We start from the raw sequence: 72089 nt of genomic DNA, 5'->3' as shown, positions 1-72089 counted from the left end.
TAGCCGGCTAGCAGTTTCGTGTTTGGTTTGTATATGGTTTCTGTCGTTTTCCGTTGTGTTTTGATTTTGGTACAGCCGAGTGGGCTGCTTTACTTATAACTGCGTGGTTGTGTTATTATTGTATCAGCCAAGTAGGCTGTATCATATAACTATGTGGTTGTGTGTATATTCCAGCCGCCTGTGGCTGATGTATTATGATGCCTGTAGAAATGCTTCAGATTGTCCGCCGTACAGGGGAGGTGCTGCCGAAATTTCTTCGGACAGGGACTCCTCCGGGGCGTGACACTCTCTCCTCAATCTCTCTCATCACACTCTCTCTCTCCCCTCATTTTTTCTCATTACATTTTCTATCTTTTCATCCTCTCCCATCATAATTTCTCTCACATCATATTTTATCTCTCATCATGCTCTCTTCTATCACACTTTATTTTCATTTTCTCTCATCACACTTGTTCTCTCTTCATTTTTTCTCATCACATTTTCTTTCTCATCATTCTCTTTCATCATATTTTTCTCTCACATTCATCTTTCTCTCACATCTAATTTTTTCCTCTTATTTTCCTTTAAGGGTAAAAAAGGAAATATTAATTTATTCCGATAGAAAGTATGCAACTAACCAAACATTGCTTTTAAGAGTGATATTCATGCTCATACCCATTCCCATTCCACAATACAATGATTCCCATTTCGATTCTCATTCCCATACTCATACCAAACGGCCCCTAAGGTTTACTAATTTAAATAGGTTAGTAAAATTATTAATTCAACAAGAACAAAATATAATTCCTAGTTATATTGCGGTTATGGATCCAATTTAAAATTTGTATATATTTTATTTAAAAATATTCTTATTTTTGCTACAATATATAACATATAAAAGTTACTTTGTAACTATTACCATGTATAATACTGAATACAATGTTGTTATAGTATTATAATAACTACCTACTAGCTTTTGTAACTATATAGCAATTACTTAGAGAGTTGTTACAACTATTTTAAAATAATTTTGATAAATTTAAAAGAATTTTGACTAAATTAGTATATAGTATTTTGATATAATAGTATTCAAAGTTTAAGATTTAAAGTTTAAAGTTTAGGATTTAAGATTTAGAATTTAGAGTTTGTTTATGATTGTGTAGAAGCTATTAAGTAAGTATGGTAGTAAAACGTGAAATTCTTCACTCCAACGGTCCCGCACGGTTAGTCCGACGATCACTTATGAGAAAGTAAATTGAGAAATTGTAGTTAGTTAGCGTGGAGGATAGAAGCTACTAAGTAGTTCCTATAAGGATAGTTGTTATAATTATTTTTATGTGATTTTGATAAAGTTTAAGTAATTTTTACTAAGTTATTAAAGAGTATTTTGATATAATAATATTTTGTATATAATAATTTTGATTAAAATGAATAGTCAGTTTTCCACTTAAATCCTAAAACCTCAATTATAAATCCTAAACTTTGACCACTGGTATATTAAAATATTCTTTACTAACTTGTTCAAAATTATCTATATTTTATTAAAATTAATTTAAATTAATCAAAATTAATTTAAAATAATTGGTGTAGTAATCTAAGTAGTTGCTACATAGTTATATATTACAATAATATCATATTAGGTGTTACAAACTTACATTTACTAATTTCATAGTAACTTCTACCTATTATAGCAACTAAGCATAGTTTATATAATAACACTTAAAGAAAGAACAATATTATAATAACTATTCAATATATAGCTGTTACACATAGCTAACGCTCAAATAAATGGTATTTTCAAGATAAAGCACCTGCAGTAAGTCCCTTTATTTCTTTTTGAAAAACAGAGATCTTACAAAAAAAATTTTTTTTGACGTTTTATATAATTAATTTGAAACTCATGTTTGATTTTTTTTCTTTTAATTATTATTAAGTTTCAGTAGATGGCTGAACATTTTAATGACAATATTCAAACACAAATTATGACTACATCTTTTGCTACACCACTATGACAATAATTAGTGGCTATAGCTTTTTATTAATGTTTTTTTTGCCGATTGGTTCATTAAAGGTAGGCTTTAACAAGACGTTTTCAAACTGTGCTAATCATAGCTCAAAATTGTATCTCTTTGATTAATAAAATTATATCAAAGGCTTTAACAAGACGTTTTCAAAGATTATTGTACGTCGAGTAACATTAAAAATGTATATCTAATGATTTTTCACTTGAGAAATTAATTGAATTGTTGCGAATGGAACGAATAGGGCGCCAATCCTAATCCTATTGGGAATAATAAGGACATTTTGAATATTCAAAGTTTTATATCCGAAGTTTTCAAAAACGATTTGCGACGTCTTTTCCTATCTTAACAGCTGTAAATGTAGCGACTGATAGCGTCGTGAAAATTAATGGGGAGGGGGCAGCGTTGACTCAGTAAGTCTTCTTCCGTAGGAAATCAGCATGCAAATATCAATTCTAAATGGGATTAATCGTTGTCTCACGGATAGGACTGTAAATGAATTAAGCGTTCATGAATAAATTTAATGTTCGACTTGGTAAGAGCTTGTTTATATTCGTTTAATATACATAAGATTAATTAAACAAACAAGCTTGAACAACTCGTTAAGCTAAACAAACAAACTTGAACACATATGTGTTCAGCTTGTTAACGTTCGTGAACAATGTTCATGAACAACGTTCGTGAACAATGTTCATGAATCATATTTATTAATAAAACTCTTTTCAATATGCTAAATAAATAATAAAATAAAATAAAATAAATAAATAAATTTAAATTATCAATCTTAATAACCAATCAAATAATTAAAAGTTTCAAACAATCAAACAAGCTTGAAATGAGAGCTTGATAACATCTAAACGAACCAAGCTCAAGCCAAGCTCGAACAAAACTCAAGCCAAGCTTGAATTGAGAGCTTGATAACATCTAAATGAACCAAGCTCAAGCCAAGTTTCAAACAAGCTCAAGCTCATAAAAAATAAACCAAGCCAAGCTTGAACACTCATTTCAAAAGCTTGGTTCATTTTAAGCTCGGTTTGGCTTGACTCGGTTATCTTATCAAACAAGCTTGAACACCCCCAAGCTCGGCTCGGCTTGGCTCGTTTACAACCCTACTCACGGATTAACATATATAATTGGTATTCAATCGGTGTTAGGTATCTCCAATATAAGGTTTATAAAATAAATTATTTAAAATTATAAAAAAATATATATTTAAAATTCAATAGTAGTAATTTATTGTTTTATGTTGGGAATTAATTAATGCAAATATTCGATGATTATCCTATTGCCATTGCTTCATGGAACCCAAAACTCTACCTCTATATATAAGAATTCATTCTAGCTTAAATCGCAGGAACAAGCTAGGGACGACGTAACGTAATTAGCGAAGCGACGACTAGTTCGCCAAGTTTTATACAGAAATATAATTAGCAGTGGTGACTGGTGAGTGCATATCCTTCTTGCTTAATTTTCCTTATGTACAGTTTGATGCAGAAATTTGCAACCTCAGCTCGTGATTAATTATGTACAGACGTCATGTAAACTTACAGTTTAAAGCGATGCAAAATTTGTGCATTAACTGATTGCTTTCTCTTGGAATATACAGTTTGGTTTTTAATTGACAACTGTGAGTACGTATATCTGCATGGATTTCTTAATCAATCTTTCAATTTTGCAGATTAATTAATACTCTTTTTATATACTCATACAGATAGTTGAAATTAGTAGGACGACCATGTGATTCACTGAGATATGGCTGCTACTGATGACATTGACACTAGTGAAGGCCTCCACAAATTCAGCAAACACAAATCAGAATTTTAGTCCGCCTTCATATTGTCCCAACCAAACATGTGGGGATATTGAAATTGAGTATCCTTTTGGCATCGGCCATATATGGTTGCTTTTATGCTGCTGGATTTAATCTTACTTGTTCATATGATTCCTATCCTGCAACACTCCTGATCCTATCCAAAAATTGTTGAGATCAAAGTTAGGGATGTGGATGTCCCGCTAATCGCTCTAGACTCTGTTTTGCTTTACAAGACAAATGATGTCAGTGTTGAGGTAGGGAAGGGGTCCCCGACGACCCTCCGACGCTCAAGTCAATCACCAACGATAACACAGTGGGTCCGTTGTTAGGCCGAGCGGGTTAGCCACTCGGCCAGAACTTCGCTACACTTGAGCTGCGTCCGCTCGGCCGGAACTCCGCTGCGCCTGTGCCAAATCCTATCGCCGGGCCGAACGGGGTAGTTGCTCAGCCATAACTTTGCTGCGCCCGTGCCGAGTCCTGTTGCCTGGCCGAGCAGAGCGGCTGCTCGCATCTGTTTGGCCATATAATACCTGAACGTTGAATGCCTTAACTTTGACTTCCATCGTGACTGTTGGTTGCTACTCGGAAAGCCTAGAGGTTCCACTGTACAAAAATTTTGTACAAAGGTCTGAACCTTTTCCTAGCTACCATGTGTTCTTTTAAATTAAATTTTGGATCGCCTGCGGAACTTAACACGTTTGATCCAAAACTTAATCTATTTGTTCTTTTAGGTTTTGACTTGGATCTCCTGCGGAACTTAACACGTTCGACCCAAATCACCTTAAGTTATTAATTCCATTAAATATTAATTTCCATAATTGGTTCCCAGTACTGACGTGGCGAGGCACATGGCCTTCTTGGATATGGGAGCAACCACCACCGACTAGACAAAACCTTTTATAGAAATCTAATATTTAATTTCCTAAAATAACTTTAGGTTAACCGAAAAGAACAATTAAATCACAAGGAAAAATAAAACAAAAGAACACAACTTCGAAAAACATATTCGAAATACTAGAATCGTAAGCCTCTTGTATTTGGTATTATTTCCATAAATAACTAGCATGATGCGGAAAGAAAAATTACTAGTTATACCTTTTAGAAAGACCTCTTGATCTTCTACCGTATTCCTCTTCTAACCTCGGACGTTGTGTGGGCAACGATCTTCCGAGATGAGAATCCACCAAAGCACCTTCTTCTCCTTTCTTCAAGTTTCGGCCAAGCACAAAGCTTCCAAAAGATGAAGATCTTTTTCCACCAACCAAGCTCCAAGGGATACAAGCTTTTCTCTCCTTCTTCTTCTTCTTCTCTAAGTAGTATCCGGCCACCACAAGAGCTCCAAGCCAATAGAGAAGGTTCGGCCACCACCAAGAGGAAGAAAGGAAGAGAGGTTGGTCGGCCACAACACCAAGGAAAAGAGGGAGAGAAATAATAGAGGTTGTTCTCCATGAAGCCTTCTCTACCCCCTCTTTTATAATCCTTGGTCTTGGCAAATAAGGAAATTTAATTAAAAACTTCCTTAATTCTTTTGCCATGAAAAGGAAAAATTTATTTAATTAAAAACAATTTTCCTTTTCTCAATTTACATGGCCGGCCACCATCAAGCTATAAACAAGGAGAGTTTTAATTAATTAAAACTTCCTAATTTGTCTCCAGAAATTTATAAAATTTCTCCAATAATTTAATCCCTTCATGATTGGTTTATAAAAATGAAATTTAATAAATTAAAATCTTTCTTTTAAACATGTGGATAAAAAGAAAGTTATCTCTAAAAATTAAAATCTCTTTTAATCTACAAATAAGGAAAGATATCAAATCTTTTCTCAATCTTTTGTAGAAACTAATAAAAGAGAATTATTAATTTTTAAACTCTCTTTTAAATCATGAACATGGTTAAAAGGAAAGTTTTCTTAAAATTTAAAATCCTCCTTTAATCAACAAATAAGGAAAGATTTCAAATTTTAAACTCTCTTTAAACATGTAGATGATTTACAAATAAGGAAAGTTTTACCAAAATTAAAACCATCCTTTTAATCTACAAATAAGGAAAGAGATTAATCTCTTCTCTTAATCTTTTGTAGAAAGTTATAAAAGGAAATTTTTAATTTTTAAACTCTCTTTTAAAATCATGATATCCACATAAGAAATAATTTTAATAAAAATCCTTTTAATATTCTAGTGGCCGGCCACCTAAGCTTGGGACCCAAGCTTTGGCCGGCCACCTACATGGCTCATCCACTTGGTCTTGGCCGGCCCTAGCTTGGGTTCCAAGCTAGCTTGGCCGGCCCCATTGGATGGGTAAGAAGGTGGGTATGCGGTGGGTATAAATCTCTATATACTAGAGGCTACGATAGGGACCGAGAGGAGGAATTGGTTTTGGTCTCCCGATGAAATTAAGCATCCCGTGTTCGCCCCGAACACACAACTAAATTTCATCAATAATAATTCATTCCACTAAAGAACTATTATTGAACTACCGCACCAATCCCCAATTACATTTTGGGCTCCTTCTTATTATGAGCGTGTTAGTCTCCCTGTGTTTAAGATATCGAATGTCCACTAATTAAGTGAGTTACTGACAACTCATTTAATTAATATCTAAGTCCAAGAGTAGTACCACTCAACCTTATTATCATGTCGGACTAAGTCCACCTGCAGGGTTTAACATGACAATCCTTATGAGCTCCTCTTGAGGACATTATCAACCTAGTATCTCTAGGACATAGTTTCCTTCTATAATCAACAACACACACTATAAGTGATACCATTTCCCAACTTATCGGGTTTATTGATTTATCGAACTAAATCTCACCCATTGATAAATTAAAGAAATAAATATCAAATATATGTGCTTGTTATTATATTAGGATTAAGAGCACACACTTCCATAATAACTGAGGTCTTTATTCTTTTATAAAGTCAGTATAAAAGGAACGACCTCAAATGGTCCTACTCAATACACTCTAAGTGTACTAGTGTAATCATATAGTTAAGATAAACTAATACCTAATTATACTACGACCTTCCAATGGTTTGTTCCTTTCCATCTTGGTCGTGAGCTACTGTTTATAATTTATAAGGAACCGATAACATGATCTTCTGTATGTGACACCACACACCATGTTATCTACAATATAAATTAATTGAGCAACTACATTTATCATAAATGTAGACATTTGACCAATGCGATTCTTATTTCTAGATTAATGTTTATACCAAAAGCTAGGCTTTTAGTATACACTCTAACAGTGACAACTAACCCCTGCAGGGTGGGCTCGTCCTTATCGCCGCATCACATGCCTCCCCCTTAAGTCTAGTCGAAGGAGGCTGCAAGTTCAACTGACTGGATAAATTGTCAATGACATTTTTAACCCGATCAGCTTATGACATTCCTTAGCCTCTGATCAGATCGACGTAGCCTGACGGTCGGCTGTGTGACCGCTCCCTTGTAACTGTGCGAATGTGTTAGCAAGTTTCTTTGCCGATCGACCTATTGAAGACTATCATTCGGCGATACGGCTGCTTCCTTACACCGATCAGTACAAGCTGGGGATGTGGGCACGATCTAAGTTTACGTCATCCATATTTCTGGGAGATCGTGCAAATCCCTGCTCATTATTGCTGAGCGCGCCTCCATGCCTCTTAATTACCTTCATTAAATGTCATCTCATGGCCTAGTGCCACGTGTCCATCCTGTTGCCGCCGCACGTTTGACGTGACAGACGGATATCCTTTGGTGATATGACCTTCGGTGCTTTGAATTCAACGACCAGATTTCTGCCTAGGTCTCTGTGACCCTAGATCGGACAACATTGATCGACCGACCCTAGGGTTTATAAACCTGTGCTTGCCGCCTTCCCTTTCACTTATTTCTTTCTTTGAGCTCTTTGGCGATACTCCATCTTCGTTTCTTCGACGACATCCTTCCTCTCCTACTCCTCCGGCGACATTCTCGTAAGTTTTCCTTCCCCCCAATCACATCTTTTCGTTTGCTTTTTGTGATGGTAAGTTCTTCACAACCTCCCGTCGCCGTCCCTGGGCTTTGGTACACCTCTACTGAATCTAGGTTTGACGCTGGCGACGCTAAGAGCCTGACAATTGCATATGAGTTTCCTTCCTATTACCAAGTTCTTCGTCCTCCTCCTTCCGATCGACCAAATGCTCTGCCACCTAGCTATCTTTATTTCTTTAGGGATCAGTTTATCACCGGTCTACGATTTCTCATCCACTCCTTCTTTTCTGTCGTATGTAAATATTTTCGAATCTCTTTTCATCAACTAGTATCGAACTCCTTTCGACTGCTGTGTGGGGTGGTGGTTTTGTTTCGCCTGCACGGTATTCCTCTCACTCCTTGGCTTTTTCATTATTTTTATTATCTCAAATTATCCGAGCCGAGGACTTTTCTTTTCCAAGCCCGAGTGGGCTTAGTTTTCTTCGATAAAATGTCGACCTCCAACAAGCATTAGAGGGAGTACTTCTTTTTTGTGCGCATTCCTGAGCGGCTAGACTTCCCGACCGACTTGCAATTCGAAGTGGTGAGTCAGCCTCCTCTAAAAAAGTACAAGAGCTGATCGGACTACCTCAATACAGCTTCAATGCTAGTCGGTCAAAAATATGACATCCACAAGTTGCTACTGGTGTTGGTTGCTACTCGGAAAACCTATAGGTTCCACTGTACAAAATTTTTGTACAAAGGTCTGAACCTTTTCCTAGCTACCATGTGTTCTTTTAAATTAAATTTTGGATCGCCTGCGGAACTTTACACGTTTGATCCAAAACTTAATCTATTTGTTCTTTTAGGTTTTGACTTGGATCTCCTGCGGAACTTAACACGTTTGACCCAAGTCTCCTTAAGTTATTAATTCCATTAAATATTAATTTCCATAAAAGGTTCCCAGTACTGACGTGGCGAGGCACACGGCCTTCTTGGATATGGGAGCAACCACCACCGACTAGACAAAACCTTTAATAGAAAGCTAATATTTAATTTCCTAAAATAACTTTAGGTTAACTAAAGAGAACAATCAAATCACAAGGAAAAGAAAGAAACAAAAGAACACAACTTCGAAAAACCATATTCGAAACACTAGAACGTAAGCCTCTTGTATTTGGTATTATTTCCATAAATAACTAGCATGATGCGGAAATAGAAATTACTAGTTATACCTTGTAGAAAAACCTCTTGATCTTCTACCGTATTCCTCTTCTTATCCCGGACGTCGTGTGGGCGACGATCTTCCGAGACGAGAACCACCACGCACCTTCTTCTTCTCCAAGCAAGGTTCGGCCACAAGAAGAACCACCTCCAAGGAAGAAGAACTTGATCACCACCAATACTCCAAGGGATCTTCAAGATGAGGCTTCCTCCTTTTCTTCTTCTCCTTCCTAGGTCCGGCCACCAACAAGAGCTCCAAGAGATGTATGGTTCGGCCACCAAAAGAGAAGAAGGGAGAAAGTCTAGGGCCGGCCACAAGAAGAAGAAAAGAGGGAGAGAAAAATAGAATAGATTCGTTAGCCATGAAGCCTCCTCTACCCCCTCTTTTATAATCCTTGATCTTGGCAAATAAGGAAATTTTAATAAAAACTTCCTTAATTCTTTTGCCATTGAAAAGGAAAATTTATTTAATTAAAAATAATTTCCTTTCTCAATTTTATAATGGCCGGCCACAATAAAAAACTCCAAGCAAATAAAATTTTAAACACCAATTAAAACTTCCTTATTTGCTTCCGAATTTTATAAAATTTCTCAATAATTTTATCCCTTCATAATTGGTTTATAAAAGGAAATTTAATAAATTAAAATCTTTCTTTTAAACATGTGGATAAAAGAAAGTTATCTCTAAAATTAAAATCTCTTTAATCTACAAATAAGGAAAGATATCAAATCTTTTCTTAATCTCTTGTAGAAACTTATAAAAGAGAATATTTAATTTTAAACTTTCTTTAAATCATGAACATGTTTAAAAAGAAAGTTTTCTTAAAATTTAAAATCCTCCTTTAATCAACAAATAAGGAAAGATTTCAAATTTTAAACTCTCTTTTAAACATATAGATGATTTACAAATAAGAAAAGTTTTTACAAAAATTAAAACCATCCTTTTAAACTACAAATAAGGAAAGAGATTAATCTCTTCTCTTAATCTTTGTAGAAAGCTATAAAAGGAAATTTTAATTTTTAAACTCTCTTTAAAAACATGATATCCACATAAGAAATAATTTTAATAATAATCCTTTTAATATTCTAGTGGCGGCCACCTAAGCTTGGGACCCAAGCTTTGGCGCCACCAACTTAACTCATCCACTTGGTCTTGGCGGCCCTAGCTTGGGTTCCAAGCTAGCTTGGCCCCCATTGGATGGGTAAGAAGGTGGGTATGCGGTGGGTATAAATCTCTATATACTAGAGGCTACGATAGGGACCGAGAGGAGGAATTGGTTTTGGTCTCCCGATAGAATTAAGCATCCCGTGTTCGCCCCGAACACACAACTTAATTTTATCAATAATAATTCATTCCACTAGAGAACTATTATTGAACTACCGCACCAATCCCAAATTACATTTTGGGCTCCTTCTTATTATGAGTGTGTTAGTCTCCCTGTGTTTAAGATAACAAATGTCCACTAATTAAGTAAGTTACTGACAATTCACTTAATTAATATCTAGCTCCAAGAGTAGTACCACTCAACTTCATCGTCATGTCGGACTAAGTCCACCTGCAGGGTTTAACATGACAATCCTTATGAGCTCCTCTTGGGGACATTCTCAACCTAGATCACTAGGATACAGTTTCCTTCTATAATCAACAACACACACTATAAGTGATATCATTTCCCAATTTATCGGGCTTATTGATTCATCGAACTAAATCTCACCCATTGATAAATTAAAGAAATAAATATCAAATATATATGCTTGTTATTATATTAGGATTAAGAGCACACACTTCCATAATAACTGAGGTCTTTGTTCCTTTATAAAGTCAGTATAAAAGGAACGACCTCAAATGGTCCTACTCAATACACTCTAAGTGTACTAGTGTAATTATATAGTTAAGATATACTAATACCTAATTACACTACGACCTTCCAATGGTTTGTTCCTTTCCATCTTGGTCGTGAGCTACTGTTTATAATTTATAAGGAACCAATAACATGATCTTCTGTGTGTGACACCACACACCATGTTATCTACAATATAAATTAATTGAGCAACTACATTTATCATAAATGTAGACTTTTGACCAATGTGATTCTTATTTCTAGATAAATATTTATACCAAAAGCTAGGCTTTTAGTATACACTCTAACAATCTCCCACTTATACTAAAAGACTAAGCTGCCATATCTGCTGCCATACATCTGATTCCCATGCCTTTCAAAAAGCTCTTGCCTTAAGGACCTTAGGTTATCATCTGATGCAATCTAGGTGGCAACAACTTCTCCTCGTTATACGATTTCTCATATTGGGTGGTACTTGCGCTCTATTGTGTTTACTTGCCTTATAGACTTATGGTTTCTTCGAGTTTGTTACTGCACCAACATTATTACAATAAATTGTAATAATCTTTGGACAAACCAGAAATCATATCTAAATCTATCTTGAGGTTATTGAGTCATTCAGCTTTTATGGCTACCTTAGAGGCTTGCCATATACTAAGCTTCTATGGTGGAGTCCAGATAAACACCTATGCTTATCACTCTTCCATAGTTATGACTTTACCTCCTAAAGTAAACACAAAACCCCGAGGTTGACTTAATATTGTCCTTGGAAGTCAAAATCCATGCAACCCATAGGGACCAAAATAACTGCCTTGTAAACTAGCATATAATCTCTAGTGCCTCTAAGGTACTTATATGCTTTATTGCAGTCCAATGTCCTTGTCTAGGGTTACTTTGATATCTACTAACTATGCCCTTGGCAAAATAGATTTCTGATCTCGTGCATAGCATACATTAGGTTGTCTAACTGCCGAAGCATAAAGAACTGCCTACATGTCCTCAATCTCCTTTGATGTCATCGAAGACATCCCTTTAGATAAAGACACTTCATGCTTAAAAGGTAAGAAACCTTTCTAGGAGTCTTGCATGCTAAAAACGAGCAAGGATTTTTTCGATGTATTAAACTTGGGATATATCTATATATTTTTCTTGCGATCCCTTATTACTTTGATCACAAAAATATATATATTCTCCCAAGTCCTTTATTTTGAATTATTTGGACAACCATACCCATACTTCTGACAACATTTTGATATTGTTTCCAACTACCAAAATTGTTATCTACGTATAGTACAAGAATCACCACCACGTTTCCATCACACCATTTGTATTCACAAGACTTATCCGTTTACTCAATAAATCCAAAGGTCTGGATTACTTTGATAAACTGGATGTTCCAAGACCTTGAAGCTTTGCCTCAGTCCATAGACTGATTGAGCTTTCACACAAGATGCTCTTAGCCCTTTGTAATGAACCCTTCTGGTTTGCTTTATGTGGATGCTATCTTCAAGACTTTCATTAAGGAATGCTGTCTTGACATCCACTTGCCAAATAGATAAAAGAATCTGGATAGACTTAAACATGGCTACCAGTGAAAAGTTTCCTTTTTCATCAAGCCTTGCTTTTGAACGTTTCTACCTTCCTGTCTATCCCTCTTTTCCTATTATAGACCTTTTTACACCCAAAGGCTTTTACACCATTTGGTGTTTTTACAAGCTTCCAGATTTTATTAGAATACATATATTCTAATTCTGTTATTCATTACTCTTTGCCAAGATTTTGCATTTTTATCTTGGAGTGCTTCGTCATATGTCCGGAGATCAGGTTCATGTCCTCCAGGGATCAAGTCAAAAACTCTCCCAAAACATGAATCCTTTTAGGTTGCTTATCAACCCTCCCACTACGACAAGGCACTTTCTGCAATTGTGTATCATTTGTGATACGTGTTGCAGTTTCCTTGTAGTATCTCATCTTGTACAGTTGGTACTAGATTAGACATGTCTTCTATTATTTCCTTAAGAACAAATTTTCTTATGGGCACATAGTTATTTTCTAAAAATCGGTCATTGATAATGACCTTCTGATTTTTAAGACTATAAACCTACTTTTGTTTCTCTAGGATAACTCACAAACAAGTGAACTCCTGCCCAACTTATCAGTGTCTCTCATATGCTAGACCACCCAAATCCGAATATACTAGGCTTATGCTCATTCTGCAATTCTATGGGAGTAGAGAGTTCTGACTTTAGAAGGTATTATGTTCACTTTTGTTTCTAGTGTATATCCTTAAAACAAATTTGGTAATAACTCATCATCGATCTAATTATTCCATAAGAGCCTTATACCTTCCTTTTTCTACACCATTCTGTAGGGGTGTACCAGGTGTAGTTAGTTGGGATTGAATCCCTACTTTTGATAAGTGACTCCTAAATTCTCCCAAGTGGTACTTGCCACTACGATCTCACCGTAGTGTCTTAATACTTTTACTTTGACGTTTCTCCGCATCAGCCTTGTACACTTTGAACTAATCAAAGTACTTAGTCTTGCGGCACATTAAGTAAATGTATTTGTATCTTGAATAGTTATCTATAAAATAGATGAAATATTCGATACTACCTCTTGCCTGGATAGTCATAGGATCACATAAATCAGAATGAACCAATTCCAACATATCTTTGGCTCCATACCCCTTAGACTTAAAAGCTTCTTGGTTATTTTTCCTTCCAAGTAAGACTCGCAGGTTGGAAAGATTTCCACTACTAATGAACCCAAAAGTTCATCAGCTACCATTGAATCCTACTCAAGTTAATATAACCTAGCCTTAGATGCCAAAGATATAATTGGTTCATCTCCGAAGGTTGCTTCCTCTTAAAGTTAGAAGATGTGTTATAATTTCCATTTATTACATCGTGGGAGTTATTGGATTATAAATTGTCAACCAACATACCAGAATCGATAACTTGTCTATTTTTCTTAATAACAGCTTTGTTATCAAAATAGACACAATATCTATTCTATAATAGTTTGGAAACTGAAATCAGGTTCTTCCTAAACTTAGTACGTAAAGACAATTACTAATAATCCAAATTTTATTCTCATTAGAGAATAAACCTCTCCCACTGCAATAGCTGCTACTTTTGCAGTAGTGCCCATGTGGACGGTGTTTTTTATTTTCATTTAGTTGTCGGGTTTCCTGGAACCCTGCAATGAATCAGTGGCTCACATATCTACACACCAGGTACCGGTAGATAACTCCACTAAACATGTTTCAACTAATGAATAAAATACACCTATATTGTTCTTAGTTCTAAAAGGACAGTCTACCTTAATGTCCAAATCCTATTTCCAATCAATTATAATTGGGACCACTAAGTATATCAGCTAGGGATTGACCATTATCCTAAGAATCACAAAAATATTTGGTTAAGACCAACACCTTAAAAGTCCCCATGAATTTTGTATGCCACGTTAGTGTGGACGTATACAAATTCAAAGAGGAAATTTTATCATTTAATTTTATTATCTCGTCATCCTTACTTTATGACGAATAAAATAGTTGGTCTATCTTTAATCAAATATTTGGTCAAGACTCTAAATTTAAAATAATATTGATTCCTCTAACAATACTATTTAAATTTACCAACACCTCAAAACACCGTGCATTTTGCATGCCACGTTAGTGTGGACGTATACAAAATCAACATTTGTAAGAGGAGGGTTTTCACCCATTAACTATCTTGTCAACGTAACTTTATGACAAATAAAATTATCTCAAACACCGTTAATTTTGTATGCCACGTTAGTGTGGACGTATACAAAATCAATCATTTGTAAGAGGGGTTTTAACCCTTTAATTTTATTATCTTGTCAACCTAGTTTTATGACAAATTAATAGTTGGTTTTATTTGGTCACACAAATAATAGCAGTGACTCCGATGGGGAGGATACTATTAGATATGTCTAAGTGTATACCATTACTTGACACTAAGTCCATTAATAAGATTATGCCCCTTCCGTTGGGGAAGATCACACGCTCTTAATTAACTTCCTATAGTCATCCAAAAATGGAAGTCTGTTCTAGTGATCTGCAAACTAGCTCATCCGTTATGGAGGAAGGCACTCAGAGCCAACGCGCAAGCTTGTTTGCATCACTTACAAACCAGTAATGGAGACCACGGGATTTACTTAAAAATCCCTCTCCCACTTAGTTATTTATAAATGAGGAATTTTAACTATGCTAGCCTACTAAACATGTATACTAACATGCACACACAGCACAATATAAAAGCAATAAATAGAAAATCTAATTTTCAACTATTATGGCTTTTATCTCTAGTTGTCTTCCGTGTGTTGTTATCCCAAGCTGCTGCCATATTTGGCCATCGCCACTGGGTCTAGCTGTCGCATCCATCTTGCTCCTAGTTCCGCTGCGCCTCTGGTCCTCAGAAGGTTCCACGCTTTGCAAGATTAGATCCGCGACATAAATAGAATTTTACATTTTGATCCTATATTCCATAAAAGGAATGTACATGTATCTAGATCAAAAATAAAATCCTAATAAAACTAAATACAGCTCCTGCTGTATTTTATAATACAATCATGCACACACAATAAAATGCCCTTGACATGTCCAAGGGTCCAATCACACACATAATAACTATAAGCCATAATAGTTGGATCCTGCATCCACAAAGTTAGCACATCCTACTATTAACCTGCCTAAATTATGTATGACATGTGCATAATTAAACTAATACCAAATACACAGAGGCAAAACCCTAGCTCTGATACCAATTGTTGGTTGCTACTCGGAAAACCTATAGGTTCCACTGTACAAAATTTTTGTACAAAGGTCTGAACCTTTTCCTAGCTACCATGTGTTCTTTTAAATTAAATTTTGGATCGCCTGCGGAACTTTACACGTTTGATCCAAAACTTAATCTATTTGTTCTTTTAGGTTTTGACTTGGATCTCCTGCGGAACTTAACACGTTTGACCCAAGTCTCCTTAAGTTATTAATTCCATTAAATATTAATTTCCATAAAAGGTTCCCAGTACTGACGTGGCGAGGCACACGGCCTTCTTGGATATGGGAGCAACCACCACCGACTAGACAAAACCTTTAATAGAAAGCTAATATTTAATTTCCTAAAATAACTTTAGGTTAACTAAAGAGAACAATCAAATCACAAGGAAAAGAAAGAAACAAAAGAACACAACTTCGAAAAACCATATTCGAAACACTAGAACGTAAGCCTCTTGTATTTGGTATTATTTCCATAAATAACTAGCATGATGCGGAAATAGAAATTACTAGTTATACCTTGTAGAAAAACCTCTTGATCTTCTACCGTATTCCTCTTCTTATCCCGGACGTCGTGTGGGCGACGATCTTCCGAGACGAGAACCACCACGCACCTTCTTCTTCTCCAAGCAAGGTTCGGCCACAAGAAGAACCACCTCCAAGGAAGAAGAACTTGATCACCACCAATACTCCAAGGGATCTTCAAGATGAGGCTTCCTCCTTTTCTTCTTCTCCTTCCTAGGTCCGGCCACCAACAAGAGCTCCAAGAGATGTATGGTTCGGCCACCAAAAGAGAAGAAGGGAGAAAGTCTAGGGCCGGCCACAAGAAGAAGAAAAGAGGGAGAGAAAAATAGAATAGATTCGTTAGCCATGAAGCCTCCTCTACCCCCTCTTTTATAATCCTTGATCTTGGCAAATAAGGAAATTTTAATAAAAACTTCCTTAATTCTTTTGCCATTGAAAAGGAAAATTTATTTAATTAAAATAATTTCCTTTCTCAATTTTATAATGGTCGGCCACAAAAAAAACTCCAAGCAAATAAAATTTTAAACACCAATTAAAACTTCCTTATTTGCTTCCGGAATTTTATAAAATTTCTCAATAATTTTATCCCTTCATAATTGGTTTATAAAAGGAAATTTAATAAATTAAAATCTTTCTTTTAAACATGTGGATAAAAGAAAGTTATCTCTAAAAATTAAAATCTCCTTTTAATCTACAAATAAGGAAAGATATCAAATCTTTCTTAATCTCTTGTAGAAACTTATAAAAGAGAATATTTAATTTTAAACTTTTTTTAAATCATGAACATGTTTAAAAAGAAAGTTTTCTTAAAATTTAAAATCCTCCTTTAATCAACAAATAAGGAAAGATTTCAAATTTTAAACTCTCTTTAAACATATAGATGATTTACAAATAAGAAAAGTTTTTACCAAAATTAAAACCATCCTTTTAAACTACAAATAAGGAAAGAGATTAATCTCTTCTCTTAATCTTTGTAGAAAGCTATAAAAGGAAATTTTAATTTTAAACTCTCTTTAAAAACATGATATCCACATAAGAAATAATTTTAATAATAATCCTTTTTAATATTCTAGTGGCTGGCCACCTAAGCTTGGGACCCACGCTTTGGCCACCACCAACTTAACTCATCCACTTGGTCTTGGCGGCCCTAGCTTGGGTTCCAAGCTAGCTTGGCCCCATTGGATGGGTAAGAAGGTGGGTATCGGTGGGTATAAATCTCTATATACTAGAGGCTACGATAGGGACCGAGAGGAGGAATTGGTTTTGGTCTCCGATAGAATTAAGCATCCCGTGTTCGCCCGAACACACAACTTAATTTTATCAATAATAATTCATTCCACTAGAGAACTATTATTGAACTACGCACCAATCCCAAATTACATTTTGGGCTCCTTCTTATTATGAGTGTGTTAGTCTCCCCGTGTTTAAGATAACAAATGTCCACTAATTAAGTAAGTTCTTGACAATTCACTTAATTAATATCTAGCTCCAAGAGTAGTACCACTCAACTTCATCGTCATGTCGGACTAAGTCCACCTGCAGGGTTTAACATGACAATCCTTATGAGCTCCTCTTGGGGACATTCTCAACCTAGATCACTAGGATACAGTTTCCTTCTATAATCAACAACACACACTATAAGTGATATCATTTCCCAATTTATCGGGCTTATTGATTCATCGAACTAAATCTCACCCATTGATAAATTAAAGAAATAAATATCAAATATATATGCTTGTTATTATATTAGGATTAAGAGCACACACTTCCATAATAACTGAGGTCTTTGTTCCTTTATAAAGTCAGTATAAAAGGAACGACCTCAAATGGTCCTACTCAATACACTCTAAGTGTACTAGTGTAATTATATAGTTAAGATATACTAATACCTAATTACACTACGACCTTCCAATGGTTTGTTCCTTTCCATCTTGGTCGTGAGCTACTGTTTATAATTTATAAGGAACCAATAACATGATCTTCTGTGTGTGACACCACACACCATGTTATCTACAATATAAATTAATTGAGCAACTACATTTATCATAAATGTAGACTTTTGACCAATGTGATTCTTATTTCTAGATAAATATTTATACCAAAAGCTAGGCTTTTAGTATACACTCTAACAACTGGAGGGTGTCCTCTACGTTTTTGGCTTGAGTCCGATCTGCACAAGGCTTCCGTCTAGCCTAGGTATGCAGCTTCTTCACTTCTTCTTTTGATTCTAACTGATTTTTTTTTCTTTTACAGCTGACATCATGCTAAGTGTGCGTTTGGCCGAAAAGGCCAAACTTACGGACGCTAAGATCAATGCGGCGGTCGTGACCAAGTTAGAGAGCCGCAGATTGAAGCCAATCAGCTCACAAGAAGACCTGCATGGCAAGAGAGAGAGGGCTCCAGCATTAGTTAGTGAAGGGATAGTCAGCCGGACGCCCAGCGATGGAGTGGCTGGTGCATCGAACCCTCCCTCCGAGCGGCTGCTAATGATTCCGGTGGAGCGGGCATCGGATTCAGCCTCCTCTAGGGAACCTCTGATACGACGTACGGAGGCGTTGGGTGGAGACTTCATCGCGATCCGCTTCCTCGGTGGTGCGGACCCCCACCAGAACTAGCTCGCGCCCTTCTGCCGAGTGGGTTGAAACATCGAGTACCCCAGCTCCAGCTCTGACGACTGTTCCCCCTACGTCGTCTGATCGGGTACCATCACTATCAGTCTGCCACAGGGAACCATCTACATGCCACCAGTTGCCTTCATGCCGCCGCCATCAAAGATTCGAAAGTCTGGCATCCGTCCGGCGTCATCATCTCGGTCGTCCGGAAGAGCGACCTCAACCCAATCAGCCCCGAGCGGCCAGCGCCATATAACGATGGTTCTCCATCTTCTGACCAAGGAATGGTGTGAGTCGGATGACGCTGAAGCCCAAGCACCAGATAATCATTCAAAGGTCGCTCACACAGATATGGGCTGATGCCCGAGCCCGTGCAGGGGTTATGCCTCCGGGGGCACTCGCGGACAGCCACACCCAGATGTCCACTGGAGTAATTCTTGTATTTTCTTAATTTACCTCCGATAGACGCTTATATTTTCCTGGTTATTCGCAGTATTGGGTAGAGAGTCTGATTATGTGCCAAAGACTTGCTTTTTTGGAGCAGAAGGTTAAGCAACTGAAGGCGTCGGACATCCAGTCATCTGCTTCTCAGGAGCGGCTAGAGCAGATGAATACTGAGATGACTCAGCTAAGAGCCGATCTAGCTAAGAGCGCCGAGCTGCTGGAGGCGGAGAAAGGAAAAAGCGTTGAGCAAGCCACTCTAATAGCTCGGCTTAATAAACAGACCAACGCCTTTGAAGTCAAAATTCATTCGGCCAACACCAAAAAGCTCCGGGCTATTGAAGATATGGAGATCAAGAATAAAGAGTTTCGGGTGTTGGATCAAAACATGAGGATGCTGAGGCCACGCTGAAGGCCGAGAGGGATGGGCGATTGGTCGAGCAGACTTCAACGAAGACCCAACTCAAATGTATGTTGGGTAAAGATCCAAGCCCCATAAGGTCCTTGTGCTCTTCCTAAGATGGTATATACATACAAGGCTACACGAAGGTCATACCAATGCAAGGTCCCGAGAAAGGATTTATTGTATGCAGCTTTACCTTGCATTGCAAAAGACGATTTCCGTGACTCGAACCTGTGACCACCAGGTCATGCAATAATAATTTTACCATTGCGCTAAGACTCCCATTCCAATTAATAAGTGATTATAATCAAACTAAAAAAAAGGAAAGCACATGCGCACAATTGATCTTCATATGAATATTAAAAAAGCCAAGTTACTGTTTAAAAAATCACCAATTTTGTCCTTGCAGTCATGAATCCATGGCAAGAATATTCCAAATTAGTTTCTTTATTTCTTGATAGAGACTTTTGATTCTCACAGATTGGGCTTGTAAATTCGAAGTGTCGGCGCTTTGATTTCAAAGATATTCCATGTGATTTTTCTAATGCTTCAGCTTGTATACAAATGGACCATCTTTGTTGCTGGAAAGTATATTGATACTGGTTTGTTCATTGTCAACATGAATGCACTCCTGATAGACATTGTTTTGCTAGTTCTGAACTTTCATGTGAGAAACAATAGTTTCTGGCTTTGAGGATTTATTGCCAAAGATTGATGTTATCTTTGTCTTGGGTGTCATAGGCTTTGCTGCAATGACACTCGACTTGTCCTGTACATCAAGCAACCCTGTTTGGTATCTACATACAAATATATAAAAACTTAGAAAAGCTTCAGATAAACTCAACACAATGATGATGCAATATTTAGGAATTACTTAAACCTCAAAGTTAATGGATCTAGCCCTGGTATATTAATTCTAATGCAATCCAAGTTATATACATTAGAATAATATCAAAACAGAGATATGATAAAATCAAAGTCTTACCTCATCATTCTCTCCAATTAATCACAACAAGGTAGGTGTTTGGATGCTAGACCAACCTCACCTTATCACAAGTAGTTATTAATCACCAAAATAGATGATGATTCAACAACCTTTTAAAGAAAAACTTACTGAATTCTTACTCCCAATATGGCCGATGTGCGAGTGGAGACTTGGTGGTGCCTACCAACAACTAACAAGAAATGAGAGACAAGGAGGCCAACGATGGTGATGTTCACTCGCTTGGCTTCGGGTGGCCATGTAGCACCTATGGTCACAGGGAGGGGAAAGGAAAGGGGAGGGAAAGGAGTTGGTGGTGGCTCCCTTCACTTGGGCAGTGGCAGATGAGGTTACACGCTCAAAACCAACCGAAGGGAGAGAAATAACGGGAGACACTGAAGGAGAGGGAGAGAAAAGGAGGGTTGACAGTCGACTCAGCCCTTCCCTTAGCTCCGTTGGTGTTGGCACGACTACAACAAAAAGGAACAGGGGAAATTGGGAGAGAGTGTGAGAAAGAGATATCGGAGGGGATACTTGCTGGTGAGTGGGGCAACGTGCATGGCAAGTAGGGATGGTAATTTTTTCCACGAGTTCGGGGTCTATGGGGACAACTTGAAACGGTGAGGGGTTCGGGGAGTCTTTTCAGGTATGAATCAGGTTTGGGTATTTTCAGGTATAGGTTTGAGTTCAGGGATTTTTTGAAGTCCTCGTAGTTGAACGGGGGTGGGTGTAGGGATGCTATCCCCATTACCGGCACAAATTTGTATCCGTTTTGAGAGATATTATGCATGTATCAGATATATCATGGCCAATTCCTCAGAAGATTCTTCCACAATGGACTCTGACTCTGAAAAGTAAGATTTCGAGTTTGATAAGTGAGATTTCGACCGCCCCTACAAGATCAACAATGCCGTGAGCTTGGGCTTCTGTTGCTGACATAAAAATATCTCTTTTCATGTCTTGGGCTACAACCCAAAGAGGCATACCTGTTCTTTGTACATAAACCTTTGTGAGGGTTTCGCGAAGTTTCACTATCCGTCCCGATAATAATAATAATAATAAAGTTTGATTTTTTCTATTTACTAAACATAGATTATTAATGTTATTATATATGTATTGTTTAATTAATATTAGTATTTATATGCCATTAGATTTTTGTATTAATATTTTTATGAGGGTATTGAAAATTGGAAATTTTTTTGGCCAAGTTAACGGACATTTGAAGTGGGGATCGGAACAGGAATGGAGGCGGGGATATAATTCGGGGGTAAGGATGGAGATGACAAACTTGCTCCTGTTCTCGCCCCCATCCCGCTCCATTATCATCCCTGGTGGCAAGATGGTTACAGTATTGCCCGAGAGAGAATGAGAGAGACAAGGAGAAGGGCAACGGGCGAAGATGAGGATGCATGAGAAAAACTCGTGACAATGTTGCAATCATTATAGTCTTTTAATCATTATTAAGTTATTGTAGATGGTCGAACATTTGTGAAAATATTCAATCACAAATTATGATTAGATCTATGCAGGACCATAATGTCGATAATTAGTGGCTGCAAAAGAGTTTCTTTATGGGTTTTAGGTCTTTTGCAATGGTGGGATCAATACCTATTTTTATATTAGTATTAATTACTAGTTAATATTTGGATCTTAAGTGAAAAGTGAAGTGTACACTTTTAATCATGGTAGATTTAGAAAAGATTAGATATATTCAGAATTATATTTAAGACTTTGAATTTTGGGGTCAATACCTATTTTTATATTAATATTAATTACTAGTTAATATTTGGATCTCAAGTGAAAAGTGAAGTCTACACTTTAGACAGTAGATTTAGAAAATATTAGATATATACTGAGAATTATAGTCAAGGCTTTGAATTTTAACAAGACATCAAAGATTTGTGATATCTTTTTGTATCTTAATGGTGAGGGCCCGTGTTGACTAAGCAACATTTGTAAATCTAATGACTAATAGAGGTGTGGAAATTGAAAGCTAAGTTGAAGTTCCAAGCAGAAGTATACCCGTAGTTGGAAGTCAGTCAACCCCACAAAACTAACCTTTCAGAAGAACATCTGATTTCTCTTGTTCTGTGGAAAATCAGTATGCATGATTGAAATTTCTCATCACATTCTTAAATACAATTAATTGTTTAATTTCTTTGGTGGGGACAGTAGTGGTCGTACTTATCACGTTCTTCTGTACAGTCAAAGTCCACTGCTAATTTATTGTTCTAGTTGGAAATAATGTAAATATTTGACAATTATCCCATGGCCATTGTTTAATGGAAGCCGAAATTCTACGTCTATATGAAGAATCACTCACCTGTAGTGTTCATTCTGCATTTGGTTGGGGACTTCGTAGGAGCAAGAAGGGGCGTAATTAGCCAAATGAGTAGTTCACCAAGTTTTATACATAAATATTGGCAGTGGTGAGTGCATCCTTTTTGCCTCTCCTTATCTTAGTCCTTATTCTACTCAACTAATATATTTTTTTTATTAAATGTCAACGATCATGATCAGCTGGACAAAGAAATATAGTGTATAATTACTAAAACAGTAGTATAAAAATAATTTTCAGAATTTAGATTTTTGATACAAACTAAGATGAAATCAGATTAGTTTTCTCTATTTTGTATTACTAGATTGTTCCATGCTGGGAAGAAAGAAAACAAATAAATTTGTAACCATGTGATCAATTATGAAAAATTATGCAAACTCAGTTGGAAGTGATGCAATATTTGTACCTGAACTTGCTTGTTTTCTCTTGGAATACTTTGATTTTCAATCATTCAATGAAACAACTGTGTATATCTGGATAACTGAATCAATCTTTTAATTTTAATTACTTTTATTAGATACTGATAATGATACTTGATTAGTAGGACAATGGAATTCACTGAGGTATTGCTGCTACTGATTACATTGACCCTAGTGAAGGGCTCAACAAGTTCAGGAAAGACAAATGAGACTTTTATTTTGCCTTCAAATTGTCCTAAAGCATGCGGTAATATAAGTATTGAGTACCCTTTCGGCATTGGTAATGGTTGCTTTTATGCTGATGGATTTAATCTTACTTGCTCGTATGATTTAAATCCTCCAAGACTCTTTCTAATGGATGGCACTATCCAAGTAGTGGGTTTTGATGTGAATATGGCACTGATTCAAATTGAATCACCGTATGTCATATTGGACGCAGATACAGAGTCCATCAATACCACATTGATCAATATCACGAATTCGCCATTCTCTTTGTATAATCAACTGGAACAACTATTTGTGCGTGGTAATTCATACTCAGCAATTATAAATAACAACGACTTGTACGTGGTAGGTTGCAATGCTACTGCTAATATAGTTGATCTCGGTACCGATACCATACTCGCCTCTTGTTCATCAATATGCTCTTCCAATACTTCACTGGTTGATAATGGAGTTATATTTGGCAATGGATATTGCAGCATTTCTTTGTCAAGCCTAAAATTTAGCCAGTTTTTTTCATTGACTATTAAGTTATATCGTCCCAATGAGAATAAAGATAATCATATGATTACCGGTGGTAGTTCCAACATCATAGCTCTCTTATGCCATGAATGCAATCCCATTAACAAAGAGGATCTCCAAAGTTTTATAAAGCAGGAAAACAAAACAGGCTCAAAGGCACATCTTACATGGCGTATTAGCGGCCGTCCTTCATGTGAAGAGGCTAGGAATTATTTGGCCACTTATGCTTGCCGCAGTCTTAATAGTGATTGCTACAACATTCCTGCTGATTTTGAGTCATTCTACTCGAATTATACAATTGGATATATTTGCCAATGTTCTTTAGATTACAGTGGAAATCCATATTTACCAGATGGCTGTCAATTAGGTAAGATTCTGAATCTCTTTATATATATATACGTCTTAAAAAATGATTATTACCTTAATTTTTTATCTCCATCGTGTTATTAATTTTGTTTACATGGTAGCCTCAAATGCTTAGTTCAATGACTCAAATTGTATTTGGTTTATATATAGGAAAACCAAAGTTCTTTCCACATATTTAGTCACATGTTATTACTTATTAGTTTCTATCCTTTTGCTACTTATTGGGAATGTCTTTGAGAAGTTGGTTGGTTTGAATAGGGCTATAAATGAACCTAGCGTTTGTGAATAAATTTGGTGTTCGGTTTGGTAAGAGATTGTTTATATTCGTTCAATATACATAAGATCAATTAAACAAACAAACTTGGACAGCTCGTTAAACTAAATAAATAATTTTTAACACATATGTACATTGTGAATAATGTTCACAAACCATATTCATTAATAAAACTCTTATTAATATGCTAAATAAATAAGTTTGAATTATCAAGCTCAATAACCAATCAAATAACTAAAAATTTCAAACAATCAAATAAGCTTGGATTGAGAGTTCAATATTATCTAAACGAACCAAGTTTGAACCAAGCTCAAGCCAAACTTGAATTGAGAGTTCGATAACATCTAAACGAACCAAGCTCAAGCCAAGCTTCAAACAAACTCAAGCTAATAAAAAATAAATCAAACCAAGTTTGAACAATCATTACAAAGGCTTGGTTTATTTTAAGCTCGGCTTAGCTCAGTTACCTTATCAAATAAATTTGAACACCCCCAAACTCGACTAGAACTCGGCTCGTTTACAGTATAGGTTTGAACAATTATATTTTGTTTTCTCCATTTGACAATATAGATATCTTATGTTTAACTTTAAAAAATATAATTTTTATTGATATCTTTAGGTCCATTAATGTTTTTGTCACTTTTACTTTTATTTTATAATTTTTTTTAATTAATAAATATAATTGATAGGTTATCTAACAATGCAATAAAAAATTCACATCACTTCTTTAATTACAACATTTTTTTTCCTTTGAAACCACCTTTGTTGTTAGTTTATTGGTAATTGACACATAAAATGTCATCTTTCGTTATTGGAAGAGAATAACTCCGGTCATATCTTGGAATGACTATTTGGGTAACTTGTCCCATAGAGTATCTCTCATCTCACTATATTGGAATCACCTCCGGTTCTTTGTTAATTTTTTTTCTTTATTATTCTGTTTATTTATTTTTACAGAAAATTTAATTGATATTATAAGTTGGAAATTTTGCCAGTCAATTTTCTAGTATTGCAATTGTGTTTTATAGCTTATGTGAACTATAATTTTTATATTTAGCTTTTTTATAATTTATTGCTAAAGCTTTTGTGTTGTTTGATTCCTATATTTTTTATTAAAGTTTACAATGAAGTTTAGTATAAAAATTCAATTCCTTGAAAAGTTTACCTGTATGTGTATTTTAACAGATACAAATTTTACACGCATTCCCGCAAAAGATTGTCCTGATAAATGTGGAGATATCACAGTGCCTTTTCCATTTGGGTTAAAGGAGAATTGTTATCGATCCCAAGAGTTTGCTCTATCATGCAACGAATCCACTCAGCCTCCAACTCTTCTTTATGATGGCTATTCAAAAGTGAAAGCTATTTCAATAGAGGATGGACAATTGGAGCTCTCACCGAGTGTATTTTCATATGAATCAGAATTTGAGACATATTTCCCCTCCAGTGAAGAACTAAACATCTATAATTGGATAATTGGCTACGAGACTTGCAACATTGCTATGAAGAACAAGAGTAACTTTGCATGTCTCGCTCGACACAGCTCATGTTTGGACGTGAAAATCACAAATTACGAGCATTCAGCATATCGATGCAAATGCATTGGAGGCTACGAGGGAAACCCTTACGTTCATGATGGATGTCAAGGTACTAAAAATATCTTCTCCTTTTATATATGAACGTAAAGAAAACATCAAACATTTAAAATTGACGGTGATGGTTGACCAAAAGATTTTAATCTTGATCCTCAGCTTGTTTAATTTACTATTTATTATAACATTTATATTCAACTCTCTAATTAAGTATGATTATGAATTATTATTAATAAATAGATGTTTAATGATATTTTTATAATCTGTATATAGGTATATCAAGGCAACTTATTAATGCTTAAAGTGATAGTTAATAAATGGATGTTGATCATGTTCGAAAACGGAGAAGATGATAAGTTAGAGATGTGGCTCGAAAGTTGACGAGGCGAAGACTCCACATGATCTTGCAACACAAGAGACGTTAGTGATGGCCGGGAGAGGGTTCTCGGCGTTGGCCCTGCGACGCTCAAGTCAGTTCCTGACGATGTAGAGAATAGTAAAAATGTTGTAGCAAGGAGCGTGTAGAATAACAAAGCTGCGCATACCTCTGCCTGTAGAGGGGAACTCCCCTTTTATGGTGTCACTGTAGTGACATGTATCTCAAAGTGTACACGTTTTCCAAAGTGTCTTAGGAAAAGACAAGTCAAAAAGTGTCTCAGACACTTTTCCTTAAGTGAGCATGCATATCCCTGATGTGATAAGGTTGGAAACGTCTAAAGTACGATTTGTCTGATGGGCATGCTCTATTGTCAGTGACATAAACTTTCAAAAGAGTACGAGAAGATATGCAGGTGGACCCCCATATTAACCAACCGGACCCCCCTCGGATGGGTTGTCCCCACTCGATCGTGCCGCTCGGCTCTACTAGCTTGCCCTCTTCTCCGCTTCAAGACTGTCCGCGATTACCTTTGTCCAATTGGAGGTGTTGGGGGGTTAGAGTCGCCGCTCGGCAGGCGAGGACTAACTTGTCGTGGATTGATGTATACCTCTCAACTCCATTTGCCACCATTGGATTGGCCGTTCGGCATCCTTGCCCGACCGACCGGGACTCCCGCTCGTCGGCCGACCGGGGCTTTTGACTATTTTTGACCTTGACCTTCACATTGGTAAACCTTTTCCCCCCTTTTATCTTTTTTTGGTGGATCCCCTCTTTATCATCGTATCATATGTTTAGGATTCACAACATCCAGTATTGTTGTTATTGATTCCATTGACACTGGTGCCTGGTGGAGAGTTCAACAAGTTCAGCAAAGACAAATGCAAATTTACCACTGCTCCCAAACATACAGTGATGCAAAGAAATGTAAAATTTAGTAGCAGTTAAAGAATCCATATGATATTTTCTTAGGCTTTGGCTGAATTCTAATAATCAAAAGCCATATATACATTGGCAGAGCCAGGTATATGCTTACCCGGGCTGTAGTCCGGGGCCTAGCCAGAGGTTATTTTAATTTTAATTGTCCATCACATTGGTTTTGAATTTCCAAATCAAAAGAAAAGGCATTTAGCCCGGGGCCATTAGGAGGCTATTTTTAGCCCAGATAAATTACAATTCCGGGCTCTGCCATTACATTACATTACATATATGACTTTTCCTTCGATTTTGATATATACCTTAATTAATCTAACTCCAAAAAAAAAAAAAAAGACCGAAATTCCAATTGTTAATCAGTCGCTAAATGGACAATGTAACTCAGTGTCATTCAAACAGTTTGGATGATGCTCACTAAATTTCATAAACTTTTCAACTCTAGTAAAATATTTTTAAATAATAAATCTATTTTTTAACCAATTGTACCTCCAAATTTTATTCATATACATTGTAATATAATAAGAATAAAATTTGCAACACTATTAAAAGTGTAAAATTAAGCATGCATATAGTTTAAATTAAGTTTAATTTGTAACACTATTAACCGTAGTTAGGGCTTTCAAGCGGTTAACTAGGCATCTAAAGGTCGATTCCTAGTTGCGATGCACTGTAGGGGTATCCTCTAGTGGAATGACAACTCTAAGAACATTGACCACTTGGATGGACCTCCGCCAACACTTCTCGATTTACCTTGATGGCTAGTGGAAAATTTTTATGGGACTGGGGCAGTCACCTCTTGGATTAATCGATCCGAAGAGCTGGATACCTGGATTATTAAAAAAAACTTAATTAAATCATTGAAACCAAATACTATCAATAACACTTAATCTAAAACCAAGGCTGTGTTTAGTGAGGAGTAATCAACCTTGTAATATAAACAAGATTACGTTATAAAATTGATTGCTCTGTTTGGTACAATTTTAAAGTCGTAATGTAATGTAATCTGAATTACAAAGCTAATCACATGTAATCCAATTACATTACAAGCTCAATATTTAACTAAAATTTAAATGTTAAATATATCCCTTGTCTTCTCATTCTTTCGATCAAACCAAACCCTCGATCGAAGTTCAGTGACACCTTAACTCCAGATCTGGATCTCCTTGACAATGGAATCGTCGCCTTGGTCTCCGCCAGTGAAACTTTCCAGCTGGCTTCTTCAGCCCCAATGGATCCACCAATTGCTATATCAACATATGGTACAACAGGATCCCCGCCCAGACTATCATGTGGATCGCCAATCGTTGGAACCCTATAACTTTCTGCTCGAGCAACCTCTCTTTGATTGCCATCGGGGAGCTCATCCTTACTGACGAAAGCTCCGGTGTCTCTAGACTTCTGGCGCGCCTGATTCTCCCCTCTTGAATCCCGTTGTGCAACTCCTCGGCGACGGGAACTTCGTGGTCCATGAAGCCGTCGGCGGTGGCGGCTCCGACAAATTCATGTGGCAGAGCTTCGACTTCCTAGTGGATACCCATATTCCTGGCATGATTGTGCGGCAAAGGAGGCTGAAGAATGGGACCGATCTTAACATCAACATCACAACATTGACGAGCGATAGCAATCCGACTCTAGGCTGGTTCGTCTATGGCCTCGATCTGCGGTGAGACCCGCAGTTGTTCATTTGGTCAAGGATGCAACAATACTGGCATGCGGGACCATCGAATGGCCGGTGGTTCAAGGGTGTCCTGGAGATGGTGGACATAGCCAACAGACTCCTAAGGTTCGATGTCGAACACACTCAGATGACCTACCTTCGCAGCGAGCAGTCTTCTGTGCTCTTGATATTCGTCATGCATTCCTCCGGCCACCTACATCTCATTGTTTGGTTAGAAAATAGGCAATATTAGAATACAATTTGGACAGGTTAAACTTGTAATTTCTTGAACAAGCTAATCGACACCAAACAATATTGACTCCAAACAAAAGATATTTATAAGAATTTCTTGAACAAACTCTGCCCACGTGTAATTTAGTTATAAGGATATTTTTATCATTTTATAATAATATGAATTACATTTTTTGTAAAAAATAATGGACACTAAACATAAGAATACAATAATAAAAAATTACATGCATAATATACAACTCTTTGACCAAACATAGTAATGTAATATTAATTACATTACATTATAAATTTTATTACATTACAAGCTTGATTACATTACCCCTAACCAAACACAACCTAAACATTAAGTATGAACCTAGAAAGCAACACAACTGCACTGAAAGAGAAGATAGCAAACGGGCTAGAAAAATATGCACACAAAACATTATTAAGTCAACATTCACAAATATAGCGGTGCACAAACAACATACAATATTTTTGAAAATTTTAACCTAGAAACTAGAGGTTTGCACGCACACATCTGTTGGATATAAGTAATGTAAATGGAGAAGAGGTGGAAGAGGAAAGAGGCTCTATTGTGAATGAGACTTTAGTCCCACATTGGGAGTTTCATGACATGTTGGTTGTTTATATTGATTCACATGCATTGAGGATGTGAACAAATGCATGGGGAGAGACTTTCTCTCATGCGTGAGTGAGCAGGGGGTACAAATCCAGGGTATGGATTGCACTGAACCATGTTGACTCGTGTACGGGCACAACCTGGCACGTCAAATGACGGACTGGTCGGGGCAAAATTTGCCCAAGTGGAACAACCAAAATCAAAACGGTCGAGTGATAATGAGTGAAACGGTGAGCGTTTTTGCTCGGCAAGTAATGGTCATTGTGAAATGCTTCTTCCTTGTGACGTGAATCTTGAAAACGTGGGGAGATGGAGAGCTTGATCTTTAATTTCTTGAGAGATCTTGAGCACTTCAAAGATTGATCACCCAAGAGCAATAGAACAGTATTTTTCTTAAGAGTGATTCAGTTCCTTTTTCTTCCAACACTTTAAACGATGTGAAAACTAGCCGTTTCTCACATAATCGTCGCCGTGGATCAATTGGGATTATATCTGAATCGATCCACAAGTATCCGTTGGAAGCCATCGCGTCAAGATCAACGGCATAGATTACTTCACTTGAACTTGAATCGATTGGTGTAGTGCTTGAATCGATTCAGACACACGCTCGTGAAATCCAAAATCGCAGTGCCTCTGTGAATCGATCGGTCGATCGATTGAGTAACTTCAATCGATCGGCTGATCGATTCAGGAGGCTTCTGTGCTTCGCACAGAAGCTTCCTGGATCGATCGATCGATCGATTGGATTACCCCAATCGATCGGTTGATCGATCCAGAAGCACTCTGTGCTTCGCGCAGAAACTTCCCGATCGATCGGCCGATCGATTGGCTTCCTTTCAATCGATCGGCTGATCAATTCAAAAGCATTCTGCCTCACAGCCATATCTAAATCAATTTACCAATTGATTTTTGCTAAGTGAGCTTAACACACATCCAACCTTCTGACTTGCAGGAACTTCTCTCGCCAAGAATCCGGTCCTCGACCTTCTTGGACTTCTCTTGCATCCGGTCTTCCGACCTGCAAGAAACTTCTCCTGCAAACTCACAATGCATGTTAGATTCACCGTATTAACCTAAATTTAAACAATTGTCAACACATTGAAACTTCTAGGGCATGATTGCACCAACATTCCCTCCTCTATCGTGCAACTCCTGCTCGATGGAAAGCCCGTGATAGCAATCGGGTGTCACTCAGTTCGCCGTGACCACCAGTGCTTGGTGGGAATCATGGTCAGCCGTTGTATCTTGGGAAACAGATGACCCTAGTAAGCCTCGAAGCACAGCCGGAGGTGGGGCTAATTTGTTTCAAAGAAACTGCGAGTTTCGCAGGCCTTGATCCATTTGCTCGATCTCTACGCCCTCTCGGAATCTTCGCCCGATCGACACCTGTTTGCCCGACTAGTGTCTCTTTGCTCCTCGGCCTGTCATCTCTCCCGGTTGGTCACTGTCCACCTGACCAACTTCTCTGACAGCCTTGCCCAACTTGTCTGCCCGACCGGCTTGTCTGCTCGACTCGGCCGACCTCTCGCTCGGCCAGTCTGCTCGACCGCTCGACTCTACATCCCGGTCAGCCGCTATACCTGCTCGGCTGATCCTCCTGCACAACCTTTCTGCTCGGCCGCTCAACCCGCTCTGTCAACATTGTGCAGACTGCCTTCATCACTTGGCAGAAATTAGCCCTTGCTGGCAGCTCGAGATTATCAACTCAGGTCATCTCAACTGTAAGTTGAATTTAATTTGAGTATTTAAATTCAGCTAATACCCCGTATATCTCCGACAACAACGGCAACCAAGGCAACATTCACGCCTTGCCGCCCGATCAAGGATGTACGACCAACTAGGACTAAGGTCGAGACCGGGGCTGAGCTTGCAGTCGACCAAGGCTGAGAGGCTGGGGCTGAGCTTGAGGACAATAGGCGCAATCACAAGGGAGGTCGGCCAACGCGGGCACAGGGAGAGGTCGTCCGACGCGAGCACAAGGTGACGCTGGCCGATGCGTGCACAGGGAGAGGCCGACCGACGCGAGCACAAGGCGAGGCTAGTCGGTGTGAGCATAGGGCGAGGGTAGCAGGCGTGAGCATAGGGTGAGGTCAACAGCAGTGAGCACAGGGCAAGGTCGGCAAGTGCGAGCACAGGGTGCAACCGACCACTCGAGCATAGTGTGAGGCAGGATAGCGCGAGCAAAGGCAACGACCCTCGCGAGAACAAGACAATGCCACGACCAGCCTCACTAGCATAGCGTGAGGCCACGATCGGCCCTGCGAGCATAGCATGAGGCGACGATCAGCCTCGTGAGCACAACGCGAGGCCACGACCTGTTTCGCAAGCATACGCGACCTTGGTGAAAGCTCGCGGTGTCGCTGAGGTTGAAGGGGAGAGGAAAGGGGAGAGTTTTACCTCGCGCCGGAGAGCACACGTAGTGGACGCTAAGGATCGGAGATAGGGAGAGGAAGATCGATAGTGACCGATAGAAATTGGGAACCCTAATTTTATCCTGGATTAGCAATGGAATTATATTTTCGTCGCTGATTTAGTGATGAAAAATATAATTTCGTCGCTAATTTTTAGCAACGGAATTATATATCCATTCCTTCGCTAATTTAGCGACAAAATTATATATCTGTCGCTAATTAAATAGATTATCTATTATTTTTTTTGTTAATAACATCTGATATTACGACGAAATATTAATTAATTATCAGTTGCTAATTATCGACGGATAATTATTCTATCGCTAATTACCAATAGATATTTAATTTCGTCACTAATTCGGTCGCTAATTGTGGGTTTTTTTTTGGTGTGGTGTCTTACCTTACTGCATGTTGCTCTTCAGATCTCAATGATCGAACTGAACGTAGATGCACAATCCATACACCATATTGATTAATCATAAAAACCTACCTCTCTTTTGATAGAGTACAAGAATTATAACCTATTCATTATCAAAGAAAAAAAAAAGAATTATAACACCAACGTTTAATTTGTTTATGCTTAGTTATAGTGCTACTGATATAATCGTTGATCCCATATACATGGAAAGAGACAGATTTGAGCATGCATGGTATATCTGCTTGTTCAGTATACATATATATAGTTCTTAGTACAAATTGAACTTGCTTTTTTATAAATGTATAAATGCAAATTTAGTAATATTAAAAAATGTATAAATGACATGAGAAATAATAATATCTTTTGTGGATTGTAGATATTAACGAATGCAACTCTTCCTCCCATGGTTGTAAAGGAATTTGCATAAATACAGAAGGCAGTTTCAATTGCACATGTCCCCCCGGAACATCAAAAGACCCTGTACAAGGAGCATGCATCCCTCAGAGAAAGAAAATTCTTTTATTAGGTAAGACCTTAACTAAGTAGATTATAACAAAAAGGAAGTATTAATTCGTTTTTCTAATTCATGCCATTATACTTCCTTTCTCTATTCATGTCATTATGCTAAAAAACAAGTTGATCACTACAAGAAAGGCTAAACTACTGTAGGTGGCATAGAATTTGTAAAGTTTATATTGGTATATGATGCAGGGGTTCTCGTCGGTGCAAGCATTGGAATAGGCCTTTTGCTCTTCTGCATTACATTGATCGTCCTAAGAAAGAAATGGAAGGAAAGAAATCAAAAGAAAATAAGACAAAGGAACTTCCATCAGAATCATGGTTTGTTACTTCAACAACTTATCTCCATAAATGAACATGTGAAGGAGAAAACAAATATATTTTCTTTGGAAGAAATAGAAAAGGCAACAAATAATTTTGATGAAACTCGAGTAGTTGGAAGGGGAGGGCATGGAACCGTCTACAAAGGAATTCTATTAGACCAAAGAGTTGTTGCCATTAAAAAATCAAAAATGGTTAAAAAGAGTGAGATTGATCAATTCATAAATGAGGTTGTTATTCTTTCTCAAATCAATCATAGAAATATAGTTAAGTTGTTTGGATGCTGTTTGGAAACTGAAGTTCCTTTACTAATTTATGAATTTATCTCCAATGGGGTCCTTTCAGATCATCTTCATGTTTTACAAGATGAAATAAAATTATCATGGGATAATCGTCTTAGGATTGTCACAGAATCTGTTGGAGCACTTGCCTATCTACACTCAGCTGCTTCTATATCTATTTTCCATAGGGATGTCAAATCATCAAATATTCTTTTAGATGATAATTTAATGGCGAAGGTATCAGACTTTGGAGCATCAAGATGCATTCCCCTTGATCAAACACACATAGTTACTACAATACATGGTACGTTTGGTTACTTAGATCCGGAATATTATCAAACTGGTCAGTTAACAGAAAAGAGTGATGTTTATAGTTTTGGGATTATTCTTCTTGAGCTTTTAACAGGAAAGAAACCAATCTACTCAACCAAAACGGGGTCACAACAAAATTTAGCAATAAATTTCCTTCAAACAACAAGAGAGAAGATGCCCTTTGATCTCATAGAAGACCATATCTTGCAACAAGTAACTGAGCAGGAGCTTCTTGAAATAACTAGTTTGATAGAAATGTGTTTGAGTTTGAAAGGTGTGGAAAGGCCTACAATGAAGGAAGTTGAGTATAGATTGCAGGGCATAAGAAAGACAAGAATGAAAAAGAGAGGACTTTCTAATCCAGAAGGCAATGTGGAAACAGAATCCTTACTCAATCTTTCATGTTACTCTTCCTCAGAATTGGTGAACCAAATAAACCAAGAAAACTCAAGGAACTATAGCTTAGAGAAGGAATTCATGCAGTCACAAAATTACCCACGGTAAATTTATTTTATGCATGTACAAGTTCCTGTACAATTTGCATCCAAGTGTTATCATTTAAAACTTTGTATAAATAATTTTGCAAGGACAATGTATATGTTATCTAATGTGCATTGGATCATCTCTAAATTTAGATGAATTGAAATCTTATGTTTGTTAACTATCATGGATGACTTGTTTTATCTCTAAATTTAGATGAATTGAAATCTTATGTTTGTTAACTAGCATGGATGGCTTGTTTTAAGGGCGTATGGTATTTTTTAATTAATTCAATAAGTTCACATCATTAAAGTTATCAAACTTTATCTATCTTTCTATCTTTGAAGTACAATAATTTAAAGACAAATATAATAATGACATACTATAACTTCAAAAATAAGATAGTGACATATATCTATTGGTTTATCAATAAACTTAATATCAGATAATTTCTTTTTTTTTTGGTTTTATGATGGTGGAGGTTTCGAAGATTATCTTTGTGTTTTTAGAATTATTTTCATCTTTTGTATTTTAGAATTTTGAGTCGGGTTTTAAATCTGTTAAGATTTTTTTTCTTTATGTTAGATTTTTTTCCTTTCTATTAGATTTTTTCTCAACTTAGGGTTTTATATTTAATTAAATAATTATTTAGTTGATATTAGAGTATGTTCTTTTGGTTTTGAAAATAAAATACTTTTCATTTAAATTTAAAGGAGACTCCTCTTCATTTATTGACTTCTCTACATCTTTCTCTACAATTCATTTGAGGAAACGAGCCCATGGAATAATTGTTATTTTGTTCAACATTAGTTGGTATCAGAGCCTTTAGATTCCATAGATAGTTGTCGTTGTCATGGTGGTAATTGCGACAAGCATGTTCTGCTGAGGAACCTTGTATAATGATCATAGAATCCAAGATGAGATACTTGAAAATCTATAGAGACAAGTCGTAAACTTAATTTAGCGTCTAGCGGTGCTAGATCTGAAAGATAAAAACTTTCCTTATCTTAATTCTACTTCCACTTTTGTAAACTGTAATCACAATCATAAAAGTCGTGGTCGAGAGGAACGGTATGGAGATATCAGCTTTCTAATTGATCTTTTTGTTAGGACCAAAAGAATTCACATATCTCCATAATTATATGATATTATTCACTTTGGGCTTAAAACCTCATGGATTTATTTTTAGATTCTACTCAAAAGTCTTCATATTAATGGAGATATTTTTCATCTTTTAAACCCATGATCTTTTTCATATATTTTCAATGTGGAACTTTGATTGTATTTCTAACAATCTTGCTTCAAACGAAGGACCACCATTACTCTCATGATTTGGGTCTCCCCTTATGTATCACTCTTAACCTACTCTCAATTCCTTCTCAAGCATTCGGTAATTCTTGACTTGCTCCAGGTCTCCCCATAAGATCAGGCCACTCTTGACCTACTTTGAGCCTCACACAAACATTTAGTCACTCTTAACTTATTCCGGGCCTCCCCTCATACATCTGATCACTCTTGACCTATTTTGGACCTCCCCTCAACTTCGTTTAAGGCCACAATCATGACCATGACTCGGATACTACTTATTAGGACAAAAAAAAATGCACATATATCCATAATGATATGATATTGCCCACTTTAGGCCTGAGCCCTCATAGATTTATTTTTGGACTTTAACCAAAACATCTCATACTAATGAAGATATCTTTCATCTTTTAAACTCATAATTCTTTCCATATATTTCCAATGTGAGATTTTGATTGTATTTCCAACACTTTTTGAGTTTTCTGCTACACCATGGACTTAGTAATTGATTGATGGACTTAAGGAAGTGGAGAGGATTTTAGTGGAGAGGATTTTTTTTATTATTATAAGGAAGTATCCGATCATGTGAAAGTGAAATTAGTTGTCGTCAAACTCAGAGGCCAAGCTTCCATATAGTGGGAGCAATTGTGACGCTTACAAGACTGGCAGGGCAAGGCTAAGATCATTGATTGGGAGAAGAAAAAAAATGAAAGATCATTTTCTTTCCTTCAATTACCCTCAAACCTTGTTTCAATGGCTACATACATTGAGGTAGGATGCAAGTTACCAATGTGCTTTGTTGGTGAAAATTCATAGAATAAAAAAAATCAATGATTCCGACCAAAACCGTTGGCCAGCTCACCCTCAAGATTCACGTTCTATCCCGTAGTTACCACAAGACAATAATTTTTTAATTGATGAAAACGTGAGAGACAAGACTAAAGCAACTAATGAACTAGTGTATGACGATGATGAGGTTGGCGAGGTGCTTTATGGTGATGAACATGAGATCTTAGTTGTTCGTGAAAGTCTACTAACTCCCAAGGGAAACTCAGAGAAGGATGACAAAAGTGAGGGGAGAATCACGTGTATTTAAAAATTCTTTCTTTTTCTGCTTTTAAAAATCAAGTTTGCAATGGAAGAAAATTGAGTAACACCAAAACAAAAACACAGTACACAATCGATTACTTGGTTAGAAGCCCATCAACTACTACTCTAAGGCTCACGCTCCCTTAGGACATATCCGATGGGCAATCCACTAATAGTCGAAATATGGAATACAGATAGAGAAAGTGTAACAACCTACATTTTCTTATACAACAAGAATAATAGTAAACAACTTAAACTGATACCAACCACTTGTACCTCGAAGTTGTTTCAGTTATTGCCATAGAAGCTTGCTCAAGCGTCGATCCGATGTAGTAAGGCTGCAGCACAGCAGTAGCAAGGAAACGACGTAGCAAAATGAACTTGAAAGCTTGTATATAATTGATTTGGAAATTTGTCGCCGAACCCCCTCTTTGATACTACATTATGTTAGTGTAGTTGACATCAATGGTCAAACCTAAGTTTTTATGAATGACAAGTGGATTAAAGTTACGTGTTGTATGATCTAACCTTTCTACCAAGTGTGTAGGACTTGACTGGTCTGACACCAGGCTAAAATCTAGCTAGATCTGAAGGACCTGATAGCTGGTGTAGAAGTCTAGATAAGTCAAGGAGTGACCCGATATTTGACAAAAAATCAACTGGGTCCAAGGGACCTAACAGCTGACCGAAGTCCAGTTGGGTATTCGAACCTGACAACTGGTGGAAAGCCCTGGTGGACTATGAGAGAGTCAAGCGATTTTGTATGGTAAGTAAAGTAAGTCACTGAAGGAGAGTATTCCAGTGAAGATGAGTCATAATTAGGGGCATTAGGCGTAGGTCAATTTAGGTCTATTTTAGAAATCTAAATTGAGACTGCGACTAGATCCTGGTCTCGGGAAGACATGATCTAATTAATACTGCTATTTTATAATTAATCTAAATTGAGACCGTGACTTGCTATAAGACTTCATATAGTTCTTTACATATAGACATGTCTGTGAAGTTCTTACTGCAGCTCGAGTGCAAGTTTTCCTTCGACTTGAGTTATACAAGTCATCTTGGTCATGGAGACTTATATTTTGACATCTTAAGCAAGCATCTCATTGAGGTGTGGATCCAGGATAATTAGGTATAAGTCGTAGTATCCAAAGGTGTTTGGATAGCCCACAAAGGATTCACCGCTCCTTGCGAGGAGACGTATACCCTATGACTACTCGTTAGGATTATTATTCAAATTCTTTGGCCAAAGTATCACATGTTAAGAGTACGAGACTTTTGAACACATGTATGAGTAATTTGAATCCGCAGAACGAGGAAGTATTATTTGGGCTAGGTGTGACATAGTCAGTCTAATAGGAATAGACACATATACCATGTCCTAAACTAAGTAGGTATAAGACGAGTGAAAAGAACTAGACATAACTCACTATAGCTACTGAAGGATTCAAAATTAGTTCTGAGATCAACTATGACCTTTCTAGCTAATTGGGGATCATGATGTACTATTAGGTGTCACTCATGATCGTTCTATAATTAATTAATTAATTATGAATGACCAAAATAAATCGGAAGCCTATTGGGTCACATGTACTATGAGTCTCTAAAAAATGTAAAATAAGTTAGAGAATATGATTTTTCATATCAAGAGATACATGTTTGGTTGAACCATACATAAGACAAATATGGAAATATTTGTCGGATCGGAAGCGCGGATCAACCACATCTCTTATGGAAGAGTTAGACCCTATTTGGTTTAATCATGAACCGAATTAGATTAGTCATGAACCAACTTAGTTAAGTTGTGAACCAAACCAAGGGGTTAATGGACTAATTTTTTATTAAGGCATAATAGGTTCGATTTGGGCATTCTAATCCAACTCATTAAAGAGGATTATATATAGATGTAATTATAAGAGAATTAGACATAATTTTATTATTTGGTTAATTTGATTTTTAAAAATCAAATCTTCCTCTCCTCTCTCTCTCCCTCTTTCCTTGCTATTAACAACATGGAGAGCTACTCCTTGTTGTCGTGAGCCACCGAGCAAGGAAGAACTCCTTCCTTGTTTGCTTCTTCCTCTTGATTCCTTTCCTCTGCCTGTGGCTAGTAATTTCCGAATGAGAGGCTTGTGCAAGGAGTTATTTTGAGGAGCTTGGCGTCGATACGAATAGAGGTGAGGTTCGACAACGTTGATACGGTTGATGTCCTTCTCGTTACAAGTCATCCGTAAGGTATACCTAGAATAATAGTTAAAAAATTTTGAAATATTTTCTATCTACAGAAAACATAATGTTTATCAAAAAAAAAAAAAAATTTTAAAAAATAAAATTTTAAAATACTTTTAAAAATTCCCATGTTGCGAGTAGATGCTCGATCTGATTATTTCCTTATTATTTCAGTTGGCGGTTAGTTCTTCTAAAACGTACCTCACTCTGATACTAATTATTAGACTGTTGGTAGCCAACTAGAGGGGGTGAATAGTCTTGAAATTCAAGTTAGACAAATTTCTCTTTCTTTTGCTTTAGCATATAAAATATAATTTTTATCTAAAAAAAATTAAAATTTTCAAAAATAAATTTTCAAAAAAATTAATTATGAAAATATTATTTTCGATAAAAAATCATAGTAATCCAGATAATTTTTGAAATATTTCTATCTATAGAAAACATAATGTTTATCAAATTTTTTTTTTTAAAATAAAATTTTAAAATAATTTTAAAAATTTCCTTGTTGCAAGTAGATGCTCAATATGATTATTTCCTTATTACTTTAGTTGGCGGTTGGTCATTCTAAAGCGCACCTCACTCTGATACTAATTATTGAATCGTTGGTGGCCGGCTAGAGGGGATGAATAGCCTTGAAATTCAAGTTAGACAAATTTCTCTTGCTTTTGCTTTAGCAAGAATGCACAATTAATTAATAAATAATTTACATAAAATAAAAGAAATCAAGTAAAAGGACTAAGGAATTTTTATTTGATTAAACTTAGGTGGTTGTTAATTCAGTGTAGTTGAAAGTTCCACTAAGAAAAATCTCCTTTGTGTAGGTGGAGTAACCTCTTACAAACTTTGAAAGCTCACAAAATAACTAGGAATTGAATATAGTGATTATTGATGAATTCCTAGCTCCTGGAAATTTTTTATAGCCTCTTGGGAAAAGTTACTGTTGCGCTGACGTAGCTTAGAGGCGCCTCCAAAAGAATCCAAGGCGCTTCCAAGTGGATAAAATTTTATTCATGCAACAACGATCACTCAACGACTCTACTATGTTGGAGCACCTTCAATGTGATTGTAGGTGCATCGACACTATTCATCCGAAGCACCTTAGGCACATTGGAGGTGCCTTGGGTTCTGAATGCGGCAACTTCTCTACTGAAACTTGAAGCGCCTCTAAAGCTATTGGAGGCACCTCAAGAATTGTTCATCCGAATAGTCAATTGCTATATTGACCATTCATTTCCCATGCTCGCTTTGGTGATGCTTCGGTGGTTCGGAATTGAGCTCACCCGAACTCAACTCCGGTCTTCTCCTCGAGCAAGCTTCCTCTTAGCTTCTTGTCTCTCAAACGCTCCGCGCACATCTTTCTCATCCACCGGTGTACTCTTCCATAGCTTTTCGTCCCTCGAATGCACCGAATCCGTCGACCTGTTTTCCATGCCACCCTTCTCGCTGTCGCATCTTTCGCTCGACTTCTTGTGTTCCTAATTTCCTGTATACTTAGACACAAGATATCAAAAGATACAAGATCTAACTTAATTCGGTTGATCATATCAAAACCAACTTGGAATACGTACAATATCCAACTCCTAAATATCCTCAATTCTAAATCCCCAAAAATTAAAAAGTTATCATTGTCCACCTTTTAGGGCATCTCCAATGCAAGATTTATGAGAGCTTTGTAAAATCAAAAAAGCTGAATAAAAAGTCTTGAACCATTACAGAGGTGAGGTTTGAGGTTTATAATTTAAGAGCAATAGTGAAAATACAAACATGCTCTTTTGTGTTAAATTTGATGCAATATGCATGAAACTATGCAACTCATGCTATGACATGGATCATAAGAAAGCTCATTTAGAGCTTTAACCATTGCTCATATTTCAATGAGCTTTCATATTATTGATGTGGCATATTGAGATCTTGAAAAAAAACTCATTTAGAGTTCTAATTATTGAAGATGCCCTTAATGGACCTGATTACATGTCAATAAAGAGAAATCATTGGGCACAAACTCATCATTACTAATATCTTTCAAATATCCTTTTAATATCTCCATTGTAGATGTCAAACATGGAAATTAAAAGCTAATCAAATTGAAGTTTGGAGTAGTAGACTTTAGTAATTTGGAAGTCAGTCAACTCCACAAAACTAACCTTTCAGAACGACATTAGACTATTCTTTTTCTGCTTTTGTGGAAGATCAGGATGCACGATTGACATTTCTCATCACATTCTTAAATACAATTAATTGTTTATTTGGTGGGACACTAGTGTTCGTACTCATCACGCCATTGTTTGGAGTCAAGTCCACTTCTGATTAATTTATTGTTCTAGTTGGGAATACAAATATATGATAATTAACTCACGGCCACTGTGTAATATAATGGAAGCCAAAACTCTACTTCTATAAGAAGAGACTACATACCTGTTACCTGTGCAATATTCACTCTGCATTCATTGGTTGGAGAGGAGCAAGAGACTTAGCCAAGTGAGTAGTAGTAGCTCGCCAAGTTTTATACAGAAATATTAGCAGCGGTGAGTTGAACTTAGTTTTTCTAACTTCTCAGACATTCATTACACTTGGAAGTGATGCAATATTTGTGCATGAACTTGCATGTTTTCTCTTTGAATAGTTTGATTTTCAATTAATCAACGTACTGTGTATATCTGGATAACTAATCAATCTTTCAATTCTAGTTACCTTTATTAGATACTGATAATGATAATTGATTAGTAGGACAATGGAATTCATCGAGGTATTGCTGCTACTGATCACATTGACACTAGTGAAGGGCTCAGCAAGTTCAGCAAACACAAATGAGAATTTTATTTTGCCTTCAAATTGTCCAAAAGCATGCGGTGATATAAAAATTGAGTACCCTTTCGGCATTGGCAATGGTTGTTTTTATGCTGCTGGATTTAACCTTACTTGTTCATCTGATTCTAATCCCCCAAGACTCTTTCTAAGGGATAGCACTATCCAAGTAGTGGGTTTTGATATGGAATCGGGACTGATTCAAATTGAATCACCGTATGCCATTTTGGACGCAGATACAGAGTCTATCAATACCACATTGATGAATATCACGAATTCGCCATTCTCTATCTCCAGACAAGTTTATGGTGATGGTTCATCCATGACCAGTATAGGGGGCAACAACTTGTATGTGGGAGGTTGCAGTGCTACTGCCAGTATAGTTGATCTCATTACCAACAGCATCGTTGCTATTTGTCCGTTAATATGCTCTTCAACAATTGATTATGGATTTATGACTCAAAATGGATACTGCCAGATTTCGTTGGACTTCTTGAAGTTTAACAATACTTCATTGATTCTTCAGTTATCTCGTACAAATGAGAATGAGAATAATCATACGATTAACAGTGATAGGTCCAGCATCATAAGCATCTTGTGCAATGGATGGAACTGTCCCTCTAACAAAACAGAGTTTCAAAGTTTTATAAAAAGGGAAAACAAAGCAAGAGCAGAGGCCTCTCTTTCTTGGCATATCCCGGATCATTCTTCGTGTAAAGAGGCCAGGAATTATTCGGCCACTTATGCTTGTCGCAGTTCTAACACTGATTGCTATGACATCCTTGCTGAAGAATATTTTCCCATCTATCTTAGATATACAATTGGATATATTTGTCAATGTTCTTTGGGTTATTGCGGAAATCCATATTTACCAGATGGCTGCCAATTAGGTGACGACTAATTATTATTACTTTCTTACCTCCATCCTTTTTTCATTGATTTAGCGGCAAATAGTGGTGTCCAACCCAATTAACCTAAAATGATTTAGATTTTTGAGTTTAGATTAGATTTTCAGATTCAGTATTTTTATATTTTAGAATTGGGTCGATTTGTTTTATAGATTTCAGAAAAATATGGGAATAATGTAGTACCATATGTGTATATATATGTGCTATCAAATGTAAAACACTGGTAGCGACAGTTTGGCAAATAACCTTAGTTATGTTTGGCATATTTTATATGCATCTATGTCAATGTGATGATTGTTTGTGTGTTTTAATAGATACAAATTTTACAAGCATTCCTGCGAAAGATTGTCCAGACAAATGTGGAAATATGACGATCCCTTTTCCATTTGGGTTAAAGGAGAAGTGTTATCGATCCAAAGAGTTTGATCTATCATGCAACGAGTCCTCTCATCCTCCAACTCTCCTTTATCATGACTATTTAGAAGTGAAAGCTATTTCGTTAGAGGATGGGAAATTGGAGCTCTCACCTTATGATGAAGCATATGACTCATCAGAAAATAAATATATCATTTCTCTGAAACAGCAAAACATACATAATTGGATAGTTGGCTATCAGACTTGCGACGATGCTATGAAGAACAAGAGCACCTTTGCATGTTTCGCTCGACACAGCTCTTGTTTGGACACGGGTATCACAAAACATCACAAGGGTTATCGATGCGAATGCATGCAAGGCTACGAGGGAAACCCCTATATTGATAATGGATGTCAAGGTATTAAATATATATCTTCTCTTTTCTATATATATAAGAATGAAATAAGTAAAAAATACAGAAGGAATGACAAGTTTTGTGGATTCTAGATATCGACGAATGCAAATCTTCTTCAACTGTTTGTAAGGGAATTTGCGTAAATACAGAAGGAAGTTTCAATTGCACGTGTCCTCTGGGAACATCAGAAGATCCTGTACATGGAGCATGCATCCCTAACAAAAAGAAAATTCTTTTATTAGGTAAGAAAGGGAGTCTAAAAATCATGTTGGTTATTCATTATAAGAAAGTCTACAAGTTTTTATTGGTGGCGTAGAGTTTTTAAAGTTTATAATGGTATACAATGCAGGGATCAGCGTTGGCGCAGGCATTGGCGCAGGCCTTTTGTTCTTATGCATTACATTAGTCATCCTAAGTAGGAAATGGAAGGAAAGAAATCAAAAGAAAATAAGACAAAGGAACTTCCATAAGAATCATGGTTTGTTGCTTCAACAACTAATCTCCGCAAATGAACTTGTTGAGGAGAGAACAAATATATTTTCTTTGGCAGAGATAGAAAAGGCAACAAATAATTTTGATGAAACTCGAATAATTGGAAAGGGAGGACATGGAATAGTTTACAAAGGAATTCTATTAGATCAAAGAGTTGTTGCTATTAAAAAATCAAAAACGATTAAAAAGAGTGAGGTTGACCAATTCATAAATGAGGTTGCTATTCTTTCTCAAATCAATCATAGAAATGTAGTTAGACTGTTTGGATGTTGTTTGGAAACTGAAGTTCCTTTGTTAATTTATGAATTTATCTCTAATGGGACTCTTTCAGATCATCTTCATGTTTTACAAGGTGAAACAAAATTATCATGGGATGATCGTCTCAGGATTGCCATAGAATCTGCTGGAGCGCTTGCCTATCTACACTCAGCTGCTTCTATATCTATTTTTCATAGGGACATCAAATCATCAAATATTCTTTTAGATGATACTTTAAGAGCAAAGGTATCAGACTTTGGAGCATCAAAATTCATTCCTCTTGATCAAACACACATAGTTACTGCTATACATGGCACTTTTGGTTACTTAGATCCGGAGTATTATCAAACTAGTCAGTTAACAGAAAAGAGTGATGTCTATAGCTTTGGAGTTATTCTTCTTGAGCTTTTAACGGGAAAGAAGCCTATCTACTTAACCAACACCGGGTCACAACAAAATCTAGCAATTAATTTCCTTCAAACAACGAGAGAGAAGATACTCTTTAAGCTCATAGAAGATTGTATTTTGCAAGAAGCAACAGAGCAAGAGCTTCTTGAAATAAGTAATTTGATAGAAATGTGTCTGAGTTTGAAAGGAGTGCAAAGGCCTACAATGAAGGAAGTTGAGTATAAATTGCAAGGCCTAAGAAAGATAAAAACAAGAAAGAACAGACTTTGTATTCCGGAAAGCAACGAGGAAACAGAATTGGCAAACCAAATAAATCAAGCAAATTCCAGAAATTATAGCTTAGAGAAAGAATTCATGTGGTCACAGAATTACCCACGGTAAGCTTAATTTACGCATATGCAAGTTCATGTACAATATGCATCCATGTGTTATATATCATCTTAAACTTTATTTACTTAATTTTGTAGATATTGATGTATTTGTTATTTCCATCTTGTCTCTAAATTTAGATAAATTGAATTTCATGTACAATCTGCATCCAAGTGTGGTCATCTTTGTTAGATTATATAATTAATTAGAATTATTTGTTTATAGCCTTGAGGGCAATTTAGTCTTTTACCTTTTCAGTTAAGGTTTGTTTAGATTTTTTCTAAGATTTTTTCTTTAGACTTTTTCTTGTAATTAACTATATAAGGCCTTGTACTCTTCATCTTTTGATTCATAAAATAAAGATGGCTACTCTTTTTCTTTGGCGTTAATTTCTACATGGTATCAGAGCCTTTATTTCTATCTTTTTGATAATTTGATTGAATCATTGTTAATTCTATCTACAATTTTCGCGGATCGTACAGTTTTGATTGGGTTCCTTTTGTTTTCGCAATACTTGGTTTTGTTTGGTGTTTTAGCAATACTCGTAGAGAAGAACAATGTCTTGTCCAATTCTTGATGGCTCTTTGCGATGACTTTGAAGGATTGCGTGGAACAATTTTACATCATAGTCCTCTCCCTTCTGTTGATTCAGTAGTACATGAATTGCTAGCTGAAGAGATTCGCCTTAAGTCCCAGGTTGATAAGAAGACTATTGCGTCATCTACGCCATCAGTTTTTGCAACACCACAACGATCTATGCCACATAATCAAAGTAGGTCGACTTCGAAGGTTTCTATTGACGAGTGTGCCTATTGCAAAGAAAAAGGACATTGGAAGTCTCAATGTCCATTACTATTGAACAAAGGTAAACAACATCAGCAGCAAAGATCTCAGTCCCCACCATTGCAACATCAGAATGCTTCGTGGAAATCTAGTAATCAACCACAGTCTGGTAATGCAGTGGCTGCCCCCTCTTTAGATCCGCATATGCTTGAGCAGTTTCAACAATTCCTTGCTTCACAGCCCTCTGCCATGTCTGCTTCTTCTCATATAGGTTTGTCATCCTCTAGTGCATCAGGTATATCTTCCTCTTTATGGATCTTAGATTCTGGAGCCTCTCATCATATGTCACCTAACTTGTCATCTTTTATCTCCTTATCTTCTAATTCATCTGTATCAGTTATGACGACTAATGGTACTCCGATGCCATTATTAGGTGTTGGTTCTGTTGTTACAACTTGCTTATCTCTTCCCGATGTCTATTTTATTCCTAGTCTTACACTTAATCTTGTTTCTGTTAGTCAATTGTCTGAGTCTGGATATTTAATCTCTTTTTCCTCATCCAATTGTTATGTGCAAGACCCGCAATCTCAGAAGGTGATTGGGATAGGCCGTAGGCAAGGGGGACTCTATGTTTTGGATAAGCTTCAAGTACCAGATGTTGCAGCTTCTAGTATCGATTTGTCATCTTTCCGATTGAGTCGTTCTTCTTCTGATTTTTATTTGTGGCATACTCGTCTAGGTCATATTTCAGCCTCTCGTTTATAATTTTTAGCTTCATCTGGAGTATTAGGAACTTTAAAAAGTCATGATATTTCATATTGTAGTGGTTGTAAACTAGCAAAATTTTCTGCACTACTTTTCAATAGAAGTCTATCTTTTTCTCCTAATCCTTTTGATCTTATTCATTCTGATGTATGGGGGCCTTCTCCTGTTACTACAAAAGGGGGATCAAGATATTATGTTTATTTTATTGATGATTGCACTCGTTATACTTGGGTTTATCTTATGAAACACAGATCTGATTATCTTACCATCTTCAATAACTTTAAAGCTCTTGTCAAAACTCAACATTCAGCAGTTATCAAGTGTTTTCGTTGTGATTTGGGAGGTGAATACACTTCCAATACTTTTTCTCACTTACTTGCATCAGAAGGTACTATACATCAAACATCATGTCGAGAAACACCTGAACAAAATGGGATTGCAGAGAGAAAACATAGACACCTTGTTGAGACAGCCCGTTCTTTCTTATTGTCTGCAGATGTTCCTAGTATTTTTTGGGGAGAAGCAGTTCTTACTGCTACTCATGTAATTAATAGGATTCCAACTTCTCACAATTCGGGTTTGTCTCCTTTTCAAAAATTGTATGGTCATGCTCCTGATTATTCCTCTTTACGTGTTTTTGGTTGTACCTGTTTTGTTCTTCGACCACACATCGAGCGTGATAAATTGTCCTCTAAGTCTGCTTTATGTGTCTTCCTTGGTTATGGTGTTGGTCAAAAGGGATATCGTTGTTTTGATCCAGTCAGTAAAAAATTATATGTCTCTCGTCATGTTGTGTTTCTTGAGCATATTCCTTTCTTCTCTATACCTCTTCTATCACATGACATGACTCATGCAGATCTTATTCACATTGATCCCTTCAGTACCGACATCGACGAAGCCTCCCCCACGGCTACTCTTCCACATGACAGCTTCAATGAATCTGGTATTCTCGAGACACCACCTCCACCTCCACCTCCACCTCCACCTCCCCCTCCTGCGCCTGTTCCATCACCTCAAGAGATTGCGGACAATCCTATTCGTCGGTCTACACGTCCTCGTAAGTCTACTAGACTACCCGATTTTGCTTATTCTTGTTATTCCACTTCCTTTGCTTCTTTTGTTGCTTCTGTTCATCGTCTTTCTGAGCCTCTGTCCTATAGAGAAGCTGTTGGTAATCCTCTTTGACAGAATGCTATGGACGAGGAATTAACTGCTCTGCATCATACTCATACTTGGGATTTGGTACCTCTACCACCAGGAAAATGCGCCATTGGTTCTCGTTGGGTCTATAAGATCAAAACTAAATCTGATGGTTCTATCGAAAGGTACAAAGCTCGTCTTGTTGCTAAAGGTTACTCTCAGGAATATGGCATGGATTATGAGGAAACTTTTGCTCCTGTTGCTAAAATGACCACTGTTCGTATGTTAATTGCTGTTGCCTCTGCTCGTCAATGGAAAATATCTCAGATGGATGTCAAAAATGCTTTCTTGAATGGTGATCTTCAAGAAGAAGTGTATATGATGCCTCCTCCTGGAGTTTCTCACCGTTCTGGTGAAGTTTGCAGGCTTCGCAAAGCTCTCTATGGACTCAAACAGGCGCCACGTGCTTGGTTTGCGAAGTTCTCCATGGTGATTACCTCACTTGGCTTTCGTTCCAGTAATCATGATTCAGCTTTATTTGTCAAGAATACGCGTACAGGTCGTATACTTTTGTCTTTATATGTGGATGACATGATTATTACCGGTGATGATTTTAATGGAATTGAGTCCTTGAAGTTTGAATTAGCTCATTGTTTCGCTATGAAAGACTTGGGATCATTACGCTATTTTCTGGGGATTGAGATTGCCTCTTCACCTAAAGGCTATCTTTTGTCTCAGTCAAAGTACATAGCTGATCTATTTGAGCGTGCACATCTCACTGACAACAGGGTAGTTGATACTCCCCTTGAGACTAATGCTAGGTACTCTCCTTCAGATGGTTCTCCTTTGCCTGATCCTGATCTCTACCGTACAGTTGTGGGAAGCTTGGTGTATCTCACTGTGACTCGTCCTGATATTGCATATGCTGTACATGTGGTTAGTCAGTTTGTCACTGCACCGACCACAGTTCATTGGGCTGCTGTTCTTCTCATTCTTCGGTATCTTCGAGGAACTCAGTTTCAGAGTCTTTTATTTCCTTCTACTTCCTCGTTAGAACTTTGTGCATATTCTGATGCTGATTGGGCGGGTGATCTTACGGATCGTAAGTCGACCACCGACTTCTGTATTTTTCTTGGAGATTCTCTTATCTCTTGGAAGAGCAAGAAGCAAGATGTTATTTCTAGATCCTCCACAGAAGCTGAGTATCGTGCCATGGCTACCGCCACTTGTGAGATTGTTTGGCTACGTTGGTTGCTTGCAGATATGGGAGTTTTTCTTCAAAAACCTACTGCTCTTCATTGTGATAATCAGAGTGCCATTCAGATTGCGCGCAATACAGTTTTTCATGAGAGAACGAAGCATATTGAGATAGATTGTCATTTTACTCGTCATCATCTACAGCTTGGCACTATCACACTACCTTTTGTTTCTTCCTCACTACAGATAGCTGATATGTTTACCAAGGCTCACTCCGCTTCACGTTTCCGGTTTTTATCTGACAAACTCTCAATGCTTCTGGCTGTAGCATCGTGAGTTTGAGGGGGATGTTAGATTATATAATTAATTAGAATTATTTGTTTATAGCCTTGAGGGCAATTTAGTCTTTTACCTTTTCAGTTAAGGTTTGTTTAGATTTTTTCTAAGATTTTTTCTTTAGACTTTTTCTTGTAATTAACTATATAAGGCCTTGTACTCTTCATCTTTTGATTCATAAAATAAAGATGGCTACTCTTTTTCTTTGGCGTTAATTTCTACAATCTTTAACTTTGTACAAGTAATTCTGCGGACACTAATATATTTATGTTATCTAATATACATTTGATCTTGTATCTGAGTTTAGATAAATTGAATTCCTATATTTATTAAACTAATATAGATGACTAGTTTCTGCACATGAATTTAGATAAGATGAATTCCTATATACTGAAATCGATCTGCACATGATCTACACTTCATGATGAATTTAATCACATCAAATCGAAATAAAGAAGCTAACTTGCAATTTTGGCACGTCAAATTTGTTGAATAAGTGAATGGAGAAGAAATGGAAGAGGAAAGAGACTCCATTGTGAATGAGATTTTAGTCCCATATTGAAAATTTTAAGGTATTTTTGTTGGTTTATATTGATTCACATACATTGAAGATGTGAACAAATGCATGAGGAGAGGATATCTCTCATGCATGGGTGCACAGGGGGGTGTAAATCCAAGCCCCAGATTGCATTGAACTAAGATGACTCGTGTGCGAGCACAACTTGCGCACATGAATGCCGGACCGGTTAGGACAAAATTTGCCCGAGCTCTTATATAAGGAGGCTCTGAACACACAGTAAGCAAAGATTCTCCATTTTTCTTCCTCCTCCTTTGTCGTGTGCGAGCACAACTTGCGTACATGAATGCCGGACCGGTTAGGACAAAATTTGCCCGAGCTCTTATATAAGGAGGCTCTGAACACACAGTAAGCAAAGATTCTCCATTTTTCTTCCTCCTTTGTCGTGTATATCCTGCTCGGCGAAGTGCTCGACTCGATCGGCCTCTCCTGTTAGGCCTGTCCGACTGGTCTCTTTGTTTGAACGCTTTGTTCACTCAGTCACTTTGAGGTTAACACTTGGATAAAAATCATCCCCATTGGTAGGCTTATAATTTTTAAATTGAACTAAGTCCCCTAAAAAGTACTATCACTGTGATGGTTTGTCTTCTAACAAAATTCAGTTTCACACTATGCATTGTAGATTAGATTTATGAGAGGTGTTGAAAAGTACTATCACTGTGATGGTTTAATCGTCATTAGATCTCACGTGCCACCAATTAGGGAAATTTGTAATTTCAGATAAATGAGCTACTATAAAGTTTGGGCGTTTGAGGTGATGATGTCACCTTAGCAGCCTCTCAAAAATTGACCGCATACTCTCTTGAATGAGATAAATTATGAAAAATATTTATTCTATCGCAATGATTCTTTGTATAAGAAGATTAGACATTCAACGAGGTATTTTTATGCTACATTAGCGTAAAAAGGATTCGGTACTAAATTCTTTTGATCTCATAACACGATAAAAACGAGTATATCAACCCTCACCAATGTTGGTTTGTATACTCCCTTACCAATTCCCAAAGCTCTTTATATTTTGTATTGAGTTTACCCCGCACCCAACGGGCGGCTGATTCTATTCTAGTGGTGGTGGACCTATTCTCTAATATGACTCACTTTGTGGCATACAAAAAAATCATGGATGTTGTTCGGATTGTCACCCTCTTCTTCAAAGAGATTGTGCATTTAGACGATATTCTTCAAACTACAACTTCATATCATAATACTAAATTTGTCAATCAATTTTGAAAGACTTTATGGGGAAAGTTAGGGACAAAGCTAAACGTCAACGATGCCTATCACCCTCAGACGGATGGTCAGATCGAGGTAGTGAACCGAAACTTAGAAAATCTTCTGAGATGTCTCACAGGAACCAAACCGAAGCAATGAGATCTGGTTTTACCTCAAGCAAAATTCGCATACAGCAGATCAAAGAATAGGATCACTGGTTTGAGTCCTTTCAAAGTTGTTTATGAATGAAACTCATCAGGGGTACTAGATTTAGTCCCTATTTTGCATCTAGGATAAGCTAGCCCTAAGGCTGAGGAGATGGTTGAGCATCTTCGGGTCATTAATGAGCAAGTTAAGTAGGCTATTCAGGCAAACAACACCGAGTGCAAGATCAGGACAGATCGGCATCGACATCAGGTTCTTTTTGACGTTGGTGATATGGTTTGGGTTGTATTAACTCATGATTGTTTCCCTATTGGTGAATACAACAAGCTCAAAGATCATAAGATTGGATATTGCGAGATACTAGAAAAGATTAATAACAATCCCTACAGGTTACAACTTCCTAATCATTTAAAAACTTTTGATGTTTTTAATGTAAAATATCTAAGTCATTATGCTCTGAAGCCGGATACACTCACCCTAAACTTGAAGACGAGTTCTCTTCAACTCTAAGCGACTGACACAGGAGGGGATCCAAATTGGATTTTTTTTTTTTAAGTAGTTATTAGTTAATTAAGTTTAGTTTATTTTTTAAAAATAATATTTAATTTTATCCTAAATTTTAGGGAATTTATCCTAAATTTTAGAGAATAAGTTTAGTTAGTTAATTTATCCTAAATCTTAGGGAATAAGTCTAGTTGATTATTTTTTCGTTTAGATTTTTTTGAGAGTTTGAGAGCTATATAAATCTATGCTTAGATGATGTTTAGGACAAGTTATTTTGATATTGAATCAATTAGTTTCATTTAAGTCACGTTATGACTACATCTCTTTCTTCTTTTTTTTACGCTCTTGATTTCATAATAGGTTTAAGTCTAATTTTGACTATTCCTTTTTTTTGTATTACTTTTCTCTTATTTTTTTGTTAATCTCTCTATAACTTCACACCCAGAATAATATATATATTCTGCTCAACGTCAACTAATTACTATTAACTTTAAATTTATGCATTTAGGGTTCAACAAGGTAATAGATTAGTTCACTCATTTAAGCTTTACTAATTTAAATAGGGTTGTAAAATATTTAAATTTGTTCTATGTTTATCTTATCTTTTAGGAATATGGGTAACTCTTCCCGCATAAAGTTCTATTTTGAAGCAATTATTAGTCTTGCGATGGTTTTATTGAAGCATTCTCTGCAAGCATATAAGCTAATATAAATTATGAACTATTTGCCGGACCCTATTCTATCATTTTCTATGTAGTAATGTGATATATCAACAATATTAACAAAAAAAAAAAAAAATGAGAGCGTGCTATTTCTTTTCCAACAATTACATGTCTTCTCAAGAGACTCTTCATGTTGAAAATTAGAACAGGTTTTACAGATTTAGAAGATGGTGCCTAAGGAACTACGGTAACAAACCTTATGAATTTGTTCTAGAAAAGTATGGGCTTAACCTGCACTCGTGGCCCAAAAGGCAACTCCATGCTCCTCTGCATTCTTAAGACATAGTGATGACAAGAAAGAGACATACTCTATTAGATTCACATAGCTAATTTGTTTATGATTAGTGATCCAGTGATAAGGAGGGGTCCTGGTCAGCAGGGTGGTCAATGACAGGGTGGAGGTTAAAGTCAAGCTAGTTAATGTCTCAGTATTATCGTCCGATCGGACAACCCCCTCTTCCGACTGGGAGGAAGATGTTAGCACAGCTCGGCCAGGTACCGAGCTTCCGGCGCTCAGACATACAAGGTATGTGCCGAGCAGCAAGTCCGCTCGGACTCACACCGGCAAAACAATGACAACCGAGCAGACTACATTGGGACACAGCTCCATTCTACATAGCATCGAACCCTGGACAGCGGATGCTGGCCGAGCTGCCATTCCGCTCGGCCCGAGGACAAGATCGCCCGGACGGCCGATAGGTGGCCAAGCGGCTCTTCCGCTCAGCCTGTAACAGACAAAAGGAGGATCAAAGGATATCCTCCAGGGAACCTGTGCCGCCGACAGACGGCATGCTTGGTGGCATGGTCAAGCAGAAGTTCGTACGATAGAAGCTTCTGTTGTCTTGTTAGAGATATGCTCGGGTCGTTAAGGTATAGTGTCAAGGACACTTTCCTGACACGTCTCTTCAGGGTATGCTTTGAGAAGTGTACATGCATCGGGGAGCGTGTACGCGCTCCCAGAGAGTCCTATATAAAGACCCCCAAGCTTTGACGGAGGGATGCATAATCTCTACGATAGCCACAGTTACTCTGTCATTTTGCTTCCTCGTTTCTTCTACATCGCCGGTGTTTGTCTTGAGCGTCGGAGAGCCATCGCCGGGGAACCCCTCCTCGACTCGGCATTGACATTGCTATGGTTGCAGGCTTCATTGATAAGGAGTCCACCACCAGTCATCAGGAGCGCCACATCCCCAACATCCATTACCTCGACTCTCGGACAGGATCAAATTTGGTGTCGTCTGTGGGAACACATCTGCATCCGGGTAGGGAAAATCGAAGAAGTTGGACGACTTCGCACTGTGACGCTCACTCAAGAAGAGCTCGACACGCTTATACAAGCACGAGCGGCAAAGATCGTCGAGCAACAGCAGCAAAAGGCACTAGCCAATCAACTAGCGCAACAAGCAACGTTGGCCTTTAGAGACCGAGCAGCTCACAACGACTGACCGGAGCAATATTCTATTTGGGGGCAAAATAGGCTACCGACCGACACGCATGGAGAAGCTCCACCCATGCTTATTCCATTCTATCGGGCTCTGTTCCAAACGCCCTCAGAGATTGCACAAGCAAATCAGGAGAAAGGATCTTCTTCAGACGAAGCGCCTGTTCGGGACGCAAGGAAGGGCAAGGCACCCCAAGCTGACGCGTCTCCCGAGCAGATTAACCGCCAGTTCTCCGAAGCAATACTTCAAGGCCCATTGTCAAGGTACTACATTCCATTGACAATCGGAGAATACAACGGATCGACCGATCCAAACGATCATTTAGGAAAGTTTGACAATGCTACTACACTTCATGAATACACAGATGGGGTGAAGTGCCGAGTCTTTCTCACAACACTGTCTGGCTCGGCCCAGCGATGGTTCAGGAGGTTGCCAGACGGATCAATAAAAAGCTTCAAGATTTCCGAACGGCCTTCCTCCACCATTTTGCAAGCAGCAGGCGCTACCAAAGACAAGCGTTAGTATGTTCTCTCTGAAACAAGGGCCGAGAGAAACCCTTCGAGCATACATCCAACGCTTCAACCAGGTAGCTATGGATATCCCCTCGGTCTCATCTAAGACCATGATGAATGCCTTCACCCAGGGGCTCATAGAGGGAGACTTCTTCCGGTCGCTTATCAAGAAGTCGCCCCACGACTACGATCATATGCTCAAGAAGGCTAATGAATATATAAACGTGGAGGAGGCCCAGGAAGCCAGAAGGAAGGAGGCGTCATCCGAGCCCGCGGTACCAACCGAACGACAACCACCGAGTAGCCACCAACCGCCAAGGGGGCCAAGAGCTAAAGGCTGACCACACCAAGAAACAAGGGCGCAGGTCGTGCAGCATGTGGCTTCTGAGCGGCCAAAACCAGCGAAAGACAAGGTATGGACACCTATATTTTGTTCCTTCCACCAGTCAACTTCACACAACACCCGTAACTGTCACGGGTTTACACCGATTGCCCGACCGACGCTAAGGGGTTATCGTCGTCGATCGCCTTCACCCAACCGGCGACACAGGCATCAAACCACCGGACGGCGAGAAGATGACAGGCGGTCACCTGAACGGCAGCACCACCATCAACAGAGGAGCAATGACCATCCCCGAGCCTCACACAAGTGACACAGGCCCAGCGCTCGGGAGGAGGAAAATAGAAGCAATGCCGCTTGGGGGGAGATAAACATCATCGCCAGTGGACCGACCAGCGGAGACTCCAATCGAGCCAAAAGGTCATATGCTCGGTGCTTGGAAATTCATGTCGTGGATTGTAGTCAGGAGAGGGTGAGCAGGCCTGAAATCAGCTTCGGACCCCGGTACTTCGAAGGAGTTGAAGTCTCTTACGACAACGCCCTCATCATCCGAGCGATTATCGCTAATTATACAATTCACCGGATTTTTGTTGACACAGGGAGCTCGGTGAATATAATTTTCAAGAAGGCTTTCGATTAGCTCCAAATCGACGGAGGCGAGCTACTGCCGATGACGACCCCACTATATGGGTTCACTGACAACGAGGTTTTGCCGATCGGCCAAGCCAAGTTAGCCATATCACTCGGAGAGGAGCTGCTCAGAAGGACCAGGATCACGAACTTCATTGTGGTGGATGCCCCCTCAGCCTACAACGTCATTCTGGGCCAGCTAGCTCTCAATGAATTTCGAGTGATAGTCTCAACATACTGCCAGAAGATCAAGTTCCCGGTAGAAGACCGAGTAGGAGAGGTTGAAGGCGATCAATTGGCCGCTCGACGCTGTTATGTCGAGATAGTCAAAACCGAAGCTAGAACCGCTCGGAAGACACCTCGACTAGAGGTAAGCGCCATCACATAAACCCCTATCTTCACTGAATCGTCGAGCGGCGACGTTAAACCCCTGTCTTCACCGAACCGTCGAGCGGCGACATTAAACCCCTGTCTTCATCGAACCGTCGAGCGCAACATTAAACCCCTGTTTTCACCAAACCGTTGAGCGATGACGTTAAACCCCGGTCTCCAACAATGGTCGAGCGACGACCTTAAACCCAGGAGAAGGTATGAACCTTGTTTGAATTCGTCAAATGACCGATCAATGACCCGCAAGTCACCGGGACAGCATAATTATTGCCGAGAGGAAACACTCGGTACCAAGAATCGAAACAAATAAATCGTGAAGAAAAGCCTCGCAGAGCGGGCAAAACGTTCATTTCGCAAAAGGATACTGCCGAGCGGCAGGATTACATTTGAGACTCCAAAAAATTTTTACAAGACTCCAGCTCACTCTATATAGTCAAATACATCATCATGCATGGAGTCATTCAACTGACTGCGGCTAATAACGCTGTTTGCTAGGGCTTCGGGGAGGTGACCGCCCGCCTTGAGCTGCTGGAGAGTCTCATCAACGGCCAACTCGAATGCTCGGACGATCCCCTGGACTACTTTTTTAGTAAACTAGTCCGAACGGAGATACTCCTGTTTCATCACTGCAAATTGACTCGGCTCTTCCTGTTGGTAGACTGTCAGGGCAGAACGGGAGGCCTCCAGGGCATCTTCGGCCTCCTTGAGCTTCTTATTCAGGGACTCCTCCCCAGCCGCTCGGCAAGCCCGCTCGGCGATCAGATAGTCCTCGGCTTCTTTGAGCTTTTGGGCTAGTCATCGAGCCTCCTCGTTCTTTAGTTCCAGGTCGGCGATGGCTCGCTGCTTCCTTGTGGAGGCTAGCTCAAGCTTTCTGTCGTAGGTCTTCAACTGAGTCTCGATTTAGCCCAGCCTACTAGCCTGATCGGCTGACTTCTGCTACTCTACCGCGAGGAGTTGTTAGGCCTTTTCCAGGTCGGCCTGCAGCTGGGGGACTGATGGTCCCTGGGAGGAAGAAGCCTCTCCCAAAAGCTTGAGCTTCTTCAGCTCTTCCTCCACAAAGGAAAGTCGTTGGCACATGGCCACGCTCTCCACCCAGTACTGCAGATAAAAAGACAAAGGTCAAGCGCCGATTAGAGGTAAGGCGTAAACTGAAACTGAAAAACGTACCCCCGTAGACATTCGCACATGGCTGTTATGGGAATAAATTCTTTACTGTTATAATTTTCCTATACAATAAAGTTTGAATTTGGAATAAAAAATGGTACCCCCTTTACAAGTTTTCTATAGCATGTTAGGAATAGAGAATGTGAGCTAGATTTGAGAATCTATTTTGGAGCTTAATGTCTATAATGGATTTTTAATTTTCTCAAGGTTTCTACTTAAAAATGGACACTTGATTGGTAAATTGGATTGATGCTTTTTCATGTCTAGTGAGGATGAGCCTTAATTGAGTGATGCACTTGTGTTATTGCACTCTAGAACTTGCTTTGATTCTTTCAAAACCACAATCCAATGGATTAAATCATGTTTATGAAGGTATATCAATTTGTTTCTCTTCCACACGAATTCTTGCTAATTTTCTTGATAATCCTCATGTCGATTTTTGTCTTCTCATTTGTAAATCTTGGATATGGATACATTAAGTGTTATATGATGGATTCTTTGGCCAAGAGGACAAGGATTTAAGTGTGGGGGAAATGTGAATTGATTTTGAATTTTTGGAAGCATTTGGAACTTGTAAGTTTCTGTTATTTGCTTCATGGATGTTTCTATTTTTGAATTGCAAGGTTTTAAATCCAAGCTTTTAATATTGAATTGTCAAAAAGAATCATTCCTTGAGCTTTATCATGTATAGAGCAAGCTTAATTAGCTTTGATTTCCGGAAATTGGTACCATGGTGATTCCTTGAAAGTACCCTTTATGCTGTATTGATTCTGGGCAATTGGAATTTAGATTGCAAGATACTGAATTTGTGATGAGATGCTGTTTTTATACTCTAATATTCAGTGATTGCAGTTGCAAGAAATGAAGAGTGAATTGTTGAGATTTTGTTTGTGATTGTTTATGCTGTCCAAGATGTATCAACTTGGCATTGTTAGTTGTTAAATTCAGTGAGGAATTGTTGAAGACTTTTTATTATAGATTAATGGCAGACAGGGATAATTCTTCAATGCTGTGAACAAAATTCTGGAAATGGAAGCAGTGCACATTATCAGTAACAGCACTCAAATCAATGAAGAAATACATTGAAGCTGTTGAATTTTCAGTAACATATGGAATTCTATTGCCTTCTATAACTTCATAAGTTGAATTGGATGGAATTTTAGAAGTATCAAATTGCTGAAATGAAATCTGTGAAGTTGTAGGAACTGCAATGAAAATGCAGATTCAGGAAATGAACAGCATTGAAATTTTTACACTGAAGGAATGAGGACAATAGCTACTACTTGATACAAACTTCAAAATAGTGAAGAGAATTTGAGAAGATTGAAGTTAAATACTATGAATATGAAGTGCTGAATCTGGGCAGGGCAGAAGAACTAAATTGTTGAACTTTGATGAATTCTAAATGCAGTTAATCGAAATGTGATTCTAGATATTATTTGGGATGTGAAGTGCTATTGATACATGTCATTAAGATATCTTATAATGACATTAAAATTCTGAAACTGTAAATGCAGAAATCTGCAGATTTCTGGGCAGATTCTGTACAAATTCTGGAATATGAGTTGTAGCAAGCTTGAATTGTTTAAATCCAGAAATCTTTGGAGGATAATTTGATAGGGATCTGAAAAGGACAGATGTGAAGAAATTGGAATTTTTGGAGTTTTGATGATGTTCAGTTGATACAAAATTCAGAGGCTGTACAGGAAAATCAGGAAACCTGCTTTTCCTGTGATAACTGGGTTTAAAAGCTTTTTTTTTTCACTGGAATTCTGGAAACTGGCTGATTGTAGAATGTTAATAAAAGAAGACTTTGCATCTTCATCGTGTAGCTGAATTTTTAGAATGGAAGTTTGATACAGAACAGTGACATTAGCTGGAAACTGGAAGTTGGAACTTGAAATCTGATTCTGTCCATTTTGCAGTTGAGTTTTAATTTGCAGTTTAGCTGAATTTGCAGTCATTGAAGGTGTAATTCAAGAAGAATTGGGTAAATATAAAAGGAAGCTGTGGATATAGGAAATGGAAAAAATGCTGGAAAAGTGAGCTGTAAATGTGGCTGGAAATTTCAGTAACTGAAATTATGAGCATCTGACCTTTAATACTAGTTGTTTGAAATGGAATTTGGTTCAAGTATGCCAATGTGAGAAGGAATTTGTTAACTATATGAAGATAAGAATTTTCTGTAAATCAGAAGAGATAATCAGTGATTAAATGTAAATTGAATTTCTGCAGAAACAGAACATACCAGATATTGAAAATCTGTTCCTATAGCTATTGTTTCAATTTTGTTGAGCTTTCATTGCTCGAGACGAGCTACGGTTTAAGTGTGGGGGAGGTAAGATCAGGTAAGATATGAGCTGAGTATCTCATTGTTGGATTGAATGAAAAATCAGGAATCAAGTGGCAAACTTATGTGACAAAATCTTGAAGAATGAAAGTGCCGAGCTGAATTCAGAATTATTTTGTAAAAGGATCAGTGATGTAAGGTGAACAAATGGTAAAAATTCTTCAAGGATTGGTAAGTTCATTGGTAAAACTTGAAAGAACCAATTTAAAGGGGAGTGTACAGTGAGTTTTTGCAGCTAAACAGGAAGGAGATTAATATAACAAAGGTCAAGTTTTTATTGTGCAGTTTTTGTGCCAGAATTTTGAAAGGCTAAGAATTGAAGCTGCAGTGTAAGGAAATTCTGAATTGAAGCTGTTTTTTATGCCAAGAATTCAAAAGGGCTGAGAACGGAAAGGAAGTTAAGAAGATATACTTCAACTGAGAGTGAATGGATGTCTTTCTATGATTAAATCTAGGGGAGTAAGCTAAGATAGTTAGATTAAAAACAGCACATCTAACATTGAGTTTTCTGAATTTAAGTTGCTGAATTGTTTGGGAATGAGATTGTCTAACAGTTGAGATGAAATTGGAAGTGGTGGCCGGAATTCATTTATATAGCATTCTTTGTATCCATGTCTTCCACTTAAGCTAAATCTTTCTTGCTTTAGCTCCAAATCAATTTCTTATCTTTTCTTAGCTACACAAAATTTGCTCCATGATTCCTGATTTGCTCAAAGATTTTTGGAGAAAAAATTGATTCCAAATCACCGTTGATTTAGCTCCAAATCCGATCCGAAGGTACTGATGTTGATCTAGGGTCTGGATCTACTCTCATGTAGGTTGGATCGATCAGATCATCACTGGATGGCCCAGATCCGCCCAGTCTTAAATGAACAGTCCAAATTTATTCGGCTGGATCAATGGCTGAATGAACTCAGATCTGGATCAAAACTTCTGGATCTTCATAAATGGCTCAGATCTGCTCCCCATTAAGTTGGATCGGCCAGATCTTCAACGAATGGTCCAGATCTCTCCTATTCTTAATGAACGGCCCAAATCAACCCAAAGCTTGATCTTCTCGTTTAAATTCCGATCTGAGCCCAATTTCAGTCCAAATAGATCCAAATCCAAGATCGTTTGATGCCTACAAAATAAGAGTTAAATATTAGCATCAAATAACACCAAAAAATAATATGATTTGCAATTAAATCCAAAATCTATGCAATGCACAAAAAATGTAATGTAACCATGATTTAAACTATGAAACCAACATCAAAACCATGCATAAATGAATCAAAATAACACAGTAAAATTATGGTTATCAAATCCCCCACACTTAGTCTTGAACGTCCCGTGCAAGTAAAGAGAACTAAAATCCTACTTAAATGGCACCCCCTAAACAAATTCCTAAACATGATTAGAAAATAAAGAAAGTAAATCATCTAAGATTATCACATTCCAAAATCTCAAGCATTCATGGACTTAAAACTTTACTCTTGGTTAACCACATAATAATTTCCATCAATCATGAATAAATTGAAATTGATTTCACACTAAAAACCTCACAAGATAGAATTTTTGTGGCCCTCGTCCTATCTCACATGTAATCACAAAAATGGAGGGCACTCATGTTACTTGTGCTTCTTGAACTACCATATGCTTGCTTATCTTCTACTTTCTACCATGATCATGGATACAAACCATACTATGAAGGTTAATCATGGAAAAGAGAATGTAAGAGTGTGAATTAAGTGCAAATCAAAGCATAAGTAGAAAGAAAAGATAAGAAAAGGAAAAAAATTTGCTCAAAGAAATTTTTGGATGACATGATAAGAAATTTCTTCACCGTTCTCAAAGATAAGCTCCAAATCAATCTCAGCCGTCGGTTCAAATCTGAGATCTGTTTAAATGAGAAGCTACAGTATTCCAGCTTCTTCGTCGATTCCTCCGCGCTCAGCTCCGCGTCCCGGCGTTTTCTTCAGGATTTCGGCCCCATCCTCCTTCAGATCTACTTCTCAACGAGTCTAATTGGCGTTAGAGCTTCCATTCTTTTGCTTCTAGGCTCGGATCTTTTGCACGCGCCGGCGAACATCTCTCCGGAGCTCAGATCTGTTCGTATGTCCTCTGTTTCAGCCATCATCGGGGGAATTCTTCGGTGATAGTGGCTTGCCCTCTATCAGAGAGTATTGATCCAGAGAAATCGGATTCAAGATCTGCGAAATTTCGAGCTGTGCAGTTCCAATCTTCACCGGCTTTTCCAGGAAAGTTTTCCTTGGTGCTGGAAGAGATTGAATTGAGTTGAAGTTTTCATTCAATTAGCTTGTGTTGTAGCAAGGGAAGACTTGTTAGAGGAGTAGATTTGGATAGAGTTGGTTTAGATTTAGATTTTACAGTTTATTGTTTCTGCAAATTCTGTTTTCATGAGATATTGTTTTCATTTTTTTGAATTCCTGTTCTTTGAATCATTCAATTTCGTTTCTGCAATAAATTCTGTTGCATCTGTTTCTTTGACTAGAAATGGTTTAGATTCATATCCTGCAATTTATGAATTCCTGCATTATTGCTTTCTTAGATTTTGCTATTAACCTTCTTGTTTTCTAAATCTGAATTGTGTAGTTCTGATTTTGTTACTTTAGATTGCTTTTATGCAATTTAATTCCATTTTCTCTTTTATTGTTACAGTTTAAGTTTTAATTTCTGCAATTCCAGTTTAGTATCAAATTGCTGCACATGTCATTTCTGAAATCTTACTTCTGATATATCCCTTTTAGCTTCTTAGTCATAGATTATGTTATTTTTCCTTAGTTAGGATTTGATTACTGCTCAAGATCAGATTTATTAGTTGCATTTTAATTTGCAATCTAGGATGTGAAGCAAAACTGATCATTCCCATTTTATCAGAAGAAAACCTCAAAAGGAGAATAATGCTAGTCTAATTTCAAACATTCTACTATTAGTTTTCTTGTGAGATTCGACTTGGGACTCCATATTACACGAGATTTACTAAAGTTAATTGAGTCCTTAACTTTTATTAATTTGATGTGCCATGTGACATGAAAATGGCAAACACCAGGCGGCCGACGCCAGATCAATCCTGGACACCCGTGGTCGGAGTAGGGTTCGGGGCAGCGGCAAAAATGAGACCGGAGGAACGGCGATGGCCTCTGACGAAGGTCCGACCAGAGAGGGCGTCCGATCGGACAAGGTGGCTTCCGCTGTTGGGGCAGCCACAGGAGACGAAGTGCCCTCAGCGTTACCCACGGTCGAGGTGGCGGATCAAGAGTTATTTTTGTTGGAGTGTATACTGAAAGCCTAAGCTTTGTAAACATTCATTATGAATAAAGAATCACATTTGGTCTAATGATCTACATTTGTTTGTAGTTGTTCATTTAATTTATATTGTAGATAACATAGTATGTGGTGTCACATACAGAAGATGATGTTATCAGTACCTTATAAATTATAAACAGTAGCTCACGACCAGAATGGAAAGGAACAAACCATTAGAAAGTCGTAGTATAATTAGGTATTAGTTTATCTTGACTATATAATTACACTAGTACACTCAGAGTGTATTGAGTAGGACCATTTGAGGTCGTTCCTTTTATACTGACTTTATAAAGGAACAAAGACCTCAGTTATTATGGAAGTGTGTGCTCTTAATCCTAATATAATAACAAGCACATATGTTTGATATTTATTTCTTTAATTTATCAATGGGTGAGATTTAGTTCGATGAATCAATAAACCCGATAAATTGGGAAATGGTATCACTCATAGTGTGTGTGTTGTTGATTATAGAAGGAAACTGTGTCCTAGTGATACTAGGTTGATAATGTCCTCAAGAGGAGCTCATAAAGATTGTCATGTTAAACCCTGCAGGTGGACTTAGTCCGACATGATAATAAGGTTGAGTGGTACTACTCTTTGACTTAGATATTAATTAAATGAGTTGTCAGTAACTCACTTAATTAGTGGACATTCGATATCTTAAACACAGGGAGACTAACACTCATAATAAGAAGGAGCCCAAAATGTAATTTGGGATTGGTGCGGTAGTTCAATGATAGTTCTCTAGTGGAATGAATTATCATTGATAAAATTAAGTTGTGTGTTGGCGAACATGGGATGCTTAATTTTATCGGAGACCAAAACCAATTCCTCCTCTCGGTCCCTATCGTAGCCTCTTATTTATAAAGTACTATACCCACATATACCACCTTCTATACCCACCTAAAGGGGGCCGGCCAAGCTAGCTTGGGAACCAAGCTAGGGCCTAAGCTTGGGTTTAAGGTGGCCGGCCCTAGCTTGAACCCAAGCTAGTAGGGCCGGCCATAATTAATTAAAAGAAAATTTAATTTTAATGTTTATTATTATGTGGAAGATTTAATTTAAAGAGAATTAAAATTAAAATATCTCTCTTGTAAAAGATTTACAAAGATTAAAGAAAGAGATTAGATCTCTTTCCTTATTTGTAGATTGGAGAGATGTTTTATTTTCTCTTTAAAATTATTCACATGTTAATAAAATTAAAATTATAGATATTCCTTTTATTAACCATGAAGAGATTTTTAAAGAGAAATTTTATTTTTAAAATTTCCGGAAACAAATAAGGAAAGTTTTAATTGTTGATTGAAACTTGTCCAATTTGCTTCCTCTTGATGTGGCCGCCATTAGAGTTTATTTGGGAAATTTTATTTTATTTTCTCAAATAAATCATGTCAAGGAAATTAAGGAAATTTTATTGTAAATAAATTTCCTAATTTGCCTAGGCCAAGGAATATAAAAGAAGGGGTAGGGTGCCTTCATGAGAGACAACCTCTATTGTTTTCTCTCCCTTTTTCCTTGGTGTTGTGGCCGGCCATTACCCGCTCCCTCTCTTCCTCTTGTTGTGTCCGAATACTTCATCTGTCTTGGAGTTCTTGTGGTGGCGGATACTACTCGGAGAAGAAGAAGAAGAAGGAGAAAGCTAGCATCTCTTGGAGCTTGGTTAGTATTTTGATTTTCTTCTTTGGTAAAGTTCTTCCTTTGTGGCGAACCTTGCTTGGAGGAGAAGAAGGTGGTTGGTGGTTTCTCGTCTCGGAAGATCGTTGCCCACACAACGTCTGAGGTCAGAAGAGGAATACGGTAGAAGATCAAGAGGTTTTTCTACAAGGTATAACTAGTAATTTCTATTTCCGCATCATGCTAGTTATTTATGGAAATAATACCAAATACAAGAGGCTTACGTTCTAGAATTTGAATATGTTTTTAAGTTGTGTTCTTTTGTTTCTTTCTTTTCCTTGTGATTTGATTGCTCTCTTTGGTTAACCTAAAGTTATTTTAGGAAATTAAATATTAGCTTTCTATTAAAGGTTTTGTCTAGTCGGTGGTGGTTGCTCCCATATCCAAGAAGGTCATGTGCCTCGCCACGTCAAGACTGGGAACCTTTATGGAAATTAATATTTAATGGAATTAATAACTTAGGAGACTTGGGTCGAACGTGTTAAGTTCCGCAGGAGATCCAAGTCAAAACCTAAAAGAACAAATAGATTAAGTTTTGGATCAAACGTGTTAAGTTCCGCAGGCGATCCAAAATTTAATTTAAAAGAACACATGGTAGCTAGGAAAGGTTCAGACCTTTGTACAAAATTTTTATACAGTGGAACCTATAGGTTTTCCGAGTAGCAACCAACAATTGGTATCAGAGCTAGGGTTTTGCCTCTGTGTATTTGGTATTAGTTTAATTATGCACATGTCATACATAATTTAGGCAGGATAATAGTAGGATGTGCTAACTTTGTGGATGCAGGATCCAACTATTATGGCTTTTAATTATTATGTGTGTGATTGGACCCTTGGACATGTCAAGGGCAATTTATATGTGTGTGCATGATTGTATTAAAATACGGCAGGAGCTGTATTTAGTTTTATTAGGATCTTATTTTGATCTAGATACATGTACATTCCTTTTATGGAATATAGGATCAAAATGTAAAATTCTATTTATGTCGTGGATCGAATCTTGCAAGGCGTGGAACCTTCTAAGGACCGAGGCGCAGTGGAACTCGGAGCAAGATGTTAGATCCGATGGCGGTGGCCAAATATGGCAGCACTTCGGATGACAACACACGGAGGACAATTAAAGATAAAAGTCATAATAGTTGAAAATTAGATTTTCTATTTATTGCTTTTATATTGTCTGTGTGTGCATGTTAGTTTACAAGTTTAGTAGGCTAGCATAGTTAAAATTCCTCATTTATAAATAACTAAGTGGGAGGGATTTTAAGTAAATCTCATGGTCTCCATTCTTGGTTTGTAAGTGATGCAAACAAGCTTGTCTGAGTGCATTCCTCCATAACGGATGAGCTTGTTTGCGGATCACTAGACAGACTTCCATTTTGGATGACTATAGGAAGTTAATTAAGGCGTGTGATCTTCCCCAGCGGAAGGGCATAATCTTATTAATGGACTTAGTGTCAAGTAATGGTGTACACTTAGACACATCTAATAGTATCCTCCCCAACGGAGTCATTGCTATTATTTGTGTGACCAAATAATACCAACTATTAATTTTATTTGTCAAAATTTAGGTTGACAAGATAATAAAATTAATGGGTTAAAACCCTCCTTTTACAAATGTTGAATTTGTATCGTCCACACTAACGTGGCATACAAAATTCACGGTGTTTTAGGTGTTGGTTAATTTAAAATAGTATTGTTTGAGAATCAATATTATTCTAAATTTAGAGTTCGACCAAAAGTTATTTGTGATTCTTAGGATGTCTTTCAACCTTTGTCCATCATACTTCAACAAAATAGACTTCTGGACATAACTACATAGATTGAAAAGAAACACGGACATTGTTCTTCTTCTGAAAGCTATAAATTTATCTTGTTGAGTATTATGATGCACCCTCTGGTGAATCTACCCAGAGGAGATTGAATATCATAGGAAATGGATAAAGCGGATGAGATGGCGCGGTGTTACATTTTGGCTTCAATGTCAAATGTATTGCAACATCGGCATCAAGATTTACCAACGACTATGATATCATGAACAATCTCAAGGAACTCTTTGGTCATCGGGATAGGGCTTCAGGCAAGAAGCCATGAGAAAGATAATGACCACCATGCAAGAGGGTACTCCTGTAAGGGATCATATTCTAAAGATGATGGCTTATCTGAAGCGAAATAGAGATCCTTGGAGGAGAAATTGATGGAAACCCGGATCGATATGATCCTCCAAACGCTAAAAGTTTTGAGCAGTTCCGCTTGAACTATAATATGAATAAAGGATTTATTCATTAGGGGAACTACTGACACAAGCAGCAGAAGGGTTATTTCGTCACAATGCTCAAATTCACTATGTTGAAAATGGTTCTACTTCTAAACCGAAAGGAAGAAGAAGAAGAAACAAGCTGGTTCAAGAAAGAAAGTGAATAAATCTCACTAAAGTTGGAATGAAGAAGCAGAAGGGCAAGTGCTTCATCTGCAAGCGGTAGGACATTGGACTGTCCTCGTAAGAACCAAAACAAAGGTATATCTCATACTCTAGTTGTTGAAACATGTTTAGCGGTGTTATCTACCAGACCTGGCGGGAGCCACTGATCATGTCTGCAATTCCTTGCAGGGGTTCCAGGAAACCCGACGACTATCTGAAGGGGAGATTACTGTCTACATGGGCAATGCTACTAAGGTGGCAGCTGTTGCAGTGGGAGACGTCTACTTATCTTTTAGTAGAAATAGAAATTTGGTTTTAAGAAATTGTCTTTATGTACCCAGTTTTAGAAAGAATTTAATTTCAGTTTCTAAACTGTTTTTAGATGGATATTCAGTTTCTTTCAGTAACGATGTAGTTATTAAAAGAAATAAAGTGATTATCTGTTCTGGTGCATTAGTTGGCAATTTGTATATTTTAAATCCAAATTCTTCCACAAAGTAAAACATGGAAATTTATAATTCATCTTCTAATTCTAATAAGAGAAAAGAACCTTCAGAAATGAACCAAGCATATCTTTGGCATCTAAGGCTTGGTCATATTAACTTAAGTAGGATTCAGAGGCTTATAGCCGATGGACTTTTGAGTTCATTAGAGTTGGAAAATTTTCCAACTTGTGAATCTTGCTTAGAAGGAAAAATGACCAAGAGGCCGTTCAAGGCCAAGGGGTATAGAGCCAAAGAAGTGTTAGAGTTGGTTCACTCTGATTTGTGTGGTCCTATGTCTGTCCAGGCAAGAGGAGGTTTTGAATATTTTGTCTCTTTCATAGACGATTATTCAAGATATGGATACATTTACTTAATGCGCCACAAGTCCGAATGCTTTGACAAGTTCAAAGAATACAAGGCTGATGTGGAGAAACGATTAGGTAAAAGTATCAAGACACTACGATCTGATCGTGGTGGCGAATACCTCTTAGGAGAGTTTAGGAGTTACTTATCGAAGGGGATTCAATCCCAATTATGCGCACCTGGAACACCCCAGAATGGTGTAGCGAGCGAAGGAATAGGACTCTTATGGAGATGGTTAGATCGATGATGAGTTATTCAGAATTACCAAATTCGTTTTGGGGATATGCTCTGGAAACGGTAGTTTTTGAACTTAGTACCTTCTAAATCAGTTTCTTCTACTCCCATAGAATTGTGGAATGGCGAAAACCCAGTCTAAGACATATTCGGTTGGGGTAGTCCGGCACATGTCTTGAAACCAGATCTTGATAAGTTAGAATCTCGTCTGAAGTTCGCGTGTTTGTAGGATATCCCAAAGGAACGAAAGGTGGTTTATTTTATAGTCCTAAAGACGGAAGGTCATTGTTAGCACCAATGCCGATTTTTAGAAGAAGACTATATAATGGATCACAAGCCCGAGAGTAAAGTCGTTTTAGAAGAACTTAGAGGACATGTCTACTTCAGTTACCAACGGTACAAGATGAAGTACCACAAGACGCAACACGTGTCACATGATACACAACCACGCAGACGGTGCCTCGTCGTAGTGGGAGGGTTGTGAGGCACTGAAAGATTCATGTTTTGGGAGAGTCTTGGACTTGATCCGGGTAAACATGAACTGATCCCGGTCATATAATGAAGCACTCCAAGATATAGATCAGATCTTAGCAAAGACAATGAATTCGAAATAGAGTCCATGTACTCTAATAAGGTGCAGGAGCTTGTAGAACCACCGATGGTGTAAAAGCCGTTGGATGCAAGTGGATCTACAAAGGAAAAGAGGACGGACGGGAAGGTAGAAACCTTAAAGCTAGGCTTGTTGCGAAAGGTACACTCGGAAAGAGGGAAATATGGGAAACCTTTTCATCAGTAGCCATGCTTAAGTCTATCCGGATACTCTTATCCATTTTTCTCGTATGGATTATGAGATTTGGCAAATGGATGTCAAGACAACTTTCCTTAATGGAAGTCTTGAAGAGAACATCCATATGAAGCAACGGAAGGATTTATTGAAAAGGCAAAGAGCATCTAGTATGCAAGCTTAATCGGTCCATTTATGGATGAAGCAAACTTCAAGGTCTTGGAACATCCGGTTTAATGAAGTAATCGATCATATGGATTTATTCAAAGTCCGGATGAGTCTTGTGTATATAAAAGTGTAACGGAAGCGTGGTGGTATTTCTTGTACTATCGTAGATGATATTTTGTTAATTGGCAACAATGTCAAGGTATTATCGAGGCGTAAGGGTATGGTTGTCAAACAATTTGATATGAAGGACTTAGGAGAATGTGCACATTCTTGGGATCAAAGTTATAAGGGATCGCAAGAAAAGATGTCTGTCTCAAGCTTCATATAGATACAATCCTTGCTCGTTTTAGCATGCAAGACTCGAAAGGTTTCTTACCTTTTAGACATGGAGTAGCTCTATCTAAAGAGATGTCTCCAAAGACATCAAAGAGATAGAGGACATGAAAGCATTCCTTATGCTTCGGTGTAGGAAGCCTAATGTATGCAATCTTATGTACGAGACCCGATATCTGTTTTGTAGGCATGGTCAGTGAATATCGAGTAACCTGGACAAGGACATTGGGCTGCGGTAAAGCATATTAAAGTACACGAGAAGGACTAGGGATTATATGCTAGTTTACCAAGCGGATGATTTGCTCCCTGTGGGCAGATTCTGATTTTCAATGAGATAGGGACAATAGTAAGTCTACATCAGGCTATGTGTTTACTTTAGGAGGTGGAGCCATTTCATGGAGGAGTGTTAAGCAATGCGTTTTGGACTCAACCATGGAAGCGAGTAGTAGCAGCCTCGAGGCAGCTAAAGAAGCGATATGGCTCGGGAACTTTCTAATGGACTTAGATGTGATTCTGGTTTGCCCAAGATCATCACAATTTATTGTGATAATAGCGGTGCAATTGCAAACTCGAAGGAACCACGAGCTCATAAGGCGAGTAAACATATAAGCGCAAGTACCACCTGATACGAGATATCGTGAAGCGAGGAGAAGTTGTCATCGCCAAGATTGCATCAGCGGATAACCTGGCAGATCCTTTCACTAAGGCCCTTCCGGCGAAAGCTTTCGATCGGCATGTGGAGAGAATGGGAATCAGATGTATGGTAGAAGATATGGCAGCTTAGTCATTAGTATAAGTGGGAGATTGTTGGAGTGTATACTGAAAGCCTAAGCTTTGTAAACATTCATTATGAATAAAGAATCACATTTGGTCTAATGATCTACATTTGTTTGTAGTTGTTCATTTAATTTATATTGTAGATAACATAGTATGTGGTGTCACATACAGAAGATGATGTTATCAGTACCTTATAAATTATAAACAGTAGCTCACGACCAGAATGGAAAGGAACAAACCATTAGAAAGTCGTAGTATAATTAGGTATTAGTTTATCTTGACTATATAATTACACTAGTACACTCAGAGTGTATTGAGTAGGACCATTTGAGGTCGTTCCTTTTATACTGACTTTATAAAGGAACAAAGACCTCAGTTATTATGGAAGTGTGTGCTCTTAATCCTAATATAATAACAAGCACATATGTTTGATATTTATTTCTTTAATTTATCAATGGGTGAGATTTAGTTCGATGAATCAATAAACCCGATAAATTGGGAAATGGTATCACTCATAGTGTGTGTTGTTGATTATAGAAGGAAACTGTGTCCTAGTGATACTAGGTTGATAATGTCCTCAAGAGGAGCTCATAAAGATTGTCATGTTAAACCCTGCAGGTGGACTTAGTCCCATGATAATAAGGTTGAGTGGTACTACTCTTTGACTTAGATATTAATTAAATGAGTTGTCAGTAACTCACTTAATTAGTGGACATTCGATATCTTAAACACAGGAGACTAACACACTCATAATAAGAAGGAGCCCAAAATGTAATTTGGGATTGGTGCGGTAGTTCAATGATAGTTCTCTAATGGAATGAATTATCATTGATAAAATTAAGTTGTGTGTTCGGGCGAACATGGGATGCTTAATTTTATCGAGAGACCAAAACCAATTCCTCCTCTCGGTCCCTATCGTAGCCTCTTATTTATAAAGTACTATACCCACATATACCCACCTTCATACCCACCTAAAGGGGCGGCCAAGCTAGCTTGGGAACCAAGCTAGGGCGGCCTAAGCTTGAGTTTAAGGTGGCGGCCTAACAGACCCAAGCTAGTAGGGACATGTTAATAATTAAAGAAAATTTAATTTTAATGTTTATTATTATGTGGAAGATTTAATTTAAAGAGAATTAAAATTAAAATATCTCTCTTGTAAAAGATTTACAAAGATTAAAGAAAGATTAGATCTCTTTCCTTATTTGTAGATTGGAGAGATGTTTTATTTTCTCTTTAAAATTATTCACATGTTAATAAAATTAAAATTATAGATATTTCCTTTTATTAACCATGAAGAGATTTTTAAAGAGAAATTTTATTTTTAAAATTTCCGGAAACAAATAAGGAAAGTTTTAATTGTTGATTGAAACTTGTCCAATTTGCTTCCTCTTGATGTGGCCGACCATTAGAGTTTATTTGGGAAATTTTATTTTATTTTTCTCAAATAAATCATGTCAAGGAAATTAAGGAAATTTTATTGTAAATAAATTTCCTAATTTGCCTAGGCCAAGGAATATAAAAGAAGGGGTAGGGTGCCTTCATGAGAGACAACCTCTATTGTTTTCTCTCCCTTTTTCCTTGGTGTTGGCCATTACCCTCTCCCTCTCTTCCTCTTGTGGTGGCCGAATACTTCATCTTTCTTGGAGTTCTTGTGGTGGCCGGATACTACTCGGAGAAGAAGAAGAAGAAGGAGAGAAAGCTAGCATCTCTTGGAGCTTGGTTAGTATTTTGATTTTCTTCTTTGGTAAAGTTCTTCCTTTGTGGCCGAACCTTGCTTGGAGGAGAAGAAG

The 72089-nt window shown here is 37.6% G+C and overlaps 2 protein-coding genes across 2 annotated transcripts; both read left to right on the top strand.

Annotated features, from left to right (window-relative positions):
- The first annotated feature begins 22932 nt into the window (after positions 1 to 22932).
- On the top strand, positions 22933 to 34957 carry LOC121983932 (wall-associated receptor kinase 2-like). Its single transcript, XM_042536637.1, has 5 exons — positions 22933 to 23005; positions 23459 to 24444; positions 25903 to 26364; positions 33358 to 33507; positions 33693 to 34957. Exons 1-5 carry the CDS (start codon positions 22965 to 22967, stop codon positions 34916 to 34918), a joined length of 2865 nt encoding a protein of 954 aa, XP_042392571.1. The 5' UTR covers positions 22933 to 22964; the 3' UTR covers positions 34919 to 34957.
- A 6985-nt stretch (positions 34958 to 41942) lies between these two features.
- On the top strand, positions 41943 to 45681 carry LOC121983931 (wall-associated receptor kinase 1-like). Its single transcript, XM_042536636.1, has 5 exons — positions 41943 to 42039; positions 42242 to 43209; positions 43542 to 44000; positions 44090 to 44239; positions 44347 to 45681. Exons 2-5 carry the CDS (start codon positions 42246 to 42248, stop codon positions 45534 to 45536), a joined length of 2763 nt encoding a protein of 920 aa, XP_042392570.1. The 5' UTR covers positions 41943 to 42039; positions 42242 to 42245; the 3' UTR covers positions 45537 to 45681.
- Positions 45682 to 72089: the final 26408 nt, after the last annotated feature.

The sequence above is a fragment of the Zingiber officinale genome, chromosome 5B, assembly GCF_018446385.1.
Source record: "Zingiber officinale cultivar Zhangliang chromosome 5B, Zo_v1.1, whole genome shotgun sequence".
NCBI classification, from domain to species: domain Eukaryota; kingdom Viridiplantae; phylum Streptophyta; class Magnoliopsida; order Zingiberales; family Zingiberaceae; genus Zingiber; species Zingiber officinale.
The sequence above is the reverse complement of the archived record's forward strand: the minus strand, read 5'-3'. Positions and strand labels throughout refer to the sequence as shown.

Bases quoted from the DNA above. Each gene is read 5' to 3' on its own strand.
- LOC121983931 (XM_042536636.1), top strand. From the start codon at position 42,246: ATGGAATTCATCGAGGTATTGCTGCTACTGATCACATTGACACTAGTG. The intron at 44,001-44,089 runs GTATTAAATATA...TGTGGATTCTAG, and splicing joins TATTGATAATGGATGTCAAG to ATATCGACGAATGCAAATCT. The intron at 44,240-44,346 runs GTAAGAAAGGGA...TATACAATGCAG, and splicing joins AAAGAAAATTCTTTTATTAG to GGATCAGCGTTGGCGCAGGC.
- LOC121983932 (XM_042536637.1), top strand. From the start codon at position 22,965: ATGAGTAGTTCACCAAGTTTTATACATAAATATTGGCAGTG. The intron at 24,445-25,902 runs GTAAGATTCTGA...GTATTTTAACAG, and splicing joins ACCAGATGGCTGTCAATTAG to ATACAAATTTTACACGCATT. The intron at 33,508-33,692 runs GTAAGACCTTAA...TATATGATGCAG, and splicing joins AAAGAAAATTCTTTTATTAG to GGGTTCTCGTCGGTGCAAGC.